The sequence below is a fragment of the Panthera pardus genome, unplaced genomic scaffold (assembly GCF_024362965.1).
Source record: "Panthera pardus isolate Hobbes unplaced genomic scaffold, ASM2436296v1 HiC_scaffold_25, whole genome shotgun sequence".
Lineage (NCBI taxonomy): Eukaryota > Metazoa > Chordata > Mammalia > Carnivora > Felidae > Panthera > Panthera pardus.
Window position 1 is genome coordinate 28,210,076 of NW_026526821.1, and position 51,619 is coordinate 28,261,694.

The 51,619-nt window shown below is 48.5% G+C and overlaps 3 protein-coding genes and 1 long non-coding RNA gene across 8 annotated transcripts in view; 3 read left to right on the top strand and 1 right to left on the bottom strand.

Annotated features, from left to right (window-relative positions):
• The first annotated feature begins 1,330 nt into the window (after nucleotides 1-1,330).
• Nucleotides 1,331-11,256, top strand: LOC109272635 (uncharacterized). 2 transcript variants are annotated; one of them, XR_008417751.1, is made up of 4 exons: nucleotides 1,331-2,106; nucleotides 3,822-4,754; nucleotides 4,866-5,021; nucleotides 10,155-11,256. It is a non-coding gene; the product is annotated as an uncharacterized LOC109272635 (long non-coding RNA). The 2 variants fall into 2 exon arrangements; XR_008417752.1 differs by having other exon boundaries at nucleotides 3,822-5,021.
• On the bottom strand, nucleotides 4,767-9,959 carry TMEM74B (transmembrane protein 74B). 4 transcript variants are annotated; one of them, XM_019458929.2, is made up of 2 exons: nucleotides 9,734-9,959; nucleotides 4,767-5,506 (listed from the first exon to the last, which is right to left on the bottom strand). In XM_019458929.2, the coding sequence occupies exon 2, from the start codon at nucleotides 5,463-5,465 to the stop codon at nucleotides 4,767-4,769; it is 699 nt and encodes a 232-aa protein (XP_019314474.1). In that variant the 5' UTR covers nucleotides 5,466-5,506; nucleotides 9,734-9,959. The 4 variants fall into 4 exon arrangements, with proteins under 4 accessions (XP_019314474.1, XP_019314472.1, XP_019314473.1 ...); XM_019458927.2 differs by lacking the exon at nucleotides 9,734-9,959 and adding an exon at nucleotides 9,029-9,205; XM_019458928.2 differs by lacking the exon at nucleotides 9,734-9,959 and adding an exon at nucleotides 8,781-8,981.
• An 874-nt stretch (nucleotides 11,257-12,130) lies between the features above and the next one.
• On the top strand, nucleotides 12,131-26,868 carry CUNH20orf202 (chromosome unknown C20orf202 homolog). The gene is given in 5 exon segments (XM_053890374.1): nucleotides 12,131-12,661; nucleotides 22,151-22,398; nucleotides 22,866-22,940; nucleotides 26,631-26,813; nucleotides 26,815-26,868. Coding segments are annotated over 4 exon segments (387 nt in total). The 5' UTR covers nucleotides 12,131-12,661; nucleotides 22,151-22,323.
• Nucleotides 26,869-40,925: 14,057 nt separating this feature from the next.
• RAD21L1 (RAD21 cohesin complex component like 1) overlaps nucleotides 40,926-51,619 on the top strand; it is a 25,810-nt gene continuing 15,116 nt past the window's right edge. Inside the window, exons 1-5 of the mRNA XM_019458930.2 lie at nucleotides 40,926-41,074; nucleotides 42,682-42,811; nucleotides 44,737-44,830; nucleotides 47,070-47,176; nucleotides 50,875-51,045. Coding sequence (XP_019314475.1) covers nucleotides 40,931-41,074; nucleotides 42,682-42,811; nucleotides 44,737-44,830; nucleotides 47,070-47,176; nucleotides 50,875-51,045 — 646 coding nt within the window. The 5' untranslated portion in view covers nucleotides 40,926-40,930. The remainder of the gene's footprint in view (nucleotides 41,075-42,681; nucleotides 42,812-44,736; nucleotides 44,831-47,069; nucleotides 47,177-50,874; nucleotides 51,046-51,619) is intronic.

A 51,619-nucleotide genomic window follows, 5' to 3' on the forward strand; every position in this document is an offset into this window, starting at 1 on the left:
CTTTAGAATGCCCTCCGCTCGTGTTTCCTGATCTCCCGAGTCACCAGACAAGGCAGAGTGGAAAGGTTTCCAGTTTCATTCTGGAGGACCAGAGGGGTGGAGCGATTTGCCCATGGCCCATAGGGAAGGGGTGACTTCAGGACCTTGGCTCACCTGGTTCCCAGCCAGGACCACACAGTCCCCTCCCAAAATGCCAGGTGGAAACACCGTGTGGACATCTCTCCTCCTCCACCCAAGCAGGAGAGGGAGCAGGAAGGATAGAGATACCAGCATAACCTGGAGCGGGGGAACCTGACTGTGGCTATGAGGTTAGCTTCCTGGGAACGGCAAGGCCCGTGTGGCTTCTGGAGAAAGAGAAAACATTATCAATAATCCAGTGGTTGCTTTGGCTTGGAGCTGCTTCAAAAGAGTAGGTGTCCTTGGCTTCTGAGCGAGGTCAGACAAGAGAAAGGGGTGTGTGTGTGTGTGTGTGTGTGTGTGAGATGTCCCTGCCTAGGTATGTGCCCCTGTACGTGTGCATGTGTATGTGTGGGTGTGTGCATGTAACGAGGAGGGCATTTTTAAACAGAATCCCAGAGAAGGTGATGCTTATTCTCAAGGAAGAGAGGTGGATAATGGTGGAACCTCCCAGCAGCAAGCACTTTCAGCCTGGGGAATCCCAGGGGTCAGTGAACAGTTGTGATGATAGACACGGGGGCTTCAGAGGTCCAGGCCCGGCCACTCAAGGTTCTTGAGTAAGAGAGAATCAGGCTGGTGTATCACAGGCTCCTAAATACCCAGCAAATGCCCCCCCCCCCCCCCCCCCCCCGCCAAGACTAGCTGGAACCTGTCTCCAACAAGGCTGGGGGGAAGAAGGGTCTTCCTCCATCAGAGAATCCCTCCCCCTCCCCCACATAAAGCAGTAAGTACCAAGGCCCTGAGAGCAGAAGGCAAACGGATTCCCAAGCTCCAACGTCAGGTCCCAGAGACAAAACACACTCCATACTTCCAGCCCTGGGATCTTCTGCATGACTGTCGCCCACCCCTAGAGGGGGGCTCCGGGAGGTGAGGCAGGGGCTAGGGGTCTCCAGGACCCTGCACTGTTCCTCCAACAGTGAACACCTACTTTGTGTCACGCACAGTTCTAGCCCAGGGCCTACAAAATGCCAGCCCTCGTGTTGCTTGCAAGGGGGGAAGAGAGATGGTAAGTAAGTGTAAAACATGGCCTGCTGAGTGGTGATTAGCTCTGGAGAAAAAGCAGGAAAGGAAGAAAGAGAATGAGGTTGAGGTGGGGGAATGGTGCAATTAAAAATTTTTTTAATGTTTTTATTTATTTTTGAGACAGAGAGAGACAGAGCATGAGCAGGGGAGGGGCAGAGAGAGAGGGAGACACAGAATCCGAAGCAGGCTCCAGGCTCTGAGCTGTCAGCACAGAGCCTGGTGCGGGGCTCGAACTCAGACTGTGAGATCATGACCTGAGCTGAAGTCGGACACTTAACCGACTGAGCCACCCAGGCATCCCTGAAAGGGTGCAATTTTAAATCAGCATCAGCAAAGGACTCGCTGACAAAGGGGTATTTGAATAAAGCCCCTAAGGAGGCGAGCAAGTGGGCCTTGCATGTATTAAGGTGAAATGCCTTCCTGGTAGAAGGAGCAGCAAGTGCAAAGGCCCTGAGGTGGGAGTGTGCCTTTCAGGCTTGAGGAACAGCACAAGGAGGCGAGTGTGGCTGGAGTGAGCAAAGAGGCAAGGTGTGAGAAATAAGGCCAGAGAGGCACAGGGGCCAGACTGCGATAGGATTTCATGGGCCACTGTGGGGAAGGGACACACATCTGGGGAGACCTGAATCTATGCAATTTCAGGGGCCATCCTTTAAAAAAAAAAATACATATAAAACGTTGACTCTGGGCCTCGGAAGGTGCCTGGGGCAAGTGAGGGGCCTGGACAGTACACCTGACCAGAGGGAGACTTTTGGCTTTTGCCCCAGAATGAGAGGGAAGCATAGGAGAGTTCTGAGCCGACGAATGACCTGACCCAATTAAATCTGTCTGGCCGCAGTGTGGAAGATGAACTGGGGGCAGAGGGCAGACAGGAGAGAAATCGGAATACCGATGAGCAATGTGGACCAGGTAATTGCGGCCAAGGGGCGGGCACGGGCAGATTCCAAACATAGAACCAACCAGATGTGCTCATGGGTAGGATGAGAGGTGTGAGAGGCGGCAGGCAGAAGGGCAGCCCCAAGGTCTTAGGCCTAATCTACTTACCCCCAACTGAGGTGGGGAAGGAGTGATCTTAGTGACTGCACCTTCTACCTCTCCCACTTCACAGATAACACAATACTCAGAGACGTGGAGTGGCTGGCCCAAGGTCACACAGCCAGTGAATGGCAGAGCCTGGATTCAGACCCAGGTCTTCCCAACTCCAAAGTGGATAACCAACACACTAGGGAAGCAAGGTTTGGGGACCCTGGTAGCATGTCAGGTGGGAAAGGCAGTTCCTAGAAGTGAGGCACATCCCAGGGACCACGGGGTTCCCTGGGACCACTTCACAGCTACCCCCCAACAAAGCCTGCAGAGAAGGTTCTCGGCACCCTGTGCCACGTGTCTCCCCGATTCCTTCCTAAACCTGTTTCTGACCCACCGGCTGGCAGATCTGAGCCTCACTCTTGGGGAAATGTTTTTGGCTCTCCGGTTTTCTTAATTCACTGACAAGGTAATGACGGCCTCGATCCATTTATACACATTTTCTAAAGGAGTTTCTGCATTAGGATGCAAAGCAGGCTTCTCTGGCTTGGAGAAAACCTGAGATTCCCAGGATATGATCTTCCAACAGATTTCGCCCCTAAATCAATTCACTGCATTTACACTGATAGGAACTGAGGGTCCCAGATGCATCCACTCAACAGGTGAGACTCAAATGAGCCCCCCACTGTCCCAGTAATCTATACGGCTTGGACCAGTATTTTTATTATTCTCACTATGGATTTGAAAGGCCTTAACCCATCCTTTGGGATGTCCAACTTGACTGTAGTTTACATAGAGCATTCACTTCTTCCTTGGAAGGAGGCAGGGCGGCAGGGGGGGGATGGGGGGGGGAGTGGAAATTGACACATCAGGGAAGCCCTGACTTGTGAATCTTTCACCAGCTAGAGGCTTTGTTCTTTTCAAACCACACCCCTTTGACACCAGGAACAGAGCCCAGCGGGCCAAGCTGAACAGCCCTTGTCCCCTCCAGTCCTCCCCCAGCCCTCTGCTCCTGGCAAAACCTGCCAGCAGGAGCAGATATTTGATCTGTGGTAGAAGCTGTGCTGTTACATTTCCCAGATGTTCGGCTCCCGGGACTGAAGGCTCAGGTTACGGCTAATCAGGGCTGCTCTAGCCTACAGACCCCATTCCCACCACACCCTCCCACCCCCAAGAGACAGTTGGGATCCAGGGCCCACGTGGCCAACTGAGATGGAGTGGGTAGGACCTGCCTGGGGTCAGGGGGCTCATGGAAATGACCCCTTTAGAGTCTTCACGTCAATGACCTAGAAGGCGTGTCCTCTCAAAGCCCTCTAGGACCGGTCACACTGGGTGATGCCTCCCCCACCCCTGGGCCTCAAGCACCTGTATCTCCCCGCCCCCTAGAGCTCACTTCCTTTCCTCGTCAGTTTAGAGTCTGGAGGGACTCTGCAAACACCCCACAAGAAAAACGGAACAAACAGTGGTCACTGCAGCTAGAGCGAGGCCACCAGAACATGCCTGATTTCTCCCCCAATACATTGGGGCTCACTTTACCGCTAAGGGGAAGAAGGGAGGTTACAAATTCAGCACTAAAAAAAAATTTTTTTTTCTGCTCCCAGGATAAGGTCCGGGACCAGAGAGGTAACACTGAGAAGTGGGAGGTGACAGAAGCCCACATCCTGTCCACGGAAATACAACAAAGGCCTCTCACCCTTTTTTGTATGAAAGACCGCTCTTGTCCAGGGGTGCACTGGACTTTGTAAAATGTGTGCAACGATGTGGTCGCTGCAGGTAATTCGATCCCAAGACCAAAATCGGGCTGTAGCAAACTTTGGACTTCAACCCAGCCTAACCAGGGGATTCGGGACCACGTGAGCGGCTAGATGTGGGACAGCGGCGGCCACCCAAGCCGGGCCAGAAAATGGCGGAGATTGGCGAGCAGCAGCCCCACACCCTCCTTTCCTGTATCTACTGGGCTCCCATTCCGAGGGCAGAACTGGAGGGGCCCCAGGGATCATGCAGCCCAACCCTCTCAATTCACAGTCAGGGGGACTGAGGCCTGGAGAAGGGATGGTCGCCTCGGTGTTGATTTCTCCTTTCCTCGGGAAGCCAGCTCCCAACAGATGGTCAGGGCTGAAAGGGGGGGGGGGTCCCTCCAAGGTCGCCCAGCACCTGCACTTGGCTGATGAGGACAGCAGAGCTCCAGGAATTCCCCAAGGCATGAGAAACAGTATGGACAGCCTTTCAAAGGGCTCTCGATCCTTGGAAATGCCAAGAAACCTCATCCTCCCAGGGCAGCGGTTTCCAAACTTTTGTATTTTTAGCAGCAGAAGCCATCCTCCAAACAAACCTTATGCAAAACCTCAAGCTGCAAACACATCGGGGCGGGGGGGGGGGGGTGGGGGGCTGCTCTCACATGTGCAGCCTGGGCCCGGCCCCGGACTCCCCCCACAGCACCCAAGACTGCTTCCGCAGGACCCTCCGTGGAGCTCAGTCTGCAACCCCAGGCTCTCGGGGGCCTTGTAGCCCTGAAGCTGAAGCAGCCAGACAGGGTGAGCTCTTACTTAAGACCCCTGGAGGGTGTGGCTGGTCTCTGAGACCTGGACGACTTCGTTCTCCACCAGAGCCTGGCCCCCGTCCCCATTGAGCTGTCTCATGCGCAGGTTAATGGAGCCATAGGTCTTCCTGGAGCCCCTGCCAGGGACGAAGGTGGGCCGGCGGTACAGCTCGCCCTTGCACAGGGAGACCATCAGCAGCACTGACAAGAGGATGCCACCCACTGTGAGCAGCCCCAGGCCCGCGATGATGCACTTGTCCAGGTGGGAGCCCAGGCGGGCATAGTACATCTCGAGTCGTTCCATCTCCCGCGCTGTCACCGTGTCAGGGTTGACGCGGGCCTCACGGGGGATGGCGTATGCAGTCACCACCAAGAGGATCCCACTCACCAGAAAAACCAGAGCAGAAACAAAGCCATAATCCACCGGGCGGCTCACGGGCTCCAGGCCTGGCCCCTCTTCTGAATGCAGGGATAGATCGTCCCGCTGCGATCGGGGTCGTGAGGGGACGCCCCCAGGGGGGCTGGGGGAGCTGCCCAGTCTGGTGTCCCCAGGGTTCTGGAAATGGGTCTCACGCTCCTCTGAGGAAAAGCAGGCATTCTCCACACCCTCCCTGGGTGGGCCCACCGGGCCCAGAGGGGCTGGTCTCCTTGGGATCTGGGGGCCATTGTGCAGTGTCTTCAGTTCCAGGCTGGGGGGAGATGCCATTGGGAAGGAGGGCCCCCGCTCATCCCTTGGCCCCTTGGCAGCTGGAAGAGAAAAGAAAAAGTCAGTTGAATTTAGCAGACCTCGACCAAGAGTCTGCTGGCACCACGAGCAATGTGAGGGTGGTCCAGGCACAGTCCCTGGGGGAACCTGCCAGACAGATGGGGGTGGGGTCTTAGACAGTGACCGAGTGGTGCCATCCAATCCAGCCTGGGACCTTGTCCCCCACTGGCTGGCAGGTGGCTTTGGGCAATTTACTTACCCTCTCTGGGCCTCAGTTTCCCTAGTAAGTGATAACATACCACTACTCCCTACTCAATGGGACAGAGTAGGGCTTGAGATAATCCCTGTAAACTTCTCAAAACAGTAAGTATGAGCAGCAAGCTATCACTATCATTCAGATGGTGGCGATCAGGCTCAAATCCCAGCTTCGCCCCTTGAACTCGGGCAAGCGATGTGACCTCTTCAGACTCAATGTTCTCATCTGTTAAATGGGAATAAGCAAAACGCCTCCCTCCGAGGTCGACGTGAGGATTTCGCAAAATAATGCAAGGCCCCAGCCAGTTCAACTAAGGGACACGGTTGTCATGAAATGAGAATGGCCGGGGGCAGGGGGGAGGGGTGGAGAGGAGGAAGATGACGTACAGACAAAGAGGAGAAAGTCAGAGAAGCTTCTAAGGCTTGGTGGCATTTGAGCCAGACCTCAGAGGGTGAGTGGGAAATCCCCTGGCAGTGAGAGGGGATGAGGGCATTGTAGAGAGGGTGCCTCAGAGGCCAGCTGGGACCAGCTCTCAGACCATTTTTGGCTCATAGAGGTTTTGCTTTTTTCTGTTTCTGGTCTGTTCATTTGTTTTTGAAGTAGTTGCCGGTATAGAAAAAGCAAAAGAGTTTACATTTTAAACTTTGGGTTCCTGGCTTCTCTTGCAATAATGGAAGAATCTGCCCCCCCACCCCAGGCCCTCGTTCCCCGACAGCCACACTCAGCCGGAGTGGATGACGCATCCTCTCGGGCAGGTCCAAAGCCTGTCCCCCTCCAGGTCCTACCTCAGCCCCCTTCCCCATGCAGCAGACAGAACTCCTGATCCCACAGTGGAACTACTCTGTTCCCTGTACACACGGACACCCAGGGCCCCAGGCACACAGACCCGGGTCTCCACGCTGTATGGAGACCCCGCGGTATAGGGTGGCTCACACACCCTGGTGCATCTACACACACGTATACACATGATTCTAGATGTTTCTCTGCATTCCCATGCCTGAGTTTATTCTCCAGTGCTCTGTGGTTCTCTGTGTGTGTGTGTGTGTGTGTGTGTGTGTGTGTGTGTGAGAGAGAGAGAGAGAGAGAGAGAGAGAGAGAGAATATGAGCAAATGAAGTGAATAGAGTGAATGAATGAATGAAAAAGAGCCTCAGTGCAGGAAGGCACGTTTTTCGATCTTTCTGATCTTCCTTCCATTGTGGACTTTGCAGTAGATCCCTCCTCTTGGCACACACAGGGCCTTTCATCTGAGTACAAAGCCAGTTTCCGCTTACAACCCATTCCTACCACCACGTCCCTCTCTCCTGAGTTCCAATTTAATAAACCTTTACTGAGCACCTACACGCCCCAAAGCAGGCACTTCACTCAGGAGTGTCTCCTGCAACCTTCACCAGCCCCGTGAGCAGAAATTACTGTCTCCGTTTTGCAAACCACAGCCACGATCCCCTGGCAGGCATGTGGGGGCCAGAGGTTGAACATGGCTTCCCTAAGAATTATGATCACCCACAAACCTGGGAACCCCAACTCTCCTGTCCCAGTGGCACCATTCCGCCCTGCATCCCTGGCTTTTCCAGCCCCCACTCGTAGACTCTACTCTGCCCCAGTGTTTAAGGCCACAGTGAGCAGCTTGAGGGCAGGGATATGTCTGAATCCCACCTGGGTCCCGCCCAGCTCCCTGGCTTGGAACACAGCCAGCCCTCGAGAATGGCGCGGCAACCTGCCCAGGCAGACAATCCCTCCCCCAACCCCAACCCGGGGTAGCAGGGTACCTACTCAGAGCCAGGCTCTGCCCAGACTGCTCCCACTTTCCAGTAAACGGACAGAAGAGGTGTGGCGTGCTAGCTGGCTTTTTTACTCTTGGTACCAAAACCATTTTCCTGACTGCCACCGAGAACAGGGACTGGCGGTGACCCCTCCTGCCCAGTGGGTGTCCAGATGTGTCCCTTCCCCGCCCCAACCCCCTCCCCCCCCCCAGCACACACCCAGATCTTTAACACCTTACACAGAACTCAGCTCCTGGAGTGGCCCAAGAACTCCCCTCCCAGACCAGCATGCCGATGCTTCCATAGCCCAAGGAAACTCAGGGCACCCAAATTCTGGGACCAGGGCTTTCTTTTCACCCAGCAGGAACCCAGAACTTTTTCTTAGAGGACACCAGCGTCAGGACAAGGGCAGAGGAAAAGGAGGCGTCCTGTCACCCAGGTTTGTGACGTCTCCCACACACGGATTCAGAGATACCCACCAGTTATACAAGGGCACGCCCAGTCACCCCAAACACAAGCAGAAACAAACTGGCAAAGATGAGGGGGCCCAGTGTTCACGGCTCCTCCAACGGGTACCAGTTACCCTCCAATTTTCTCTGCAGTCCAACAGGATCTGCAAGACGCACCCGGGCGCCACATCCACAACCCCAGGGACCTTTTCCACGGGCAGCACCCACAGACGTGGGAAGCCACGCAGGGTGACCCACAGATCCCGCAGACCACACTGGTACTCACACCCCAGGAAGGGGTAGAGCTGGTTACGCACACACAGTTAAGTACCCCCAGGACGGCTCCCCCCAAGACCCGCCCGGGGGCCGGCACCCCACCCACCCGCGCGCACCAACGCTCGGGGAGACAGACGCACAGCGGCCGTGGGTAAAGCTTCACAAAACCCAATCGATACACACACGCACGAGTTGTACACAAAGCCTCGGGACGCGCACATACGCACACGCAGGTCCACGCCGTTATACCCAAAGTTCCACGCAGAAAGCCCCAGCACCCCGGCTGCCCGCCGCACCGCGCGCCCGCCTGCCCGAAGCTCACACCCCCTGCTCCTGCCCTTGACCACAAACGCGGCCGGGCCGGGCCAGGCCGGACCGGGCCGGGCGGCGCCGGTAGCAGGGCGGCCCGGCGGCCCGGGGAGGCCGGGCTCCGCGCCGACCGGCGTGCGCCCGGGTCCCCCTCGCCGCGTGTCCTTCGGCCGGGCCGCGAGGTCAGGCTAGCTCTCCCTGGCCGGCCCTCCGCGCCCGGGGCCCTCGGCCTCCCCCGCGCCGTCCCCGGGCCGCGTGCGTACCTGCGCCGGGGCCTCCCTCCCCGGCTCCGCACGCGGGAGGCGCGGGCACCGGCGGCCGGCGGGCCAGGGCAGGGGCGCGTCCTCCCCGCGCGCCCGCCTGCCTCCCCGCCCCGGCGCCCGCCCGCCGGTGTCTCCGCTGCGGCGCAGCCCAGGCGGGCGCGGGCCCGGTTGCCACCGCCTCGCCCTCCCCGGCTCCCGCCCCCTCCCCGGCCCGGCCCGGCCCGGAGCCGCTGCCGAGGCGCACGTACCTGCTCGCGCCGCGCGGGGCTCTACGGCGGCGGCCGCTGGAGGCTCCGGGGAGGGAGGGGCAGGGGCGGGGGCCGGGGAGCTCGGAGAGCCGCCGATCCAGCTCCGCCCGCGGCCGGCGCGGGCGCCCGGAGAGTTAGCGCGGGGAGGGACCGGGAGGCGGGTAGCAGGCTGGGTGTCGGGCCCGACGGGGGATCAGGCTCCAGCCCCCCCCTCCCCGTCCCCGGAGGGCTTATCTGTTCCGCCAGCGCCCGGGCTCGGGGAATCGAAGCTTGGAGCCCGCGGGGACGGGTGCAGGGGCGGGGCGCGGGGGTGGGTGCTGGGGGAGACCCCTCCCCCGCCGCCTGCCTCTTCCTCCCGCCCCCGCCCACGCCGGGGAGCCCCTACCGCGCGGAGCCCCTTCGCTCCCTCCGTCCCCACCCCCCCTCCCACACGCACAGCCCCCAGGTGGGACCCGGGTCCTCTCCTGGGTCCTCAGGTCGGGACAGTCTTCCCAGGCGCGTGCGGCTCCGTGGCTCAAGGGCGCCACCTGAAGGCTGAAAGGAAGCTTCCGACGAACCTCCCCCCTCCCCTTTCCCTGTTCTTTCTCTGTGGGACAGCGGGGTGCACAGTCCAAGGTAGGTGTTCTCTTGGGGAATTACCAAGGGCCACACACACCTTCACCCTCCAAGGCCCAGCTGTAGTGCCTCCTCCCCTGGGAGGCCTACCTCGGGACCCTCCAGCTGGACTGGCGCTTTGCCTGATCTCTGAGGAGTTACTCCCTCCTGGATGGCTCAGTCGGTTAAGCGGTTAAGCGTCCGACTTCGGCTCAGGTCACGATCTCGCGGTTTGTCAGTTCGAGCCCCGCGTCGGGCTCTGTGCTGACAGCTCCGAGCCTGGAGGCTGCTTCGGATTCTGTGTCTCCCTCTCTCTCTGCCTTTCCCCCACTTGTGCTCTGTCTCTCTCAAAAATAATATTAAAAAAAAAAAAAAAAAAAAGAGTTATTTCCTCTCCGTGCCAGCCTCCCTCATCAGACTGGCCGCTCCTGGAGGTCGGGGCCCCTGTCTGATTCCCCGATTCCCCCGGAGCCCAGCACAGTGTGCGTGGATGAAACACGGGTGAGGCTCTCAGTGTTTCTTTCCTTTACAGGGCCCAGATTAAAGGAATCGGGTTCAAGTGGGATCGAGTGAGGTGCCCAGAGCACAAAAGTGAAAGTGACACTCTCGGTTCCTGGAGGTTGGGGACAAGACCCGAGTTCCGTCTGAAGATCATGGGTCCCCAGGAAGACTGAGGCCAGCTCACTTGCTTGTCCTCAGCTAGGACCTCTCACCTCTGTGAGCCTCAGTGTTTACCTGGGGGTGGGATCCTAAAAATGCAGGATAAAAATGCAGGCTGTAGGAGCTTCCAGAAGATCAGCTGGGGGCCGCCACCTAGAAGGACCGGCAGATAGGTTACCCTGTCCTGGCGCCACGGCCACCTCGTGGGAGAGCCTGACCTGTCCTGCTCCAAAGGCCTGTGCGGTCCATAGCCAGCCAGGACTGCAGAGGCGGCCCTGGAAGCTGGGTGCCTGGGCCTTTGAGGCTGGTGTGGTGGAGACCTGCGTGGGACCTCAGGAATGAAGAGGGTTCAGTGTCTCCCTGACCTCACAGGCCTGGCCTCTCATTCGGGACTTTGAGGGGAAGCCAGCTGTGGTGTCAGACCTCCCCATAAAGACCTCCCTATAAAGCACCCGTGGTCCCCTCCCGCGGTCATGCACAGTCCTGCCTCAGAGCCTTTGCCTTTACCATTCTTCCCCAGGACACTGTGCTGCCTGACATCCCCAGAGCTCACTCCCCCACGTCTTTCAAGTCTTTGGTCAGATGTCACCTTCTCAGAGACACCTGCCCAGACCATCCTTTTAAAACTAGCAGTGCCGGGGAGCCTGGGTGGCTCAGTCGGTTGAGCGTCCGACTCTTGATTTCAGCTTAGGTCACGATCCCAGGGTCTGGGTCGTGGGATCGAGTCCCGCATTGGGCTCCATGCTGAGTGTGGAGGCTGCTTGGGATTCCCCCTCCCACCCCACCTCTCCCCCTCTCCCCACTCTCTCTAAAAGAAATAAATAGGGGCGCCTGGGTGGCTCAGTCGGTTAAGCATCCGACTTCGGCTCAGGTCATGATCTCACTGACTGTGAGTTCAAGCCCCGCGTCGGGCTCTGTGTTGAAGGCTCGGAGCCCGGAGCCTGCTTCGGATTCTGTGTCTCCCTCCCTCTCTGCCCCTCCCCCGTTCATGCTCTGTCTCTCTCTGTCTCAAAAATAAATAAACATTAAAAAAAATTTTTTTAAATAAAAATAAAATAAATAAATAAATAAACATTTAAAAAACTAGCAGTGCCCCAGCTCCCTTTACTCCTTAACTCTGAATTTTTCTCCATAGCATTTATCTACTCCGGACCGTCGGCAAGCCAGGTCACTGCAGCGCCCGCTCGCTCGCTCGCTCACTCGCGGGCCAAAGCTTGTTCTCACCCTCCAAGCAGTGAGAACCACTGATCCGTGTGAGTAAAGGGTTAACAAAACCTTTTCCTCTTTTGCAGGAGAATTTGACCTTTGGTTAACTATCTAGCTCTGTTTCCTTGGAAACAGATAAACATATGTCCACTATGTTACTAGGCAACATTGCTATGATAAAAATGACCCCTGAGGAAGAGGCTGGAACGAGCCATATGGTAATTGATTAGAATTGGAGCTATCAGTAGGAACTCCTGTTTAGCTTAACTTAGATGCAGAAGATTACATGTAGAAATGCTTATAAATATGTGTATGCACCCAGGTAGGTAAACAGGTGCCTGGACAGTGATAGCGCACAGCAGTGAGCACATGTGGTCCCCAGATTTGGTCTCCAATACCGTTCACCAACATAAGGAATCAGGGAGAGACAGCTGATTCTGGGACTGGAACAGGACATACACAAGATGAGCATGGGGTGTGTTAGAGTGCCGGGAAGTAAGGAAGTCCTTCAATACAAAAAACACGCAATACATAAACACACACACACACATTGATGGGGTGTGCCAAAGGATATAGGGGGCAGCTGAAAGAGCTTTCAAAAGCTGGACAATTTTGAACAAATAAAATAAGGCAGTACTGGATCATAAACCTGAAGTATGACCAACGAAAACAAAAAGGGGGAGGGGAGAAGAGATCAATCTCCCACACAGAATTCCAAATGTATAGATAACTTCATCCCCAAGGAGGGGGAACATAACTCCCCAGTGAAGTGTAAGCTGAGCATAGTGACTTTTCAGGGAGTACAGTGGGAAGAGGGGGTAAGTTTACAGGGGAGAAGCATGACCAACTGACTACCTCAGCCGCGTGATCAAGGTCAACATCAGCCAGTTGTGTTGCTAGCATGTACCCTTGATACGATGTCATGGGAATGGCACTTTACCTCAGTGTTCCTCCTCCCCAAACCCACAACCCCAGTCTACTTATGAGATAAACATCAGACAAATCCCAGTTGAGGCACATTCTGCAGAATGCCTGACCACTTCTCAGGACTGTCAAGGTCATCCAAAACAAGGAAAGCCTGAGGAACTGTCACAGCCAAGAGGAGCCTAAAGAGGCATGTTGTGTGGTATCCTGGGCAGAAAAAGGACACTGGTGAACACTAAGGAACTCTGAGTAAGTATGGACATTAGCTACTAATAACGTATTGGTTCATTCATTGTAACCAGCGTCCTGTACTAACGTGAGACGTTAATAATAAGGAAACTGGGCGCCAGATATATGGGAACTCTCTATACTACCTTCCCAGTTTTTCTATAAATCTAAAATTGTTCTAAAAAAATAATTTAAGGGGCTCCTGGGTGGCTCAGTCGGTCGAGCGTCTGACTTCGGCTCACCCTCTGTGAGTTCGAGCCCCGCGTCGGGCTGTGTGCTGACAGCTCGGAGCCTGGAGCCTGCTTCGGATTCTGTGTCTCCCTCTCTCTCTGCCCCTCCCCCGCTCATGCTCTGTCTCTCTCTGTCTGAAAAATAAACTAAACATCAAAAAAATTGTTTAAATAATAATTTAAATAAAAACAGGAAGAGAGATTGGTAAACTACATCTGGACTGAAAGGAATGATAACTACTTGGTGGCAAATCGTACTTTGGGCTTCCTGAGGATGGTGACTCGTATCACCCAGCAGGTGCAAAGGTATTGGCTCCCATGAGGCCCCCACTGACAGAAGTGCCTGGTGCTAGCATTCTTCGAGTGCCTCGCTAGCAAGCTAAGGTTCCTGTCCTGCATCCTTCAGAGTAGGTCAACGTCAAGTGTGGCTCGTGGTCATCTGTGGAATCTGAGTGTGTAGTCAGACCTGAGGAGACCCCTTCTGCACACTGCCGTGGGTGGTAAGCAGGAGAGTGCTGTGATCAGATCTGCATTTTAAAAACGTTCTCTCTTCAGCTACTCCCAGGTGGGACAAGAGAGAAACAGAGACCCTTTGGGAGATTATTGTGGTCGTGTTGGCATGCCACAATCTTCGATCAGTTTCCTGTTTGTGCATCCATCTGGTGATATCTGAGTCTGAGAGAGAGAGTGTGCGCTCTTCTAGAACATTAGAGCACCACTTAATCCAGCATTTTCCAAAAGAGCAATGATGCATTTAGGTGTTCTATAGATAAATGTGTTTTAGTTATATATTGCTGCATAACAAACCATCCCAGAACTTAACAGCTTAAAAGAAAACCACCATCTATTTGCTCAGTTTTGGGCTGGGCTCAGCAGGGACAGCTCAATTCTGCTCTACCTGGTGCCAGCTGGAACAGTCCAGACAGCTGGGAGGTGGCCGGAAACACTCAGACATCACCACGTATGTGGGACTTGGTTCTCACTGTCAGGTGTCAGCTGGATTGTTCTGTTCTCTTCCACGTGGTCGCTAGATAATTAGCTTGGGCTTCCTCACACAATGGCGGTCTCAAGGTGGTCAGAGATTTGATAATGGCCCTCGACTCTCCCCCGGGTACGAAAGAAGAAGCTGTTGGAGCTTCTTAAAGCTGAGGGTTGAAACAGGCACACTGTCACTTCTGCTGTATTCTGTTGCTTTAGTGCAGGTGACAGTCTAGTCCAGAGTCGAGGGGAGGGGTCTACATAAGGGTATGAATACCAACAGGCACAGATCACCGGGGATGGTAACAGTCTCGCACCTCTAGAGTGTATCTATATCTATACACAGATATCTGTGTGTGTGTGCGTGTATTTGTGTGTGTGTGTGTGTGTGTGTGTGTGTGTGTGTATGGCGAGGTATTTATTTTAATGTGTTTTAGAAAATATATAACTAGTTCATGAAACCAGAGATATTGTGGATAATGTAGCTTAGAGTGAAACAGAAGAAAATATGAGTCTCTATAAAAGTTGGGGCAACATAGTCTGCTGGTTTCCTCTAATATTTACTCTCCCTTTCTCCCACTGGGAAAGGGCACCTGGCACAGTGCCCTTTGAATAAGGATTCCATATTCCAGCCTCCCTTGCAGTTAGATGTGACCAAATGGACACTAAGCCATTAGACTATCAGAGGAGGTAGTGTGTGGGCAAAATGTATTGTGGGGGGTGGGCAGGGGTTGAGAGAGAGAGAGCGCGTGCACATGTGCGAGTGGGGGAGGGGCCGAGGGGGAGAGGCAGAGAGAGGGAGGGAGAGAGAGAGAGAGAGAGAGAGACAAAGGGAGAGAATCTTAAGCAGGCTCCACACCCAGAGCAGAGCCTGATGCCAGCCTTGATCTCACAACCTGAGCCAAAATCAAGAGTCAGACCCTTAACTGACTGAGCCACACAGGCACTCCATGTATTAAGTGTTCTCAAAGGAAGTGGATATGCCCCCTTCTCTTCTTTTGTTGTTCCTGCTGCCGGGATGCAGACCTGATAGCTGGAGCTTGTGCAGCCAGCTCGCACCATGAGGTGGAAGCACATTAGGATGGAGAAGCAACAAAATTGAAGGAATCTGGATCCCAGATGATCATGGAATAGTTTCCCAAACTTTTATTTGTGAGAGAAATAAACCCCTATCTTATGGAAACACTATTAGTTGGGATTTTCTGTCAGAGGAACCATTCCTCTCTAATATGGTCAGTTTAAAGACATACACTATAAGTAAATCAATGTAGAGGTAGTAGGCGAAAATTGAGAAGAAAGTACATGAGTGGGGGCGCCTGGGTGGCTCAGTCGGTTGGGCGTCTGACTACAGCTCAGGTCATGATCTCGCGGTTCGTGAGTTCAAGCCCTGCGTCGGGCTCTGTGCTGACCACTGGGAGCCTGGAGCCTGCTTCGGATTCTGTGTCTCCCTGTCTCTCTGCCCCCCTCCCCACGCCACCCCCCCCCCCACCGCTAACACTCTGTCTCTCAAAAATGAACAAACATTAAAAAAAATTAAAAAAAAAAAAGAAAGAAAATACATGAGTGGCCAAAGAGAAAAAAGGTTGTCCTATGGCCACACTGAGGATTAGCAGAAGTACAACCAGAACCAAGGGCCTCTGACTTCCAGATTGATTTGGGGACCTCAGATAGACTTCAAGTTCCAGCCACATCCTACTGTGCCCTACCGCACTCACTTTCGTCCATCTCTGGGCATCTTGCTGAGTTCTGGTGTTTGGGTTGGCTCACTCGTTTTATATTTACCTTCTGGTACCATCCTGGCTCACCTGGTTTTCCTGGAGCTCTGATGCTTTTAGGGAGTGGCTCTGATATCACGGTAATGGGACACGGTTCAGGGACCGGAGGAAATGAGGTGGTGGCCGTGTATGCATCAGGCCCTGGAGAGAGAAAGAGAGAGAGAGCGGCGCGCGCGCACACACACACACACACACACACACACACACACACACACACACACCTACCTCTTCAGCCACCTCGACCCTCTTTTCCTTCCTCTCCACCTGGTCAGTCTGAAGCTCCCGGCCTTGGGGAGTGAAAAACCTGGGTGCTGTGATTTCTCCCTGCCCTGGAGAGAAAAAAAGAAGGGGAATGGAGAGTCCTATCCCCAGGCTCTGCAAAAGCGAGCCCCTCCACCTGGCAGCTCCGTGAGGACAGGGACCTCGTCTTCTCTCATCCACGGGTCCTTCTCCCCAGGCCAGCACGGGCTCCGGGCGCTGGAGGCACTGGGTTAGCTGCATTTAAAGCACCCCTCGGGAGAAGGTGGGCCCAGGAAAAAAAGAGGGGGGGCTTTGATGGAGCACCTCCTGCGTGCCACCAGTCCCCATGCTGGGTCATCTTCCCCTGGTCCCAGGACAGCTTAGAGCTGGAGCTTATTCACCAGGAGAGGGAACCGGGGCTCGGAAGAACCAGGCAACTTGCATCCGAGTCGCCCCCAAGGCCAGCTGGGGTCAAGGGGGCCTTCTTCCCTCTGTCTCATTCTGCTTCACTCGAGTCTCCACCACCTCGTTGGGGGCAGGGGCCACACTCCCCTGACCTAGGAGGTAGGGATGTAGGACTGTGATGCCTGGATATGGGACAGGTGTGTGTAAGGCACACGTATACGGGGCACTTGTGTACCAGGGGCTAGTATACCACGCATAGGACACTCAAGGGCAGCACAGGTGTGCTCAGAAAGAGATGCACGGGACCCATGTGGACAGGGCACCCGAGGATAGGACGTATTGTGGCCTCAGTTCCCTGAGAAGCAGACCTGAGACAAAACTTTTGAGGGCAAGGGGCCTTATTTGGGAGGTGGTCCCAGGGGGCGCAGCGGATGGAATGGGAAAGTGAGAGAGAAGGGAAGGCTTCTAACACACTGCAGGTGCATCGACGAGCCTGTGATCGCTGTGGGCAGCTGAGGCTCAGTCCAGCTGGATTCCCGAGCGCCGAGGGAAGGGACGTCTCTACCCACTGACCGCGGCTTGTCGTTGCGGAGGGCTGTTCCCGTGCTCCGGTCCGTACAGGTCTCCGCACAGGTCAAGCACGTTTCCGAAGCAGAGGGTCAGGCGTGCTTTGCGGTAGGAGGCCTGGACACATACGGAGAAGGTGGGTGTTGAGAGGATATGGACACGGCTCGGGGAGCATTTGCTACAGGACGCGGGGTGCCGGGCCCGGGCTCGGGGACCTACGAATGCAGAGATACAGGGCGCAGGCAGCAGACAAGTGATGGATTACCGGTCTTGTTTGTCTGGGCCCGAGTGGGGCCTGCTGGAAGGGGACACGCAGCCACAGAAGGAGAGGGGGTGTCGGGCCCCCCAAGCCAGCTGTACTCCATTCTTGTGCTCCCTGTGGTTGGCATGTTCCCACGTGCTTGCGAACTTCACAGAGGAGCAGATCAGGTCATGGCCAAGAAAACGTGTGTGAGAAAATAAAACACATAGGCGGGAGGAGATTGCGGAAAGGACGTGACGGAGGGGAAATCAAGGGCCCGGCTTCTGCTGCTGTTTTTATAGGACACTGGCTTAACTCCTGTAATAAAGAGACCCGGAACAATCATGACCTGATTTCTCTCTCATGTTAAAGTGCACTTGGCAGTTAAGGCTGGCTGGTGGCTTCACCGATCACAAGAGACCCAGGTTCCTTCTATCTTGTTGCTCTGCCATCTTCTACCTTGTGGTCCAAGGCTCTGCTCCACCTCCAGCCCTTCCGACACTCACTACGTCCAATCCGCAGGAGGACAAGGGGAGGGGGCAGGAACCTTCCTCCGCCTTCTTCTTAAGGGCACAGCCCAGAGATTGCACCCACCAGTTCCATTCCTGTCCCATCCACCAGGATTGAGTCACGTGGCCACATTTACACCTGCAAGGGAGTCTGGGAATGTAGTCTTTTGCATGTGTGAATGGAAGAAGGGATATTGAGGGACACCCTGCTTTACCATAGTTGCTGACTTGCATGGGCAATTCACATTTCCGGTGGAGCAGTTTCTTCATCTGCAAATTCATTTCATTCATTCAATGTCTATTTACATCTATATCATCTATATCTATATCTATATCTATATCTATATCTATCTATGTCTATATCCTCTATATCTATATACCTAATCTATATCTATATCTATATCTATATCTATATCCTCTATATCTATATACCTAATCTATATCTATATCTATATCTATATCTATATCTATATCCTCTACATCTATATACCTAATTTATATCTATATCTATATCTATATCTATGTCTATGTTTATATCTATATCTATATCTATATCTATATCTATGTCTATATCCTCTATATCTATATACCTAATTTGTATCTATATCTATATCTATATCTATATCTATATCTATATCTATGTCTATGTCTATATCCTCTACATCTATATACCTAATTTATATCTATATCTATATCTATATCTATATCTATATCTATATCTATATCTATATCTATATCCTCTATATCTATATACCTAATTTATATCTATATCTATATCTATATCTATATCTATATCTATATCTATGTCTATATCCTCTATATCCTCTATATCTATATACCTAATTTATATCTATATCTATATCTATATCTATATCTATATCTATCTATATCCTCTATATCTATATACCTAATTTATATCTATATCTATATCTACATCTATATCTATGCCATTCTTGTAGTATAAAGAACAATTTTCGAACCCTCTGATTGCTAATGGACCTTATAAGCCCCAGAGGTCACGTGCGTGGTCTTTCTTGCTCACCAGTATATACCCACGGCACCCAGTGGAGGGTTTTGGCACATGGAAGCCATGTTATTAGCTGCCCATGGATGATGAATGGATGGCCATTCTGGCTTTTTTATTTGGTGAGGACCTCTCCCCCCCCCCCCCTCAGGGATTTAAGCTTCTCCCTTTCCGGGCCTCCCGGCTCCACCAGACTTATCCCTGTGTGCCAAGCCTTGCTGCGTCTGTGAAGTGAAATGTGCTATGAGCCAGCATCTTGAGAGTGGGATTAAAAATCAATGAAAATGCATCAAAACGAGTTAACCACGAGAAATGGCTTTCCAGGGTGATGAGGCATCAGTGCTAAAGGCCAAGGACAGAGCGTCAGATTCTAAGTGCCAAGAGCTCCTATCAACACCACTACTGTGTCGGGCAGAGAAGCCACCGGGCCTGCCCAGGGGGACAGAACATGGCCTGGCTTGAGCCCCTGCACGACCCCCCCCCCCCCACTACTTTGTAACATCAAGCAAGATCCTCCCATGCAGGCCAGGGAGGACAGGTTCTCGTTCCAGCCCTGTTGTTCACCTGCTTGGTTGATCCTAGAAAAATCCATGCCACTTTGAGCCTCAGTTTCCTCATCGGTAAAAGAGGTTGATAATGGGATCTATCTATGACCAACTATGAAGTGCAGAGAACAATGGTACTGACCTTACAGGCAGAAGTTCACAGCACCCTTAGCATCTCAGTAATTTTTTAAAAAATTTTTAATGTTTGTTTATTCTTGAGAGAGAGAGAGAGAGAACGTGAGCAGGGGAGGGACAGACAGAGGGAGACACAGAATCCGAAGCGGGCTCCCAGGCCCCGAGCTGGCGTCCCAGAGCCCGATGCGGGGTTCGAACTCACGAACTGCGAGATCGTGACCAGAGCCGAAGTCAGACGCTTAACCGACTGAGCCACCCAGGCGCCCCAAAGCTCAGTATTTTCTTCACAGTGTGCCAGGCTCAAAGAAACACCTAAGGGCTGTTTGTTAACCCCAAAGCTCAGTATTTTCTTCACAGTGTGCCAGGCTCAAAGAAACACCTAAGGGCTGTTTGTTAAACATCTGGTTCAAACACCTTAATAGCTTGTCCAGTAGCCACTAGAGGTTTTTGTATCTCCCTCAAAATTTAAAAATATTTCGCAGTGCCCCCGTGAGTATTCTGCAGTCCCTTGGGGTGCCTTGGCACATGGTTTGGGAACTGCGGCCATGAGCTTTTGAGGATGAAACGGAGTTCTGTATGTCAAGGGCTTAGCGTGATGCCTGGTCTAGAGCAGAAGGTCAATAAATGTTGGTGGTCCTAGATTATCCTTCAACCGTCATTCCGAAACCACCATCTCTCTGGTTCTTTCCGTGCCTCCTGCCACTGCCACGGCAATTCTTTCTGCCTCCAGCTCCTGCCACTTCCTGGTTTCTGCTTGCCGCCTTCCCTCTGGGCCCCCCAGGTCCAGGGCCCCCCCTCCTGAACTAACTTCCTTCCTGGTCTAGAATTGGCGCTCCCTCTTCTCCACTCCTCCCTAACTCCACATGCTCGCCAGGATCTCTTTGTAGGTGGAGTGCACATCCCTGCCTCTTAACCTTGAGCTTGGCCAGGTGATTCCCTTTGTCCAGTGGCACGTGGCAAAGAAAACAGTGGCAGTCCCGAGTCTAGGCTTTAAGAGGCTTTGTATGGTTCCACTTGCCCTCTTACCCTTTGCCACTGCCAAGAGGAAAACATCGCCCAGTAACCCAGTGATTCCACAAAGCGGGCTCGGGGCTGCAGATCCGCAGACCATCCCAGTCGACCCACAAACTCAAGAGCAAAAATAAATGACTGCTGTTTGAAGGGATGGAGTTTTGGAGAGCTTTGTTACAGAATCCAGGTTTGGATTGTCCATCTTTGCAAATTCACCTTCTCAGAGAGAAGATCTGATTGGGTCATTTGGTCACCACCCCGGACTTAACTCCTTTCACACCGTGACCCACAAACCACCCCGTCCTGTCCCATCTGTAGATGGCTGCCTCCAGCTGGGGGCACTACAGGGTCATGTGACACACAACCTGGAAGAAATTGTTTCTGGCCAACGTGGCAGACAAGAGTTTCTTGGACCCTCTCTGGTTCTAAAGAGTGACCACGGAACCAGGAGAAATTGCACCCAAAATCTGTTCTGCATGTGACAGAATGCATCTCAGGCTGTAAACCCCAGGGCACAAGAAATGTGACATTTCTTACAACTCAATTTAGTAACTACTTTGAATCTCATTATACCTAAGATGGAAAGGATGAGGTCCAAGTTCACACACAAAGTTTGGTAGAGCTGGGGTTACAACCCAGGTGTCCTGGTTTCCTGAATGGCCACCCTTTCCTGTCTGGTCCATCTCATGCTTGGAAGGAGCCCCAGGTCCCGCCTCCAAGCCAGTGGAGCTCCTCCCCTTCCCTCAGCATCCAGACTGCCCTGGGCACTCCACTGAATGCCAGCTTGGCAGAATTCTGTGCAGAAGTTTCCTCCCATGGAGTCCCAGGCTGCCTCCCTAGGTCCTGTACTCACTACCCTCGCTCTGTCTTCTGGGACTACTCCAAAGGTACACTCTTTTTTTCTTTCATTTATACACGTTTGCCTTCATTTTTGCTTCTATAAATTCTATTTAGTTCTTTTTTGAATCTGCCTTTTTAAAAAAAATGTTTATTTATTTTTCATGTTTATTCATTTGGCTCATGACCTGAGCCAAAATCAAGAGTCAGACACTTAACCAACAGAGCCACCCAGGTGCCCCGAGTCTGCCTTTTTAACGGTGCTTTTTCCTTATCTTTTTATTCTTTCTTGTACGAATTTAATTCTTTGCAAAATACTTTGTTGTTGTCTTCCTTTGAAGTTGCTCGGAAAAGAGGGGCCTAACCCTGCCGTCGATGGCGGCTGCTGACTCTCCCTTATGGTTGATGGTTTCCTTGTGCGTCTCGTAATTCTGAATTCTGAAGTCCTCTGGAGGGAAGCTTTGTGGACAGATTGTGCAGCCTGGCTTGAAGGCAAATCCCCCTGAAATGAGTTTTGCTGGTCCCCTCTGCTCTTTATCTGGGACCGCCATGTTAATTCTTAGTTTGGGGTACCTCGTTCATGTGGACAGAATAAGTTAGACCAGCCATGTTAATTCTTAGTTTGGGGTACCCCTCGTTCATGTGGACAGAATAAGTTATTTTAAACTCTATGTAGGCATAGATCCTGTGTATTTTCATCATAATATCAATGTGATCACTGTTTTCTCTATCCACTATGATGTCCTCCAGGGACATTTGATTCGGGGACATATCCCCAAAGCCGAGAGCAGAACTTGGCATGTAGTAATGTCAATACGTGTTTGTTGAAAGAAACAACTAAAGTATACCCACTTCACAGTATGTTGTGAAGAATAAATGGTGTATCTGTTGGCCTGTGTTTGCCCAATTAAAAAGGAGGTTTTATCGTCTCACATAATAGGCAGATGCTGTTGGTGATTCTGTGGCTCAGTGGTTTCTAATGTCTCCATGATTTTTTTTGGTCTCTGTCTTAGGTTGCAAGACGATTCCCGTAGCTCCAGGCATCACATCCACATTCCAGGCTGAAGGAAGGAGAAGACAGTAGGAGTACAAGGGGGAGCTTCATTGACATTTTTCCTTTTATCAGGAAGATAAGTTTTCTTAGAAGTCTAACAGCAGATTTCCGCTTTGATCTCCTTTTCTAGAAATGGGAGCAAGCACACCCCAGGAGCAAGGGGACCTGGAAAGTGAAGATGTCCCTTTATTAAGACTCTGTGGAGAGGTGAGGATGGAGGGAGGGGATTAGGGACATGGCTGCAGGATCTGCCCCAAATGGATCAGATATATATAAAGGCACTCAGAGCAAACCCAGCCTTCAGAAAGAGCCACCTAGTCTCATAATTATTAATTAATCATTAATAATATAGTAATAATTGTCATTATTTAAAGCTTTACAGTCACTATGATATCCTCTTGGCATCAGACCTTGGATTCCGGAACCACTGGGCACTGAGGTGCCCATACCCCAGTGGTCTCTTTCCTTCCCCTCCCTATACTGTTAAGAGGCACTGAAGCCCTTTAAAAAAAAAAAAAAAGCCACATTTTCCAACGTAAGCCACTTCCTGTTCTCATTAACTCCATCCTCAGTGACTGAGGCAGACCCTGCTCCCTGCTTGAAGCAGGTAGGAGACTGTACAAATCAAAGGCCCCTCAGGCCCATCACTGGTCAGTATCAAGGTCTCCTCCAAGGACACTGAGATGGAAACAGCAGAAGAGCCAACCCCAAGTCTTGGGCAGACCCTGGAGTGGCTGAGAAAGGAGCTGGTAAGACCTCTGCATTTCTTTTTACCTGACAACTCCACCCATATCTTCCTGGGTTCCCTGGGCCCCCCTCCTAGGGCCCCTTGTCGGGGGGCAGAGCCTGGAACCAGGGGATAGGCCCCGCAGGTTCCCCTCTGATACCAGCCATGAAGCACACAATCGCCGTCTCAGGTGCTGGGATAAGTAGGTCGTGGCCTACATAGGAGGAGGCTCTGGGTGCAGTGCCTGGCCAGACTGGCCTTAGAATTACACCGAGTCCTGGGATCAGCGCCCAGCTCTGCTGCTGTGTGGCCTCCAGCAAGCGACTTGACCCCTGTAAACCTCAATTTCCTTACCATACAAATGGGGATGGCAATAGAAACCGACATTGCTGGGGGTTACTGTCATAGTTTGGTAAGGAGGCAGGTGTAATTCCCTTAGTGTCTTCTTGGCTATCACAAGCCTCCGCCCCGGGGGTGGGGGGTAGGGGGGAGGTTGGGCCACACCCACTGTCCTAGCCCGGGCCCTCTAGAGAGAAGAAACCTGCACAAGGATTGGGATACGAACGATACATTTGGAGGCGCAGCCTAGAGAGGTGAGAACGAGGGAAAGAGGGGGTGGTGGCAAAGGGCGATGCCATGTGAGGCAATGCACTGTGTCACCAAGCAGGCCACCACTTCGGAAGGAACCTCAAGAGGCCCAGTGCTCTCCTCCGCAGCTGGTTTTCCTGGCTGCAATGTTCTCTGCAGGATGCAGGGGTTAAAGGGGAATCTGCACCCTGGGGGAAGGGGACAGAGGAGAAACTGTACTTGCCCAGCTCACTCCTGTCTCCTGTTTCCTGTGGGTAAAGGTCCCACCCCCTGGGCATTACCCCTCCTTGAATTCATGGATTATGTTACTTGGTTCCTTGCTGGCTGCTCCGGAAGCCAGGCCTTATGCCTCTCTTCGTGCTGTTTTCTCCAAGTCCAAAAACAGAGGGATGCCCCAGAGCTCATGAGGACACCGGCCAAGAGAGAGAAAGAAGTGGTTCAGGGAATCTCAGAAGGCACCCAAGGTTTGGATCCCAATAGCCCAGCTTTTTAGTCAGGGGAGGGACAGGTGGGATTGTCCAAAAATGACCTTCCTCGGTTGCCAGGTAACAGGCCAGCTGGGACCCAACCCTGTCCTCACCCCCAGTGGGAGGGGCTGACCCAGTAGGGCTTCTTGTGGCGCGGGGGGGGGGGGGGGGGGGGGGGGGGGGGGGGGGGGGGCACTCCATCAGTCGGAGCTGCAGCTTCTCACAGTCCCCAGGGATCCAGAGGCTGGGCAGGGGCCTTCCCTACGCCTCCCCTGAACCCTGGGCACCCACGCTGAGTCCGCTTGGTGCCTGAACCCAAAGTCCGATTTCCACCTGCTAAGGTACCTCTCTCTCACCACATAAAGAGGAAAAACAAGGCAGGGCTGGGGGAAGCCTCCCAGGCCCAAGCACCTCACTCCACATGTGCCAAGAGACGGGAGGCCTTGAGTCTCCACCTGCCGATCCCGGTCTTGTAAATTGCCCCGTCAAGCCGATTTTGCCTTCTATCACAGGGAGTCGCATAACTCCATAACGACACCCCTGGAGCCCAGCCAAGAGGCTTCACTTGACCAGCAGGGAAGGATCAGCCCTGGACAGTGACTTGGCGTGGCAGAGGGAGCAGAGTGGTAACACTCGCTACCATAGACGAAAAGTCCAGGGCCCTCCCGCCTCCCGTGGCCCTTACGTGACGGGGATCACGGAAGCCCCCAAACACCTGGTGGGACCTGAAAGAGGGGAGAGAACTGTGCCAAAGCAAACCAGTCTGATGACTAAGGGCCATTCATTTCAGAGGCAGGAAAGAGCTTTCAGTGCAGAGCTCCAGCCCCCAGGACCCATCGCCCGGTGAGTGGGACCCCCCCGCCTCCTGTTGAAGCCGGTTTGCTCAGGGTTTCCGGCCAAGTCCAAAGGCACTGAGTCTCCCACCTCCCCTAACACTGCGGCCACGCCCGTGTGCCTGACTGCGTCCTCAGGAGCCCGTGCTTGAAGCTGGTGCCAAAGATTGGATGACAACGTGTATCAGGAAAACCCTACAATTAAAAAATAAAAACAAAACACAGACTTCAGGTTTTCCCCCAACATCAAGGAAGAGGTGGCCTGGGGAGGCCCCGTGTTCTCAGAAGGTGGTTTTCTCTCTACTCTGTTGGGACCACTGCTGCTCGCCTGTGGTGGCTTTCCATTCACATTGGTGACATAATTTGTCATGACAAGAAAATACTCCCCTAATGGAGAAGTAATGTTAATAATTACCTCTTGGAGGGACAGACAGACGGACAGACAGACAGTAGGGACGCCATTCCTCGGGGTGCCTTTTGGGAAAGCAGACTGAAGTGCAGCATGGGGTGGGAGGATGTGGGGGAAACTTTACACCACATGCCCCTTTGTGGCTTTGCAATTTTGTATCGTGTGTAAGAATTACCCCAGTCAGAAAAGTGAAGTTTTAACATCTTATCATGTGAGTTACGCTGACCAGTGTTGACAGAATGAGAAGCCCAAACTGAGAAATGCCAAGTGTTTACTTAATGCATTAAACACACACACACACACACACACACACACACACACATACACGATCGTAGGGGCGCCTGGGTGGATCGGTTGGTTGGGCGACCGACTTCAGCTCAGGTCAGGATCTCAGGGTTCGTGAGTTCGAACCCCCCCCCTCGGGCTCCACGCTGGGAGTGCGGAGCCTGCTTGGGATCCTCTGTCTCTCTGCCTCTCTCCCCACTCATGCTCTCTCTCTCTCTCTCTCAAACTAAATAAAACTTAAAAAACCCAAACAATAGTATGCTCATTACAATAGAAATTTGCTGGATTCTCTTACCGCTTATGCATGCCATCAAATGCCATATCATGTGTCATGTACCTTCTGGAAAACTCCACTCTATGTTCATAAGAAGATGAAAGGGAAAGGGCAAATCATGTCTTAGGATTGTAGTGAAAGTAGTTTTGGACCTCCCTGACCCCTGAAAGGGTTTTTGGGGACCCCAAGCCTTTCCCTGGACCTGGACCTTATGTTGAGAATCGCTGTTTCAAAGGGCTCCTCCCGCCTGCGTTACAAGGTATACTCTACTTTGTTTTAACACGAAGTCGCTTTCACTTTAATGCCCTATAAAGTGGCTTTGTTTGTTGCAGTGAGGATTAAGGCATAGAGTGGGGCTGTGAATAAGAATAACATTTGGGGCGGCCTGGGTGGCTCAGTCGGATTGAGCGTCCGACTTCAGCTCAGGTCATGATCTCACAGCTGGTGAGTTCGAGCCCCGCGTCGGGCTCTGTGCTGACAGCTCAGAGCCTGGAGCCTGCTTTTGATTCTGTGCCTCCCTCTCTGTCTCTCTGCTCCTCCCCCACTGATGCTCTCTCTCTCTCTCTCAAAAATAAATAAACATTAAAATTTTTTTTTTTTTTTAACCATGATGATGATGAAGGTTCTCACAGAGCTTGGTAGTTGAGCATGTTGTATTTTAGAGCACGGGCAAACGCATTCAGTCCTCCTGAGAGCCTTGAAAGGGAAGCAAGTGCCTTCCACTTTGCAGATGAAGAAACTGAGGCTTTGGTGGACAGGGCTCCTGTGAGGTTTGTGGGTTTGTGTCCAGGGAGCCAGTGACAGGAACAGGCTTTCTGGGGACTGCCCAGCCCCCTCACCCTCATTCTCTCTCTAGGCTGAGATGCAGGTTCAGGGACCAGAGACTGCCTGCTCACAACTGAGGCATCTTCACAGGGTCCTGGAGGAACTGCGTGCTAAGAGTGCTCACTGGGACGATGCCACGTCCAGCAGAGGGACGTCCCCCATCAGAGCTCGAGCGGGCTCTGAAAGCCGGGGCTGCCCCTCCATCTCCTCCAAGGGCGTTGGCCCAGCTCCTCCGAGGGGCAGACAGCCGGCGAAGCTCCCTCCCTTGACTGGCCAGGCCCGAGGCCGGGCCTTGAACTCTCCCCCTGCTTGTCCAAGCTTTTGACTGTGATGCTGCTGGAAGAGAGCACTGGAATGGGAGTCGGGGAGCCAGGGCTCTGGGTTCCTCTCTGCCCTCATCCGCTATGCGTCCTTGAACCCATCACTCAACTTCTCCGTGGCCTTGGTTCCTTTTCAGCTGGCTCATCAGGGTTTTTGGTGAGGCACAAATAAGATATCGGGTGTGAACACCAGTGGATTCGTGGCCTCTGGCAAGCAGTAATCCTACCCTTGGGCATTTCTCACAAGGTGATTGTCAAGACAAAGGAAGAGCTCCACGCAGAGGATGTTTGGTGTTGCCCTGGGGTAAATTAACGCCCCCTCCCCCACCCCACAGTGACTCCATAGTTGTTTTCTGTCTTCCCAGAGGGCCTTCACATTCCTCCCTCTGAAAGCAACAGGCCCAGTCACCACTCCAGCCACAGGGATGGGCCTATGGCCAGGCCTGGCCAATAATGATTCATAACCACCCTAATAACATGATTGGCCCAACGGGAGGGCATGTGACTCAACAGAGCCAATCACAGTCCTTCTCTGGGATCGCTATCTGGATGTTCTTTCCACTGCGGTTGCAAGGCGGGGGAGTGCTGCAAATGGCCATGTGTTCTCCCTACCAGGTGAAGAAAACTTGACCTCAGTAGGAAAAAAAAAAGGGGGGGGTGTAGAGGAAGGGCCACAGGACAGATGGACAGAGAGGAAGGGCGCTGGCTCTTTTTAGTCCCTGATTGTGTGAGTTACTCCTCCATTCTTTCCAGTGACACAAACCAGGAAATTCCACCACCACATCCTCCACCACACACACCCTATTTGTTTCTGCTTAAGCTGACTTGAGTAGGGCTGCCCTCATGTGCAACTGAAATGATCCTCAGACAATGAGGTTTGGGCTGTGACAGAACGCTCTGTCGTATGCAGTGCTGGAGTCATAACTTTGACAAGTTCTATCTGCCTATAAGAAAGACTTTAAAAATAAGGCAGGTGAAAATGTGAAAGGCCTTGTGTTACGGTGGTCCAATGATTGGTAAGCCTTTTTATTTTTGAGAATCAACTTGCATGTTGTTAGAATATTGTTTTTCTGGCTTTGGAAAAGTAAAGCTGTTGTATACAGAGGCAAAGGGGGGGGGGAATGTGTTGTATGTACAATGCTTACAGTCAGACCAACCTGGGATTTTAATACAATACAGTGTTTGATAATATATAAAAAAAGACAGTGTTTGATAATATAAAAAAAAAGACTTCTCTGTCCCACAGCTGAGAGGATAAACAAAATGTGGTATGTACATAAAATGGAATATCCATCAGCCTTGAAAAGGAAGGAGATTCTGGCACGTCCTACCACATGGGTGAACCTTGAAGACATGATGCTAAGTGAAATGAGCCAGTCACAGAAGGACACTGTACGATCCCATTTGTATGAGGCACCTTGCATAGTCAATCCATAGAGGCAGGGAGTAGAAGATTGGCTGCCAGGAGCTTAGGGAAGGGACAGAGGGGAGTTATTGTTTAAAGGGTCCACGGTTTCAGTTTTGCAAGATGAGAAAAGTTCTATGGTTGGATGGTGGTGGTGGTGGGGCCATAACACTGTGAATATACTTGATATCACTGAGCCGCATGCTGAAAAATGGTTAAAATGGCAACTTTTATGTTATATTTTACCACAACTGAAAATAAATACTTAAAAAAATTTTTTTTAAGTGTATTTATTTACTTTGAGAGAGATAGAGTGTGAGCGGGGTAGGGGCAGAGAGAGAGGGGGGAGAGAGAGAGAGAATCCCAAGCAGGCTCCATGCTCCATGTGGGGCTCAAACCCACGACCCGTAAGATCATGAGCTGAGCCGAAATCAAGAGTCAGATGCTTAAATCCCCCAGGCGCCCCTAAAAAGAAATACTTAAAAAAAACAAACCTGTTCTGTGATGCTGGGGGTGGGGCCCCGAAAACCACATCTCTGCGTTACCAGCCGCTCCGGGTTGGACTTTGTTAGACTTTACCGGCAAGCAGGGTGAGCCTGGAGAGACTTACTTTTTCATCTCTGTTCTCTGTAGCTGTAGCTGCCTGCGGTCCCCAGCTCCAGGGAGCACTACCCAGCCAGAAGTGCTTATTTATCTCACTGCACAGATTCCCTTTTCAAGGCTCTAGAGCCCGGCCCTGGGGTGGTGGGGGGGGGGCCTGTCCCCAGAGCCAGAGACACCAGCTCCGGATGGCCCGGAGCCTCCTTCCCTAAAGCTGAGTTCCTGCCTCATCTGAACCTTCTGTGCCAGACATGAGCCCCAGCTGAGCAGAGCTCCCTTCTCAAATATCTGAAGTTTACTCCCCAGGGCTCCTCCTCTGTTTCTATATTTTAATAATTTCAGTCTCTTCTCTTTTTACCCTCAGCCCTGGGGGCGGCAAACGCTTCCTGCAAGCGCTACCTTCATTATATCTTAGAGTTCTTTTTATAACCCTTTAGTCACCCAGTTAACAACTTTATACCTAGTTAGCAATTCTCTATATTAAAATCTCTCCCTTAAAATAACTGGAGTGGCTTCTGTCTCCTGCCTGGCTCTGGCTGTCGCAGTTCCGGCTATCCCCATCAGTGCTGCTGGGATCACTGGTGTTCATGTCCCTCGGTCCACGGGAACGAGAGTTTCTCCAGGGCGTGTAATGGAGGGTTGAATTGGAGGTTCGGTATGAGACACGTGTTTTCCACCGTGGGGGCCACTCACACTCCCACATCAGTGTCTGAGAGTCCCTGTTGCTCCACATTGTCACCGACACTTGGTATTGTCAACTTTCTTCATCGCTGTCAGTAGAATGGGTGCAAAGTGGTATGGCATTGGGATCTTAACTTGCATGCTCCTGGTTCCATATGTGGGTGTTAACCCGGGTTCTCATTCCAGCTCCGCCATTGACTTACTTTTTTCAGTTAGTTACTCAACCTCTCTGAGCCTCATCTGAAAGAAAGAAGGGACGATAATAATATCTACCTCATAGGATGGTTGTCAGAGTAAATGAGATAATGCACAGAAATCGCTGGACCCAGCATTGAGAAGGCTAGTACACGGCAGCTTGTCATTACTGTTGTGTGATTGTGTCCTGATTTGTGAAACTCTGACTATCACAGAGAGACAAGCCTGTTAGCAAGCATCATCGAACGAGATACCTGCCTGGCTGTGTGTCTTTCTAAAGTAGAAAGACTCTGGTCTGCCATGCCCAGGGCCAACCACCAGCGCCCTCTGCCTCTCCTGGCTTCCCACAGCTGGGCCCCCAGACCAAAACCCCGTGGCAACCGCCCCTCCACCAGTCGAGGAAGACAGACCTGGAGCCCCTGAGCCTCCCCCTCTGCTGGGGTATTGGTTGCTCTCCAAGACCCCGCATCTGGAACCGACGTTCAGTTCCTGATCCCCGGTCAGAGCAAAGTCTGACTGAGCCCAGTGGCTGGGGCATCAGGGCTTGGACTGGAAGTGGCGTCTTTGGCGTGGACTCCTAGAGGGCTGGGCTGGAAATCACGTATTCCAAAACAGACGGTAGGCACCAGAGGAGGCATGTGGATCCTGGTCTCAGAAAGGAAAATCCAGGGTTTTCTCAGCTAACGCAGCCAACACAGGAGTATACACCCAAGCCTCGCATCCAAGGGGGAGGAGAGGAGGTAATGTGAAAAAGGATGATGAGGTTGGAAGCCAAAAAATGAGGAGCGGGGAGAAGAGCCATTGAAGATGTGACAGCCAGAGTGGCTTAGGGCAGGCAGCCCGGGACTTACACTGTGACGAATGAGAAATGGCCAGAGGCTCACCTTTACGTGACGCCAGAGCTTCCAGTCCTGGGCCAGGGGTGACACCTTGCAGAGCCCGGGTGTGGTGGCTACATACTGGTGTGTACCAAACTGCCCCCCAGTGTAAAACAACAACAATCATTTTCTCATTGCAACAACCCGTCATGATCACGGTAGGTCGCGTTTCCCGTGTTCCTGGGGATTGCCTGGGCTCAGCTGGCGACTCTTGCTGTCGGTCCCTCAAGTGGTTGCTGTCGCATGGTGGCTGTGACCCCATTCACCTCAAAGGCATGGGTCTGGCAGCAGATGCTGGCTGTTGCCTGGGACCTTCGCGGGGGCTATCAGCTGAGATACCTACGCGGGACCTCTCCCTACGGCCTCCCAGCATGGTAGCTGGTTTCAGGAACAAGCATCCAAACGGAGCCAAGAGGGAAGCTCTCTAGCCTTTCTGCTGTAGCTCTGGAAGTCACACGGTGTCACATGCACTGCATTCTGTGCGGTAGGACCCAGACACTAAGACCAGCTCCTACTCAAGAGGAAGAGAATTACACTCCACCTCTTGGTGGGAGGGTGTCAACGAGTCCGGAGACATGTCTTAAAGCCACCACACCAAGAAGGCTGGGGGTCTTCTGGCTGGGCACACTGGCTGCCAGGCAGAGGCACTAACTCAGGTGGGGCTTATAGTAAAGACAGGTGGCATGATAGGAGAGGTCGGATGTCATCACCGCCCAAGGGCAGGAACGCTCGGAGGTGAAGGACAGGTCTGGATGTGCAAGAGTTCATTCTGTGGCTCCAGCACGGCGGTGTCACAGTGTGGTACTGACGGGTGGGCTCAGCTCCGCGGCTGTGACAGGCAAACCTTGAGATCTTGGGGCCTCAACCCAACCGAGGTTCACTTCTTGCTCACCCCACCCGTCTCATGTGTAGGGTGGTCAGGGGACCTAGCCGACTGGAAGGTCACCCGATGCCATGGCAGGGAAGATACATTTGGAGAGCCGCACACTGGCTCTTTGATACTTTAGCCAAGACGTGATTGATGTATGTCTCTTCTGCCCACAGCCCATTGGCCAGAATTAGTCATGCGGTCTGCCCCAGCAAAAGGCTGGGAAATGTGGGAAGCATAGGGGAGGGAGTACCACCCCATCAAACACCAGTTCATTCTCCTTCCACAGACCTGCTACTCGCCTTGTCAGAGTGGGTCCCGTCAGTCCCTCGTGGGAAGCTCCCCAGGCACCCATTAGAAATGCTGACACCTGGGTCCCACCCAGCCTGCTGAATCAGAGCTTCTGGGTGGGGGCCTCGGGATTGTTCTGACCTACCTTGTGGCTTCAGCTTCCCGTAACTATGCCTGGGCTTTACTTTCTGGTCTTTGCATCTTTTCGGTCTCCACTCCAACGGCAAAAGATTTCGCCCTCTGCTATTTCTCTACGGCAGAGTCTGCACAGAGGGAATCGGATTGGTTCGCTCAGATTTTGACCCCTGGACACATTGGAGGTTGTTAGCGTCAAGGAGCTTTCTTTTCTCCTCCTCCTCCTCTGCCTCCTCCTACCACGTCTCTTTCTCATTCATCATCCCCATCGATACATAGGGGTAATATAGTGATTAGGAGTGAGGGCTTTGACACCAGGCTGCCTGGGTTTGAATCCCAGGCCTGCTACTTACTAACTCTGTGACTTTAGGCAAATAACTCTTCTTGCTTTGTTTGCTCCTCTATCAAGTGGGGATCATAACAGAAATGATCTCGTAGGGCTATCGAGCGAATGAAATGAGTCAACATGATCGTGCGAAGTGGGGTGGGCACAATCGAGCCCTTCACCTGTGGGATCTCCCGGTATATAGGGTCAAACTTAGTTAAACTGTAGGCCACCCAGCTGGTGTCATGGAGAATTGCTTGGAGTGGGGGGTGGGGGGTGGGGGGAAACCACACATTTGGTAACCGGAAGTGCCAGAAGTGTTCTATATCTAAATAAAGGAGAAACACACAGGAGGTGTGGACAACTGGGTGCTTCCCTACCCAGGAGGAAAAGACTTTTTCTAGTCATGTCCAAAGAGCAATGGCCAAGGAAGCAAAAGCAGGACAGTTGAGGACAAATTAAACGGGCTGTTCAAAGTTTGACTTTTGACAAACGTTTTGCGTTCCTTCTCAAGGGCCATCAGCCTGGGGTAACCACTCTATACATGGGCGCCACCTGGTGTCCATGCCGAGTAATTCCTCCGGAACCTGGCCGCTCTGGGTTATAGGACAGGCTCCTTCATCGTCCGTTTTCCTGTTGTGGGACATCTTATTGGGAGGGCCTCAGAGGATGAGGCCCTCTGGTCCTTGAAGTCTGGGTTTGAATTTCAGTTCTGCCACTGATGGAGTGACCTGGGGCAAGTCCCTTCTCCTCCTCTGATCCTCCCTTTAACCTTAACTCTGAAATGACAAATTACACCTCTCTGAGCTATGGAGAGGATCTTGAGAAAGTGCTTTGTAAGCTGGGAATAATTGGAGGCAATGGAAAGAAGCATTATCTGCAGTCGAATAGGCCTGGATTCGTTTTTAAAAATATGAATTGTGCACCTGCTCTAAGCCAGGCAGTATTCTGGATGTGGGAATGTAGCAATGACTCAAACAGACAAAATGTATATTTTCATGGACTTAACATTCTAGCATTCCAGTTTCTGAGTCATTCATCCATCTACAAATATTTTTCTGGTATTACTATGTGCCAGGCACTTTCTTAAGCAGTGAGCACAGAGGGATCCAATGTGGCTAGAATATAGGAAGCAAGGGGAACAGGGTTGATCAGGGATAGGACCAGGTTTTGTGGGGCCTGAAGCTTTTATAAAAGATCTCGGATACTTTTTTTCTTAAAGAAACAGAATACAAGTCATAAATACAGAACTAGGTTAGAGAGGGAATTTTTAAGAGAATGACAGAAGAAATAACAAATTACAGAGTTTATAAAGCTGACCAATAGCATCATACATTTTAGAGACATTGAATAAAATTTTTTATTAATTAGCTGCATGATATAGTTCTATAATAATTTTTCTCTACATTTTTTGCTGTGTATTCTTTGATCACCCCGTCATAAAGCAGCGATTTTTTTTTTTTTGTCTTTCTGTAAAGACATGGAAGATAATTCAGTCTTTACAGGATTAATTAACTTTGGGGGGGGCAATTTAAACAATTTCTTTAAGTTGTAGAGCTTAATGCCATGTAAAAATTTCAGATTATTATCATATTTGTCATACATAAATTTCTCTTATGTATGAGCTGGGAGTCTTCTGATGTACAGTCGTGGCTAATTTTTTTTTAATGTTCATTTGTGTATTTTTGAGAGAGAGAGAGACATCGAGCATGCCCTTGACTGCATGCACAAGCAGGGTAGGGGCAGAGAGAGAGAGGAAGACAAAGATTCCCAAGCTGGTTCCACATTGTCAGTGCAGAGCCCGATGTGCAATCTCACAAACTGTGAGATCATGACCTGAGTGGAAATCAAGAGTCAGAGCCATGCAGGGGCCCCAGTTAGTGACTAATTTTAATTACTCTGAGTTGAAAGCACCCTAACCAGTTTGTCAATATCACCCTCCCCCCGCCCCGCCACAAAAAGAAATCTTTATCCTTGTCAGTATTTCACGTCAAATAAGTGAGACATTTTAATCTTTTTCCAGTGAATTTTGTAATTCACTCCTTTCAATTAACTAGATTATTAAACAATCCAAGTCTATTCAGTACTTTGGTTTCAAATGTACCTAATTCTTCTTTTTTTTTTTTTTTAAATGTATTTATTTAAATTCAAGCGAGGTAACATTTGGTGTATGGTTGTACCTATTCCTCTCAACGAATTACTACTTTTATTATGATCTGCAGGCCATTTCATCGATAAGCTCCAGACATCGCTAGGGCAGAAATGCTAAGGACGACAGGACCCAATACAGCGAGGTCATGAAACATCCAATTTCCCACAAGGATGTGCTAGCTATTTATATACTGCTACGTGTTTGACACACGACCTATAAACCCAGGACTCTGCTATTTCTAGTTTCTGCCATTCTTACTAGAAGGGAAGGGAAACCACTCCGTGCATGTTTAATCGCATAGGCTTCACTGCCCAATATATTTCTGACAGTATAAAGAACTTCTGCTTTAACGAGACTCAGCTGAGAACCAGATCTTTTGCTTATAGTTTAGTATGTTTGATGACTGGGAGAGTTTTTTTGTAGACTAGCTTCTGGCTCTGTTATGTTTCAAATCTCGTGTCCCACCCACTATGTACATACTCTTGATGCTGGGCCCTAAGATGTTGGAAGGCTGGCACCTCGTGTCACAGTGTAGGATGAGTCCGCAGTGGCCAGGAGGAGTTTTCCTGACCTTGCTGTAGACGAAGGCAACTGTGAACCACATAAACAGATCCCTCTTGTCTTAGTCTTTTCGGGCTGCTGTAACAAACTAACCACAGGCCGGGTGGCTTAAAAAGCAAACATTTGTTTCTTACAGTTCTGGAGGCTGGGAAGTCCAAGATTAAGGTGCTAATACATTCTGTGTCTGGCAAGACCCTGCTTCCTGGTTCAGAGACACCTCTTCTCGCTGTGTCCTCACGTGGCCGCAGGGGTGAGGGAGCTCTGCAGGATCTCTTTTGTAAGGGCACTAATCTCATTCATGAGAGTTCCATCGTCATGCCTAATCACCTCCCAGAGCCCCACCTCTTCATACCATCACATTGGGGGTGAGGATTTCAACATATGAATTTGGGATGGGGGAGACACAAACATTCAGTCCAAAATATCTCTGAACCAAAATTGAATGTACGCCTGACACAACTCTGCCTTAGCTGTGTGAAAATTAATAACGGGAAACCTCGCTAAAATGGAGTTGAGAGGTTTGGGCAAGGGGAGCTCTCATGCCCTACTACTTGTAGTCAATTGCAGACCCCGCAGGAAGAGCCATGGACTTGACCTTGGACATGGATACTACTCTACTATTCCAGCTGGATGAAGAGACCCTTTCCTTATCCCCCAGCAACAGCTCAGCCCATAAAAAGCCACCGTACTTCAAACTCCCAGTTTACTCCAATGGACTTTTAGTTCATACCCACCTTCCCCTTTCTTACCCCCTTTCTCCTTAAAAAAGTGTGCCGTGGGGCACCCGAGTGGCTCAGTTGGATAAGCGTCTGACTCTTGATTTTGGCTCAGGTCATGATCTCAGTGTTGTCAGGCTCCGCACTGAGCATGGAGCCTGCAAGGGATTCTCTCTCTCTCTCTCTCTCTCTCTCTCTCTCTCTCTCTGCCCCTCTTCCCTGCTGTCTCTCTCTCTCAAAAAACAAAACCAACCAACCAACCAACCAACAAAAAACCGCGTGCCTCTCACTTGTTCCCCAGGCATGCCTACAGTTCGGCTACAGCTTATTTGTCCCAGGTTGCGATTCTCTTTTATTCCCAAATAAACCAGTCTTTTGCTGGTGGAATAACTGGCAGTTTTTATTTTTAAGGTTAACAGCTACATCCTTCAGGTACTCCACTGCCACTGGATGGAGAGCGGAGTGGAAAGAGACATCAATCTTAAAGGATTACAGTTAAATATCTTACTTCTACAACATTTACAAGAACGTACACCCAGGTGCTATGTCTCCTCCAGGGCCCCTGCAAGCAAGGGTCCCGAACCTGAGGCTTCACTATTGTCGAGATAAATCTACCCTATGAAATGAAGCTAGAAAATAAGTAAGGGGGACACTAGGCAGGCCCCTGCAGTTGTTAGGAGGGAGTTAGGACTCGATTCTAAGAGCAACAGGAAAACTTAAAGGGCTTTAATGGACGAGGACGGGGGTTACATGATTTGATTTATATTTCTCAAAGACTGCTCCAGTTTCGGCATGGATGCTGGGCTTCAGGGAGGCAGGTGACATCGCTGAGGACATTGCTAAGGCAGCTGGTGGGCCTTCCCCAGGAGAGAGATGGCTTAGACTAGGGTGGGATGGGTAGAGGTAGTGGTTTGAAGGTTATTTTGGGGGCTGACTCAAATTCAGTAGAGGTGAGGTGGGCATCAAGAGGGTCTCCCAGGGGCGTGTGGGTGGCTCAGTCGGTTAAGCATCTGACTCTTGGTTTCAGCTCAGGTCGTGATCTCATGGCCCATGAGTTCAAAGCCAGCATCCAGCTCTGTGCCGATAACACAGATCCTTCTTGAGATTCTTCCTCTCTCTCTGCTCCTCTCCCTCTTGCTCTCTCTCTGTCTCTCAAAAATCAAAAAATAAAAACTAAAAAAAAAAAAAAAGCGTCTCCTAGGTATCTCCTTGAATGGTTGCTGCGACCCCACCCCCTGAGGTGGGAAAATGGGAGCTGGATGGACCTGTCTGTTCGACCTGTTGGAATCCTGTCTCTACCATTGCCAGCTACGTTACCCAGGACAGGTCACTTCTCTCTGGGCCATTTCCTCATTGCAAAAGGAGGAAAACTAACATCTACCTTGTGAGGTTGCTTGAAGAGACCCTTTCCATAGGCCTAAAATGACGTCGCTGAGGCCAAGTCCCCAAACCAGGGCTTCATGCGTAAGCTATTTGAAGTTGCAACCTCCCCCAGAAATGTAGTCGTAAACTGGTCAGTCAGGAATTTTCTGACGGGTGCCACTGAGTGTGCCGCAGGGGCCCTCTCCACCCCCCTGCCCCCAAAAAGATGAGGGCACATTAAGACCGCTCGCTCTTGCCCCTAAAGGAAAGCGAGCTTGCCTGAAACAATACTTTTTCTTTTGCTAACTTTCTTGCCACACTGCTCTTCCAAAACCTGTTTGGTACTTTTCCTTCTACTTGCTAGATGGAGTGCAGCCTGACTCACGAATCATTTAATAAAGCCAGTTAGATCTTTAAAATGTACTTGGGGGGCGCCTAGGTGGCTCAGTCGGTTAAGTGTCCGACTTCAGCTCAGGTCACGATCTCGAGGTCCGTGAGTTTGAGCCCCGCGTCAGGCTCTGGGCTGATGGCCCAGAGCCTGGAGCCTGCTTCGGATTCTGTGTCTCCCTCTCTCTCTGCCCCTCCCCCGTTCATGCTGTGTCTCTCTCTGTCTCAAAAATAAATAAACGTTAAAAAAAAATTAAAAAAAAAAATAAAATGTACTTGGTTGAATTTGTGTTATTTAACAAGAGTAAATGAGACAACCTATCAGGAGAAGCCTGGGATCTTATAAATAACCTATATGTTGAATGCCATTTTTGTTCCAAGATTTATTAGTATTTACTATGAACCTCAAGGGAGGAAAGCAGCCTTGGATCCTTATTCTGTGGTATGATTTTTATTAGGTTCTAGCAATTGGCTCTGGCTATTGAAAGCAGTGATGTCCCCAGGCAAGAAAATAATTGCTGTCCCCAAAGGGCGGGTCAATGTGATTGATCTTTTTAATAACAACAGTGATAATAGCTAATATTTCCTGAGCATTTATTATTATCAGGTTCTTTACATGCTTTGTCTCATTTATCTCTTACAATATCTATGGCACAGGTACCTTTATTATCATCATTTCCATTTTACAGATAAGAAACCTGAGGTTCAAGTGATTAAATAACTTCTCCAGGGACCCCTTAGGTAGTAAGCGAAAGAGAGGAGAGTCCATCCTTGGGAGACCTGGCAGAGGGGTCAGATCACCTTTCAGAATTGTTCTGTAAGGCCCGGCCCCGCCCCTGTCATCCTCCCCCTCCCGCCCCCCACCGGTGCTGTCCCAGGTTAGAACTCTTGACTGGAGGCACCAAGCCAGAGACTGCCAGTCAGGCCTGTGTCGTCCCGGCCCGTCTCCGCCCCTCTCCCCGCCCCATCCCCTCGCCCCACCCCATCTCTGCCAACTGCCCCGCCTATCGCCCCTTACCGCCCCGCCCCTCCCGCCCCGCCCATCGCCCCGCCCATCACCCCGCCCCGTCCTTTGCCACCCCCGCCCATCGCTCCGCCGCGCCCTCCCTGAAGCCCGGCAGCTCCCGCAGCGTGGCGTCTGCGACTCGACGCGCGGACCCCGGCGACTCCGTCCTCTAGCCCCAGCGTGGCGCACCTCTCCTCAGAACCGGCGCCGAAAGTAGGGCGCAGTCTGAGGGGCCGGGAGGGAGCCGCGGGCTGAAGGCGGGCTGAGTGACGGGGGCCACGGCCACCAGCACCCCGACACGCGCGCCCCGCCGGCTCCTCAGCCGCGCGAGCCCCGCGGACAGCGCCTGAGAGAGAAACGCCGTCGCCTGCAGCCCTTTCGGGCTGGAGGCGTGACCTGGAGGCGTGACCTGGCGCTTCTTCCCCCTCGCGGGGAGGACCGGGCGCCTGGCGTCACCTCTCTGGCCTCAGTTGCTCTCTCTGACTAGCCGGCCTTGAAATCTGGGGAGACGTTTGTGGAGGAAGCCTTTGGCGTCCCTCACCCTGGCGCTCGCCGTCCTTCCCTCACAGCCGTGGACGCCCTCACCTTGCCTCCAGCGCCTTCCCCTTCCTTGCCACGCACCCCGTTTGTCCCCAGGAAGGAGCTCGCCCTCTGGCCCTCCCCACGCCCTGTCCCAGAGCGTCCCCTCCGCTTGCGCCCCTCACCCCCTCCTGCGGCGGCCGCCCTCCCCCTTCCCCTCTCCTCCTTCCCTCTCCTCCTCCCTCCTCCCTTCCTTCCCCCCTCCTCCCCTCCTTACCCCCTCCTCTCCTCCTTACCCCCTCCTCCCCTCCACTTCCCCCTCCTTCCCTCCTCCCCCCTCCCCCCTCGTCCCCTCCACTCCTTTCCCCCTCCTCCCCCTCCCCTCTGTCCCCCTCCCCCTTCCTCCCCCTCTCCCCACCCTCCTCCCCTCTCTCCTTACCCTCCCCCTCCCCTCCCCCCTCCCCCTCCCCTCCCCCCTCCCCCTCCCCTCCCCCCTCCCCCTCCCCACCCCCCATCCCCCTCAGTGCTCAGGGCCCTCTCTCAGCAGCGGCCTGTCCCTGGCTCCCAGTTCCCGTTTCTCTGGTTCTCGCCAGCTCTGCCTTGCTCCAAGCTAGTCCAATCCAGAAATAAACCTTGGAGAGAGAGAGAGTAGGGGTGGCAGGAAGGTTGGGGGGAGGGGGTCGTTGGGGAGGGCAGAATATGTACTCGGGAAAAATCAATATCTCAGATTGAAAAACAGATTTGTTTTTCCTTAAAATACATCAATAACCATATACCTGGGAGCAATTTTATAAGATAAACTGGAATGTATTCCAAGATACCAAACAGTAAAAAGAATAAAGTGAAACCAAGGCAGGCACAGGCCATAAACATTAAAATCTCCAGCTCTACCATTGGGGAATGTGGTTTGGTAGATCGCCTAACTTTTCATTTTGGGCCCAGTGATTTGATTTTTGGGGTGGAAATGTGCATTGATCAAAATTCACTAAATCTTGAATTCTGTGGCTGATTTTGTTTTTGTGTTCATTTTGTCTCAATTTTCTGTTTTAGTCAGAAATTCAAGTAGAAAACAAGCAAAAAGGCTTTTATAGTGGAAGCTTAAGATTTCTTATATGAGCAATAATCTGATTCTTCACTAGAAGTCAAAGTATTATAATATCCCTTTGCTTAGAGGAAGCCTTATGATATTCTCAAAGATACTACAATTTGTAGAAATGTGCATAAATTGTTTTAGTTCTAGGTGAAGTTTTTTTTTCACCATTCTTGTTTGAAACGTTTAAATTTGATTCTTGTTTTCTTTCTTGCCTTTTGATTCTTTTTCCTTTAGTTTCTGTTTCCTTCATTTTTCCACTTTATAGTCCTTTGGAATTCCATTATTTTAACTTCAGAAGTTAATAAATTGCTGACTAAACCAGAGTATCTTGAAGAAAACAAAGAAATTCAACACCTGGTTATAAATCAATAGTCCAACATTTCTCAAATTCCTAAGTTTTAGAAAAGAGGTGACATGTGTTCACTTTTCTTAGTTTTTGTGTGCCTTTTCCTGTTCTGTTGTTTTTTCCCTATTTCCATCCTATTTTTCCCAGGCCTCCGCCTCTATTTATTTGACCTTATTAATAAGAGAACTTAAATTCTTTGTAGGAAAAAGTAAGTAGAATGTAGGAAACCATCAGTGATCAGAACACATGTAAATCGGGTGTGGTTCACAATCTAATAGGGTTCTCATTAGTTTATAATTTTGTATTTTACATAATGGCTTCTTTACAAGAAACTGAATTGAATAATAGCTTCAACTGGAAGATAATCTGTTACAGAAATGATAAAAAGTGCTTTTGCTAAGAAATAGCACTGAAATGTTTTTGTAATCAAAATTTAAATATTTTTTAATGTTCTCTCTAGTTGTTAAATACCCCTAAGGAATACAGGCAACATGTTCTACACACATGTGCTTATGAGTAAGCGAGGGCCGTTGGCCAAAATCTGGCTTGCAGCTCACTGGGAGAAGAAACTCACAAAGGCTCATGTATTTGAATGCAATCTAGAGATAACCATTGAAAGAATCATTTCACCTAAGGTATGTTATTGATTCAGATTATAATATGTATTTGGCATGATTTATGGAGAGGAAAGGAACTAAAATATGTTCTATCAGAAAATGCATCTCCAAGGAAGTTTTACTTTTTTTTTTTTTTTTGGAAGTTTTACTTTTGAAATGGTCTTCTTTAATTCCTATAACATTTATTACCTGAGCACAAACATATGTCAATTTCTGTGGGTAATTAACTGTTTTCATATGTTTATCATAAATAGATTAGACCCTGAAGGAGGAAGGTCATATTTTGTACATGTTTTGTAATCCTTTCTTATTCCCTTAGCAAAATACTGTAGACACAGTAGGTACCAAATAAGTATTTCTTAAAAAAATAGTGAGTGAATGAATATGGAGAATAGAAAAAAAAGAATGAGTATAAATCAAAATATATATGAAAACACTTCATACAGTACTATGTTCATAATAAAATACTGTAAGATATTAGAATTTGCATTAAAATATTATTTTAATATTTTTAGAAGGTAAGTATTTTTTCTGCTTGCAAGAAGGATGAATAATAATTGAAAACTTTCCATGTGTCAGGCACTGGGCTAGACTTTACACTCATTAGATCATTTAATCTTCACATCAACCCTGTGAGATGGGCTTCTTTGAGCCTCAGTGAAGTGTGGTAGTTAAGAGCATGAACTTTTGAGTTAGTCAAACTTAATTCCTGCTCCATTTCTTGGTAGTTTTCTTACTTTGGGCATGCTACTTATCATATCTGAATCTCAGGCTTTTTTCTTCTGTAAACAGAGATTCATATCAAAATTAAGTAATACATGAAGAGCTCTTAGGACAACTCCTGGCACAAAATAAGTATATAATAAGTTGTAACCATTATTAATAAATTGAAGTTCAAGAAGATTGAACTTCAATTCTCAGCAACTAGGCCAAAACTTGAACCCAAGTCTGCCTGACTGTAGAGTTTATATTCTTCCCTGAAACTAATAATCACATATTTCACTTAAATGGCACATTAGATTATCTTCATTGAGTAAGAACAAAGGTTAATCATTTTACAAGATGAGGTAGAAGTTAAGTGATTCACTTTTTTTGGTTTTTTTTGATGTTTATTTTTGAGAGAGAGAGACAGAGTGCAGGTCGGGGAAGAGGGGCAGAAAGAAGGAGACACAGAATCCGAAGCAGGCTCCAGGCTCTGAGCTGTCAGCACAGAGCCTGACGTGCGGCTCCAGCTCACGGACCATGAGATCATGACCTGAGCTGAAGTGGGACGCTTAACCAACTGAGCCACACAGGCATTCCAAATGATTCACTCTAAATAAGAATACAAGGGGCCCCTGAGTGTCTCAGTCGGTTGAGCAACCGGCTTCAGCTCACGGTCTGTGCTGACAGCTCAGAGCCTGGAGCCTGCTTCGGATTCTGTGTCTCCCTCTCTCTCTGCCCCTTACCTGCTCATGCTCTGTCTCTCTCTGTCTCAGAAATAAATAAACATTAAAAAAATAAATAAATAAAAGAATACAAAATGTCTTCTTTTTAAAGAGAGGGAATTCTGTGATTTTATAATTTTCAAACAGGGTTTATGAATCTAATTCTCAATATTCTAATGCTTTAAAAATTCTTGAAAGGTGAAAATTGCACTTCGAACTTCAGGACACCTTCTTTTGGGAGTTGTGCGAATCTATAATAGGAAGGCAAAATATCTTTTGGCAGATTGCAACGAAGCATTGCTTAAAATGAAGATGACATTTCGCCCAGGTATACTTGCAACATTGATTTGTCTCACTCACCTTGTTTCTCTTTTGCATTTTTATTTTGGGTGGGCTCTTTTAATTGGTGGCACTCCGTAATTCCAGCGTGTATATGTGAATATAAACTTCCTTTTCACTGATTCTAAGTTTCCGTGGTTAAGGACAAATTATATTCTTTCCCTTGCTCTTTACCTGTGTTTGCAAGAAAAGCTTGTGCTTTCAAACACTTGTAAAGTTCCCGCATATTTACATAAGAAGTCTACTTATGTAAGAAATTCTGATATTCAGTTTTAATGGATTGCTTAATTTACCACATTTATTTTTGCCTGTATGAGATAAATTAGAAATAGTGTAATTGACAAAGCCTAGATATCATAATTGTCATTGTTTTCAGAATTCTCAAGACTCTAAGTAGCTTAGGTTGTTCTTACTATTTATGAAACATAAAAAAAGATTTGACGTTTATTTATTTTTGACAGAGAGACAGAATGTGAATGGAGGAGGGTCATAAAGAGAGAGAGAGAGACACAGAATCTGAAGCAGGCTCTAGGCTCTGAGCTGTCAGCACAGAGCCTGACCTGGGGCTCAGACTCTCCAGCCTTGAGATCATGACCTGAGGTGAAGTCAGACGTTTAACCTACTGAGACACCCAGGCGCCCCAAAATATTGTAGAAAATCTCTAGACCTTCCAGAGTGCTAGAGATTTACATGTGTCATAAATATGATGGCTTCAAATTTTTTTTTCAACTTTTTTTAATTTTTTTTATTTTTGGGACAGAGAGAGACAGAGCATGAATGGGGGAGGGGCAGAGAGAGAGGGAGACACAGAATCGGAAACAGGCTCCGAGCCATCAGCCCAGAGCCTGACGCGGGGCTCGAACTCACGGACCGCGAGATCGTGACCTGGCTGAAGTCGGACGCTTAACCGACTGCGCCACCCAGGCACCCCTCAAATTTTAACTCAATGTTAAGACATTCATCATTTCCACCTTGTGTTATGGTTATTTAGGTACAGGCCTTGTCTCTCACACTAGTTTGTAAGTTCCTTGAAGGCAATATCTTTGTTGTGGTATTTTCTAAATCTCTTACGGTACTTGTTTCAGTGTCTTGAACATACTGTTCCCTCAATTAATATTTGTTGAATCAGGGTTGACAGGTTGTTTTTCTTTATTTAAAATATTTGTAAATTCTCTACGTAGATTTATACTCATATCAAATATGGTTCATTTGTCAATTATTTCATTTATGTGATCCACAAATATTTATTGATGCCATACTTTGTGCCAAACACTATTTTAAGGCTCTGGGATACAAGGACAAAGAAGGCAAATAAGGTCCCTTTCAGTTTGGAGAGGATATCAGATAATAAAAAAGTTTTTTAAAATTATTATAATAATTGTAGATAATGATTGTGCTATGCAGGAGTCTAAACAGAGTATTACAACAAAAAATAGCAGAAAACTTTACTTGCATTAGGCTAATTAGAAAAAGCCTTTCAGAAAGGGTAGAATTTAAGCTCAAACTTGAAGAATGAGAAGTACCCAGCCATGTAAAAAGTCCCTGAGGGAATAGCATTCCGGGCAGAGGGGAACTGTCAGAGCAAAGGTCTTGAGGGGGAAAAGTGCTCAACTTGTTCAGGTAACAAAAAGGCCAGTATGGCTAGAGTCTAGTGAGTGAGGGAAAGATCCTTCGATGATGCTGACAGGTTTGTACAGCTGCAGAGGTTCTGATTAGAAATTTGAATTTTATTTAATACACTGGGGAAGTCACTGAATCACTTTAAGCATGGGAATGAGCTGAGCTGATTGCTCTTTAAATATTTTTAAATACCACTCTGGCTGTTTGTAGAGAATGGGACCGAAGAGGGGCAAGAATTGGGAGTTTCTTATATAGCATTATTGCTCATTGGATGTGGTTTTTTATTCTTTTCAGGACTGGTTGACCTTCCAAAAGAGAATTTTGAAGCTGCTTACAATGCTATCACATTGCCAGAAGAGTTTCATGATTTTGACACCCACAATGTGAAGTAAATTATTTTTTTATTTTCCTTCAATTTAATTTTCTTTTAAAAAAAGTTTATTTATTGATTTTGAGAGAGAGAGGGAGAGAGGGAATGCAAGTGAGGCAGGGGCAGAGAGAGAGGGAGAGAGAGAATGCCAAGCAGGGGCTCAAGCCCACTAACTGAGATCATGACCTGAGCTAAAATCAAGAGTTGGAAGCATAACCGACTGAGCCATGCTGGCGACCCTCAATTTGATTTTCTTGCTTTCATCTTCAGATTTCATGAATACAAGTGGACTCTAGTTAAGAACTGAAATACACATGTAGTTGAGAAGACTTAAGTTTAGTGTGAAATTTTGAAATATAACACCAAAAATGTATCATCATATTTGCTGAATATAATTTGCGATATTAACAGTATGTTCTTCCATTCATTCGGTAAATATGTATTGGGTGCCTTCCATACGCCAGGCACTGCTCTAGACACTGAGGACATTGAGCAACAGCTTCTGTGTGCATGAATCTTACATTTTAGACAGACAATAAGCAAAGAAATATACACTTTGCCAGTAAATGATCAGCAATATGAAAAGAAACAGAAAATAAAGAAAAAAATGATAAGATTCTCAAGAAAGGGTTTTCTAATAAGGTCAGAACTGAAACCTGAGGGAGGTATAGGAACAAATCATTCAGTAATGTGGGGAAGAATGTTCCATGTAGAGCAAGTGAGAAGGCCCTAAGGCAGAACATATTGGACCTTTTCTGGGAACAGCAAGGAGGCAAGTGAGACTGTGTTGTAAATGACAGTCTGAGTGGTATGAAATGAAGTCAGAGAGGTAGTTGGGGGTGCAAATGATGTTGAGTGTTGCAGGCCACAGTAAGGACTTTAATTTTATTCAGATAGGGAGCACAGGAGGGTTTTGAATAAGAGAGTGACAGATCTGACTTGATTTCAACATGCTTCTTCAGGTTACTTAGTATAAAGGGGAAAGGGAGGAAGCAGAGAGCCTATGAGAAAATTGTTTCAGTAAGAAGTCCAGATGACCCTCCCACCCAACACCTACTCAGGGCTGCAAGGGAAACTCCACCCCACCTCTTACCAGGAGCTGCTGCAGGCAGAGCCCAGCACTGAAAGGGTCTCCCCCCTCACACCAGGCCGTATCACCCAGCCCCATTGATCTGGAAGTGAAGGCCCAGGGTACATGGGGGGAGAAGGGCAGTGAAAACAGTTAGTGCCTTGAGTGGGGGATGCCAGGATTCATGGCTGGGAGGGACAAGAAGGGGACATGACAGCCCTGCCCTATCTGTGGGAGCCCGAGGGCCCAACTAGGGGCACGCGCCTTTCCCACCAGCAGCTCACAGACGTGGGATCAGGATGCCAGGCCTCTGTGCCCTCGAAGGGACCCTCCTGTGGTCTTTGTCTTGATCTTCCTTAATAAATGGTGCTATCCCTGCCAAAAAAAAAAGAAGTCCAGGTGAGAAATGACAGTGTCTGTAATCACTTCTCAGTCTTCATGTTATCAAGGTGGTAACAGTCAAATTATGAATATATTTTGAAGACAGAGCCAACAGAATTTGCTGAAGAATTGGATATGGCTTTAAGGAAAAGAGAAAGGAAGGATGACTACAGTCATCCTATAGTCACAGATAAATTAGGCTTTAGACATAAGTTTTGAGATGATTGTTACACATCCAAGGGGAGTAGGCAAGTAGTTGAATATCTGGGTCTGAAATTCAGGAAGGAGGTCTGGATGGGATAGATAAATTTAGGAGTTGTGAGTATATAGATGGAATTTCAACCCCCAGAGAGTGAGTGTAATTATTTTAAAAGAGAGAGATCTGAGAACAGTGTTAGGTCATTCCTAATAGCTAGTAGTCTGGGAGATGAGAAAGGACTAATGAAAGAAAAGGAGCAGCCAATGAGGTAAGGAAAAACTCAAGAGAAAGTAGTATCCTGGAGGTGAAGAGAAGAATACATTCCATGAGGGAGTGAACATCTGTTTCAGATGCAGTTGGTTAGAATAAGTAAGACAAGGACTGAGAATTGACCCCTGGGTTCAGCAACCCAGAGACCATTTGTTATGTATACATGTGTAATCAACTAGTGTGTATAAATAATACTATTGAGGAAATAAAAGTGTTTATTTTTTATAATAAAAGCTGTTTTTTGTTTTAGAGTTTTGGGCTTTTTTTCAGTATACTGCAATCCTTGTGTTCTGTTGGCATATTTTTCTCAATCTTCTCAATCTTATGTTTCTCCATAGTGCTATTGATGTTTCAGAACATGTTACTCAGAACCAAAGCAGACCAGAAGAAATCACACTTAGAGAATATTACGGTAATGATCTACTGTTCCAAGCTGGGAGCTTTGGTGAGAATCTTTGAGAAATTAAAATCACAAGCTATAATCAATTATAAAATATAATTCATTTTTGCAATTATAAAATAATTGCAAAATTATTTATAAAATAGAAGCATAATTGCAAAATAACTTATAAAATAAATATGCATTTTTGTATTGAAACCATGTCAATAGAAATAGCTATCTTTAGAATGGATCTCTTGATGTCTAAATGCAACTCTCAGTAAGTTTATCTTTTACCTTGTTCTAAATAGGTGTTAATACCAAGATTCAGTCTTAGGCTATAAACTTCCCTTCTTAGTCTGCAGTCCTTTATTGAATACTTACTATATGTCATGTTCTATCATAGGCATAGGCAGTACAAAGTTTGCAGAAGCACTTCCTGCCCACAAGGAGCTTCAGGCTGGGAGAGAGATATGCAAATAAACATATATATATATATATATATATATATATATATATATATATACACACACACACACACACATATAGTAATATATGTGTATAAATACATATATATTACATAATACACATATATTACATATAACCCTAACACTATATATATATATATGTGTGTATATGTGTGTGTGTGTGTGTGTGTGTGTGTGTGTGTGTGTATATAGTGTTTTACGTGTGTGCTGTATATCGTGCCTTCAAAGTATGAAAATTTCTCCAATATGTGATGATATCAATTGTAAAATGAAAAAGTTTAGCATGGCTTGGGACTGAGGAGGAAATAACACATGCTAAATATATACTCATTGATTATAAAACAAACTGTTGAGTATATTTTATAATTAAGCTGTTCTTTTTATGGCATTTACCTCTGTCTTGAACCATTATATTATGTACGTCCTGTATTGATCTGAAAACTCCATGAGGATAAAATCTGTGTCGTATTCATGTTTGGTTCTCTTATAGTGCCCGAAGCAGTGAGTGTAGAAGAAGTGTGGCTTAACTCTGTGTTCCGTGGGGGAGGGTGGTCAAGCCAGTAATGCTTGAACTACATCTCCAACCTCCATTTTTCATCCTTACTCTTCTTCTGTAACTCTTCTGATCTACAGCTGTGTTCTTAAATGATCTGTGGTGTGGGACAAATTTTAGAATTTTTGTTAATTTCCAGTCTGTCATGGAATGATGCTTTTGTAAAATCCAGAAAAATTGAAAGTTTAAAAATCAAAATATATGCTTCAATTTTTCTTATTAAATTCAACATATATAAAATTACGCTGTGAAATTGCTATCAAATTTTTTAAACATTTACCTCTAGTCTGTGTATTTACTCTATCATGGACAAGCACCAACCCACAGACCATATTTTGAGTAGCCTGGATCTCTCACTCTCTGTAATCCCAGGCCTTAAAATGTAATACATTGGCAAAGGGTTAATCATATTTCCTACTGCCAAGACACTCTTTACACATTTCCCTATAAACACTACTGCTGTTCTTTAGGCCTAAAACTTTAGGATCACTTTTTTTTTTTTTTTTTTTTTTTTTTGAGAGAAAGAGACAGAGCATGAGCGGGGGAAGGGCAGAGAGAGAGACACACACAGAATCTGAAGCAGGCTCCAGGCTCCAAGCTGTCAGCACAGAGCCCGATGCAGGGCTCGAACTCACAAACTGTGAGATCATGACCTGAGCCAAAGTCGGACACTTAACCGACTGAGCCACCTAGGTGCCCCTAGGATCACTTTTAACTACACTTTCTGTAAGCTTTATACCACTACTGATTAACAACAACAACAACAACAAAATTGGACATGTCTCTTAGGTCTTCTATTTCTCTAGCCACCAGTATAGTTCACCAGTACTAAAGACCTGCAGTAATACCCTCCTACACATCTCACAGTCTCTTCCCACATTTTATGTAGCTCTGCAAGAGCAATTGTCCTTAAATTCCCTTTTTTTTTTTTTTTTTTTTTTTTTGGTATCACATTCCTCTACTTAAATACCTTGGGTCCTTATGACTTATTTTAGACACGCTGCCTATCCTCAAGGGCCTCTATCAATTTATCACCTTCTGTATTTTATCGACTTTATTTGTTTTACTCTTGATACAGACTTTTTGCTCTAGTTAAGAAAATATATTACCAACCAATAATTTAGTTGTTCTCAGTCTGTGTCTCCTACAATTCAAAAAGGGGGAAGAACATTTTCTCAGTGTATGAACAGATCTGAGTTTGCATCAGCTTTTTCTATTGCCTTGCTGTGTGATACTGGGCAAATCACCTAGCTTCTCTGAGACTTACTACCCTATTTGTAAAATTGAGATACTACTAGCAGCATCACAGAGTTATTTCCTTCATTCCCTCCTTCAGTTCTTTTCACCAATAAGTGATTTTTCTCTCTTTCAAAAACTAGCTCAAACCTAATGTCTTCTAAGAAATGTTTACTATTAATCCATCCTATTCTGAATTACAATGTAAGATTGAAAGCAATGATCATTTCTTTAATTTATTTGAATAATCTCAGGTTCTTGTGATGCTCAGTGCTCAGAATATAGTGTCTGTTCAAAAATGTTATTATCTTATTGACCAAGGCTAGTTTTTCTTTTGAGAGCTTTCAAGCTGCTCCTGGAAGATATGAACATATTTTTAGTTTACTTTTGTTTTTATTTTTTAGTCTTTTCTGTTGAGCAAATCTTTAATCCAGTACAATGAAGCTTGCCTTTTTCAACTCTTCCTTTCTACAAGATAAAAGCCTATAGAAGAATTTTAATATAAGTGATACTGCATGATTTTGTTTACTAACTAGCACTAACATGGGTTGTGAGAAAGGGAGGAGAACGACAACCTCTGTCTGATCTCTGGGGTTTCAGACTCCTGGACCTAGAGATTCAAACCCAAGGAAGGCAAAGAATATTAAGAATATACATGTGCTGACAACCAATCTGGAAACAAGTCAATTTGAAGCAGGGAGTTCATTCTACCTGCTACTGTCAGTGTCTTAAGAGTTTGCTCTCATAAGTCTCCATTTTGCAAAATATTTTACCAGTGTAAGTTTTAACTATCACTGTCTCCGCTGGGTTCAGATCCTGGCTTTGTCATTTATTAGGGTATGACTGTGTGCAAATTATAAAACCTTTCTATGGACATGTTCCCTTGTGTAAATTTAGGATTATAATAGTATCTTCTATTATATAATATAATGCATATAATAAGTACTCGGTTAATGTTAGCTGATTGGGTTTTGTCTTTTTTATCACTGTATCTCTAATACCTAGCAGATTGCCTAATACCCATTCATTAAATACTTATTGAATGAATGTTGTAAACCCATTATTTAATATTTTATCTACCTTTCCATTCCCAAGAAGGCAGATATGCTCCTTATTTTCCAAATCCCCACTGTGGATAAACAGTGCAAGCAATTGTACCTGAAATAATATGAAATAATACTTGATCAAGCAGGACATGACTATCTAAAGTAGAAGAAATCATTTTGGGAAATTATTAAACTGAACCACAACTAAAGACTCTATCCTAATGTTTTTTCCCTATTGTTTTGGGAAAAGCGTTAGACTAGAAATCCAGCCTCTGCTGATTAACTGAATGACTTCAGTTGACTATGCAAATAAGTTTAGCTCTCATTTTTCTTATCTGTAAAATGGGATGGTCTGTACAAGAAGATATCTGAATTTCCATCTAACCCTAAAACTCTATGTTTCTATGGCTAACTCAGTATTAATGATATATATTTATTTAGGGGAGGAATCTGAAATTCTCAGAAGACATAGCTTTTTTGATGACAACATATTGCTGAATTCCAGTGATCCTTTAGTTGAACATAGTTCTGAAAGCCTCATTGGAGAAAAATCTCTGTTCTATGACAGTGGAGATGGATTTGGAGATGAAGGGGCTGCAGGAGAGATGATTGGTATGTTGTCTGGTTATATAGAAATTGAATATTAAAAAAAGAAATTGGATATTTATTTCAGTCATGCTAAGAATGTATTAATAGGCTTATTATATTAAACTAAAATGTCAGGTATGCCCCGTGTCATATAAATCAATGCATTTTTTAAAAGTTTATTTATTTAGGGGCACTTGGGTGGTTCAGTTGGATAAGCATCAGACTTCGGCTCAGGTCATGATCTCGCGGTTTGTGGGTTCAAGCTCCGCGTCAGGCTCTGTGCTGACAGCTCAGAGCCTGGATCCTGCTTCGGATTCTGTGTCTCCCTTTCTCTCTCACTCTGCCCTTCTCCTCCTCATACTCTGTCTCTGTCTCTCAAAAATAAATAAACATTTAAAAAAATAAAGTTTATTTATTTTGAGAGAGAGAGAGCACATGCGTGCACGTGCAAGAGGGTCACGGGCAGAGAGAAAGAGAGAGAGAGAATCCCAAATAGGCTCCACATTGCCAGCACAGAGCCTGATGTGGGGCTCTATTCCGTGAACCGTGAGATCATGACCCAAGCTGAAATCAACCAACTGAGCCACCCAAGGGCCCC

What these genes read in the sequence shown, in the direction of transcription:
- TMEM74B (XM_019458929.2), bottom strand. Translation starts at nt 5,465, where the DNA reads ATGGCATCTCCCCCCAGCCTGGAACTGAAGACACTGCACAATGGCCCC.